General features: G+C 42.7%; 4 protein-coding genes across 6 annotated transcripts; 3 read left to right on the forward strand and 1 right to left on the reverse strand.

Annotated features, from left to right (window-relative positions):
- The first annotated feature begins 4,936 nt into the window (after positions 1 to 4,936).
- LOC115157110 (uncharacterized) lies at positions 4,937 to 7,673 on the forward strand. The gene is made up of 6 exons (XM_029705055.1): positions 4,937 to 5,280; positions 5,543 to 5,703; positions 5,835 to 5,888; positions 5,991 to 6,395; positions 6,503 to 7,363; positions 7,596 to 7,673. Exons 2-5 carry the CDS (start codon positions 5,559 to 5,561, stop codon positions 7,354 to 7,356), a joined length of 1,458 nt encoding a protein of 485 aa, XP_029560915.1. The 5' UTR covers positions 4,937 to 5,280; positions 5,543 to 5,558; the 3' UTR covers positions 7,357 to 7,363; positions 7,596 to 7,673.
- A 507-nt stretch (positions 7,674 to 8,180) lies between these two features.
- On the forward strand, positions 8,181 to 14,569 carry LOC115157750 (mucin-12-like). The gene is made up of 12 exons (XM_029706189.1): positions 8,181 to 8,234; positions 8,435 to 8,603; positions 9,222 to 9,275; positions 9,469 to 10,371; positions 10,497 to 10,955; positions 11,069 to 11,761; positions 11,893 to 12,387; positions 12,538 to 12,939; positions 13,087 to 13,371; positions 13,490 to 13,963; positions 14,098 to 14,269; positions 14,557 to 14,569. The coding sequence occupies exons 2-12, from the start codon at positions 8,435 to 8,437 to the stop codon at positions 14,567 to 14,569; spliced, it is 4,119 nt and encodes a 1,372-aa protein (XP_029562049.1). The 5' UTR covers positions 8,181 to 8,234.
- On the forward strand, positions 14,282 to 17,878 carry LOC115157111 (uncharacterized). Of its 2 annotated transcripts, XM_029705056.1 has the most exons (4): positions 14,283 to 14,556; positions 14,698 to 15,222; positions 15,308 to 15,487; positions 17,111 to 17,878. In XM_029705056.1, exons 2-4 carry the CDS (start codon positions 14,790 to 14,792, stop codon positions 17,836 to 17,838), a joined length of 1,341 nt encoding a protein of 446 aa, XP_029560916.1. In that variant the 5' UTR covers positions 14,283 to 14,556; positions 14,698 to 14,789; the 3' UTR covers positions 17,839 to 17,878. The 2 variants fall into 2 exon arrangements, with proteins under 2 accessions (XP_029560917.1, XP_029560916.1); XM_029705057.1 differs by having other exon boundaries at positions 14,282 to 14,556; positions 14,698 to 15,487.
- Positions 17,879 to 18,187: 309 nt separating this feature from the next.
- LOC115157112 (oxysterol-binding protein-related protein 1-like) lies at positions 18,188 to 40,504 on the reverse strand. 2 transcript variants are annotated; one of them, XM_029705060.1, is made up of 12 exons: positions 39,880 to 40,499; positions 31,896 to 31,971; positions 30,533 to 30,667; positions 30,292 to 30,389; positions 29,921 to 30,103; positions 29,536 to 29,643; positions 29,198 to 29,287; positions 28,594 to 28,720; positions 27,705 to 27,821; positions 27,288 to 27,411; positions 27,087 to 27,177; positions 18,188 to 19,723 (listed from the first exon to the last, which is right to left on the reverse strand). In XM_029705060.1, the coding sequence occupies exons 1-12, from the start codon at positions 39,939 to 39,941 to the stop codon at positions 19,621 to 19,623; spliced, it is 1,314 nt and encodes a 437-aa protein (XP_029560920.1). In that variant the 5' UTR covers positions 39,942 to 40,499; the 3' UTR covers positions 18,188 to 19,620. The 2 variants fall into 2 exon arrangements, with proteins under 2 accessions (XP_029560920.1, XP_029560919.1); XM_029705059.1 differs by lacking the exon at positions 18,188 to 19,723 and adding an exon at positions 26,718 to 26,922 and having other exon boundaries at positions 39,880 to 40,504.
- Between the last annotated feature and the right edge of the window lie 31,087 nt (positions 40,505 to 71,591).

Consider the following 71,591-nt stretch of genomic DNA (forward strand, 5'->3'; position numbering starts at 1 on the left):
TAATGGAACTGTGGGTTTGTACTACCGAAGCATTTATTTCAATTGACTGATTTCCTTATATGAACTGTAACTCGGTGAAGTCTTTGATATTGTTGCATGTTGCTTTTATATTTCTGTTCAGTGTAAATACTGTTTTAGGGCTGTAGGCTAAATATGTATCTGTCAAAGTGCAAGAAAAAAAGTTAACAGTTATGAATGGCAGATCCAGCCTGCACTCTGTGGTCCCTGGGCAGGCAAAGCTCCACTATTTATAATTAGGCCTAGGTCTACAGTTTTAGAGAAGAAAATGATTATAGCCTGTCTGTGCTACAACAACACAGTGCAATGAGGAATGTATTATTGTTATCAAGTGCGTACCCAATTATTGTCCATAGGCTGTAAACTGCAGTTATGTAGGCTAATATGAATAAACTCCCAAATGACCTAGCTAACATTTGTTTTATATTGGATAAAATCCACTGCTTTTATTTTTTTCGGGGAAATGTCTTATTTTGTTTTGCTTTCAATGTTCAGTAGATCTTACACAAAGAAACACTATGACAATTATATATCAAAAACAACGAAATATACATTTATTAAAAGCCGTGGATTTTTGTGCATCCTCTGGTGATTTAGAATATATCATTTTCATAATCATGGCACGCTTTGTCTTAGAGCAGTTGAAGATTGAAAGCAAAAATAATAATAAATACCAAAAATACAAACTGAATATCCACCGAATATCCAAAATAAAACACATTTTACCTTGGTGGTCAAACTCCTCTTTTGTTTCTTGCCAAAATAACTGCATAGGCCTACAGCCTCGGCCTGATAATGCAACTATTTGGATCCATTTTTGTCTATTCTCGACAGTTTAGAAGGTCCAGAAAGGTACATTATCAGGCCACTCATATGGTGTATTTTGTCAGGATGTACTGTATGTAGCCAGCTGTTAAGATATGCCTGCTCCTATAGGGAAATATGGACTTCTCCTTTCCAACCCCCGCCCGTTCTTTATGCTGTAGCCTATTTTACATACCGAGGTAAAGTTGGTTTTATAATCAGACATTCATTCGACATTCGCCAAAAGCCATTTCAAAATGTAAAAATCCATAACTAATTCACTATTTGTCACAGAATCATCAAACTAGATATGATTTATTCTATAAATGCTAGCATACTTTTACAACCTTTGTTTTGCCTAGAAATTCCAGTTTTGACTTGATAGAAATACATAAAATCAATAAAATGCGATTTGAAGTGGTATAAATAACTAATTCACTGGTTGTCACAGAAACATCAAACCAGGTATGATTTATTCTATAAATGTCTAGCATACTTTTACAACGTTTGTTTTGAGGAAAGATTCCAGTTTTGATTTTATAGAAATACATAAAATCTATAAAATGCCATTTAAAGCTATATAAATCAATAACGTTTTCATTGATTATGACATAATCATCAAACTAGTTGTGATTTTTCTATAAATGTCTAGTATACTTTTACAACCTTTGCTTTGAGTAGAAATACATAAAATATCCAATATTACATTTAAAGATGAAGAAATCAATAACTAATTCAGTGATTGTCGCAGAAAAAAAGTGAAAATATGCATTTATTTGCAACAACTTTAAAGACATTTTAATTTCAAGTGCAATTTGTTCTATATGAAGTTAGACAATGTTCACATAAAGTTGTACAATGTTTACAATCTTAAATTGTATGCCAAATCAATGTTTGCATTTTTAGTGCAACAGTTCCACATTTTAAAGTAGTTACAAGGCACACCAGTCCTTTATTTATACGTCTCTAATTTAGCAGCAAAAGGCCCCTTCTAATCATTTTCTATTTTGGCTTTGTTGAAGTCCTTCTTTGTCATCCCCAGACAAGCTGAATGGTATCATCTCCTGAGGTAATAGATTCAACTGTTCAACACTTACAGCCAAATGTTTAATACCCCGGGTATTCTCAGAACACATTCTGGAAGGTCTACAGATTCAGTGGTCACTTTATTAGGTACAACCCCTTTGCATCTGGAACAGCGTAAATTCAAAACTGTTGATGAAACTGGGAAAGGAGATAGACTGTTTAAGTCCAGTTGGAGTTTATTACAGTCAACACAAGTTTTGTAACTTTTCTGAGTTACTAAAGACCATCACAGACTGTGCTGTGGTTTTGCACATTCTAAAGTTCAAACAAACAGGAACAGAATACCTGAATACTTCTCTTCATGCTTTAGTGTCTAGCAAGCCAAGACCATGGGACTTGGTCTATGTAGGAGCAATTTATTTCCGTGACTAGGGGGGTGAACCTAATAAAGTGGCAACTGAGTGTAGATATCACAAACAACTCATTTTGAGCGGTGTCTGTCTGTTATACATTTGATCAATGGGTATAATGGTAAATCTGATCCCCAAGGTCCTCATAGGCTCACTTGGATATATAGAGTTGGAGGTAAAGAAAAAAAATATGAAACGAGGACATTAAAACACTGGCAGAATTCTTTCATCCACATCCATTCACATAAAACACATTTAAAGTATAAATACCTTTCTAAGACCACTGACTTTGGATGTTTTAAAAGGTTTGCAAATACTTCTTTCTGCAAGGAATGTGAATTGAAAGGGATATGATAATACCTATGTAGGTGATGTAGTTTATCCACTGGTATAATGTGTGGTAGTTGCCCACCTCCCTGCTGAATTATGTAGAGCTGATTTGGGCCAGTTTCTTATTTTTTTCCTGATCTTTTGTGAAAAACCAAATTTTCACTTAGGCTTTGTGCTAGCAGTTTAAGAGAGAAAGAGAGCAAACAGCACAGGGACAACCTGGTTGAAGTTCTAGTTTTAAATGGTTAGTGTCAGTAGATTGCAGAGGGGTTCACATACAGTTCAGAGGCAAATCATAATGTATACATTTAGCCCAAAAACAAAACATGTACCATCTACTTCTTATATTAGTGCTTTTTATTTTGTTATCCACCCTCTGGTATCTTTCAATACCCATGCTAATATATATATATATATATATATATATATATATTGTACGTACACTACCGTTCAAAAGTTTCCTTTTTTTTGTCCATTTAAAATAACATCAAATTGATCAGAAATACAGTGTAGACATTGTTACTGTTGTAAATGACAATTGTAGCTGGAAACGGCAGATTTTTTGGATGGAATTTTTACAAAGGCATTCAGAGACCCATTATCAGCAACCATCACTCCTGTGTTCCAATGGCCCGTTGTGTTAGCTAATCCAAGTTTATCATTTTAAAAGGCTATTTGATCATTAGAAAACCCTTTTTCAAGTATGTTAGCACAGCTGAAAACTGTGTTCTGATTGAAGAAGCAATAAAACTGGCCTTCTTTAGACTAGTTGACTATCTGGAGCATCAGCATTTGTGGGTTTGATTACAGGCTCAAAATGGCCTGAGACAAATAACTTTTTTCTGAAACTCGTCAGTCTATTCTTGTTCTGAGAAATGAAGGCTATTCCATGCGAGAAATTGCCAAGAAACTGAAGATCTGGTACAACGCTATGTACAACTCCCTTCACAGAACAGCGCAAACTGGCTTTAACCAGAATAGAAAGAGGAGTGGGAGGCCAACAAGTGCTCAGCATATGTGGGAACTCCTTCAAGACTGTTGGAAAAGCATTCCTTATGAAGCTAGAGAGAATGCCAAGAGTGTGCAAAGTTGACATTTGAAGAATTAAAAAAGTGCAATATATTTAGATTTGTTCATCACTTTTTTGGTTACTACATGATTCCAGATGTATTATTTCATCATTTTGATGTCTTCACTATTATTCGACAATGTAGAACATAGTAAAAATAAAGAAAAACCATTGAATGTGTGTTCAAACTTTTGACTGGTACTGTGTGAATATATACATCTCACAAAAGTAGTGCACTGGGCCATTAATAGTCCTATATTAGCGTTACATTGTAGCCATCTGCAGCACAGGCAAAACTTTTTTTTTAAACAAAATCCCAAACTACTTTTTTTACAGACAAAATCCCCAACTATCTCCTTGTGGAACGTTCATCCGGAACCTCGGACGTAGCTTCTTCCCAAGAGAGAAAGCCAGCAGATCAAGAGAGTTGTGTGGTCTGCAGGGGACGCTGTACTGGTTTCCTGTCCTTCTCTGTGCCAATTGACAGTTTCTGCGGAGCAGAGTGTGGCTGTCGACTGCAGATCACAACCGACGATGGAGACGTAGTCTATTCCCCTGTGTTCATACAGGCTATCAACCCATGCAGACCTTGTGCACATGAGGTCGCGGAGAGGACAGATACAAGCCCGACAACTTCACATGCCCACATGGAATGGTCTTTTAAAATCAGCATAAAAGGTAACAAAATGTAATGCTATGATGTCCTCGTGCAAAATAAGATCTACGTGAATACTATCTTGTTGAGTGCATTGATTACAGTATTGTAGTATGTTATTTGTCGTCATGGTAACTTTATTTCTACATTTTCTTCCAAAACAGGACAGAGTGTTGGGGATGATGAAGTTGACCAAGAAAAGTAATGGATCAAATTTCAGTTTTTCCATCCGCATTGAACTCTTGTAATAAATGCAATTCATCTGAACACTTAACTTTTCTGTTTGTTTTTCAATTAATTGGGTGTATTTATTTGTAAACAGTAACACGACAACTTAAATTTGCATAAATGAAACATTTCCAGATTTGTTTCTCCTCTATTCAGTTGTGAAAATAACGCTTTTCTCAAGAAGGCTTTTTTTATGCTTTACATTTGCAAGTTTGACTGTAAAATACTAAATAATTTTGTTATAAGCCTAAGTTACCAGTCTAGGTTTAGATCATTTGTCAAAAAACAAAGTATTAATAATTGACAACTTTGGGAAAAAGCGGTGGTGTTACAGTACTTGCGGAGAAATCATTACCAGGGACAGCGCCTATTTAGCTAGTGGAGTGACGTGCTAGGACGATTTTTTGGTAGCTGTCTAGTTCCCATTTCTGCCAGAGCTTTTTGTTTTTCTTCATCCGCCACTGAAACAAAATGTCTCAACGGTTCATAACTGATTTTATAAGGGTAATTGATTGCCTGGTTATTTGATTAATTATTTAATGTCATATGAATTCTAATGTAGCGAAAGGCCATTCCATTCCAACCATTATGACTTAGTTACTTCAGAACATTGGTAGGTCCGCGATAGCAACGGAAGTCGACAACTCAGACAACTCAAAATGAGCCGCTATGACCAGTAACCTGTAAACGGATCCTACTCTCCTAGATCGACAGACAAATTTACAATTTGCAAATTCAAGGTCAGTTTTCATATGTCTCGATTGTTATATTTTGCTACAGAGCCATGATCAGTTGAATGAATCTGCCTAATGGGCGATCAATTGTTAGTCTGGGTACTACAGTATAAGTCTGTTTAGCTAGCTATCATTCCACTCATATGCTAAACTGTCATGACACGGAGTACAAGGAGTGGAATGTTAGCTAAACCAGATTTGTACCCAGGCTAATCCGTTGCTACTTTAATGCGATGTTGCATTTACTTTGCGTTTCTTCTTGTTACAGTCCGCCACACACGGCCATGTCTAAACACGTCAAGCCTCTCATCCCAAACGGCCTGATAACCATTCTGTCAGGCTTCAGTCGAGCCTACCTAAGGAAGAGGCCAACTGACCTAGGGCTATTTGCCATGTACTACTGTATGGAACTGCGGAAATACAGAGATGGTATATTAGCTCATCATGGTCCCACAGAGACAAAAATATGACTGATTACGTAGTGTACACTGCATTTTATCATGTATTAAGCGTTCTGTAGAAATACATCTGATCAAGATTTCATTTGTTTTGTAATGCAGAAATAGCAACCTATTCACCAAACAAGCTGGTGAAAGATTTTCATAAACATAGAGGTAAGTCCAGAGATGATGCACCCTGTATTTCTATAGTCGTTAATGCAAACAAAACATATACTTTTGCAGTCACATTCCCAAACATTTCTCCCCCCCCCCCAGCCGAGAGACTCTGTGACAATGCCTATGAAGAGGAACTGTTGAAGTATGGATACAAAGTGACCTCTAAGGAGGATGTGACGTTTAATGCCCTGGAGATCACCTCTCAGGACCTGCAAATACTAGGCAGTAGTGAGAGACAGATCAACAGACGGTACTCAACCACCACTAGCCCATGTGGAGAACAAGTGAACAATATTACAGCTCCATCCGCCATGGACCTGCAGGTGAACCAAACCCTGGGGTCTGCAGCTATGGAGCTAGGGGCACTGGTTGGCAACATTGTACCCACAACATCATCAAGCCCTTTTCAACCAACCAACAATAACGCCAACACCCAACACGTGGCACATGCATCCTCCCAGGCAGTAGCAGGTCTGGCATCCACTGAGAACAAGACTGGTGAAGGTATGTGTGCTGTGAGATTTTGAGGCCCAACTATGTATGGCAAAACCAAATCTGCTTTGCACTAGGGATCTAATGTGTTCCTCTCCCTCCCACTGTTTTCCCCACAGTTGCTTCACCAGTCCAACCTGGCTCAGCAGAGATATTGGCCAGCAGCAGCTGCGAGGCCAGTATTTCTGGACAGGCCTGTGTTCCCCAGCATTACACACCCACCAGCCAGGAGGGGGGGTATGCCTGTGCCGTCATGCCCACAGAGATACCCTGCTACCCCAGATTTCCCCAGAATTACCCGACATACCCTCCACCACCACCCTACCTCCCAGGCTTTCATCCTTATTATTTGGACCTCATGTCTGGCCAATATGTCCAGCCGTCCTGCAGATGCCAGCGATATGGCAGAGTGGTATATCGTCCCCCTGGTCAGCCAGTGCTGCCCCAGTGCCACCATGCCGCTCCACTGCCAGTGCCGCAGTGCACTCACCAGCACCTCAGCCCTTCTGCAAGCTGCATTCAAGTGGCTCCAACCATGGGGCCCTATGGATTGCAGAGCACTTTCTCACGGTGCATCCCTGTGCCTGTCCTCGCCAACCACTTTGGCTCTCTTTACTACAGGCCCAAGCAGAGACCCAGGATGGCCACAGGTGTGCCTGGCTGCAGGAGCGAGTGCCTACCCACATCCAGACGGCTCAACTGCACTTCCTGCAACGTGAGTGACAGCTCTAGCTATGGGCCAGAGCCCGCCGCCCAGGCCTCCTATCATGGAGGACATCGAGGACAGTGTGGGGGTGATGCCATCCATGGACCAGTCCCTGCCGGTGTACTAAGGTCCCTGTATGCCCCTGTGCCGTGCCCCATTGGACTGCAGAGAAGGGATGCCCCGGCTCAGCGACCATGCAGCGCCCCGACTAGGAGGGTTGTTCCATTGACCACGCAGAACCAGAATAGCCCGTTCCCATCCTCATAAGGGACAGGTTTGGAACAAGTTATTCTGTGAATGGATAGCTGCAAATGATTTGATTGAATTTAATCTTATTAAGTCTTCAGTTTGATACAATTTTGCCTTGAAGCTTTTGTTAATTGGTAGTATAATTAAACTAGTGGAAAGTTTTCGTCATGGATATATGAATTTGTAGACACAGAATATTGTTAATCAGAATAAAGATTTCTCAGGTGGCTAAATTGCTGTTATTTTTCTCTTTACAGAATGCCCAGACAGACTGAACGCAAAGTCCTACAACTTTATCATCGATTTTTATGATCAATAAAGTATTTTGCAGATTCGTTTTTAATTATCATTATTGTAAGATTCAAAAGGCACTCGCACATCTGAGCAATCTTGTTGCAGGTGCATGGCAACAGTTGAAACAGGATGAAGGAAAAAAGGAAACCGCACACTGCTCTTGATAGTATCACTGATATTTAATATGCCGATACGTAAGCTTATTAAATATCAGTGATACTATCAAGAGCAGTGTGCGGTTTCCTTTTTTCCTTCATCCAATTATCATTATTGTAGAACTGAAAATAAGTGTTGTATGCTTAAAGAGTGCCAGTTAGAACGACTGTGCTTTATTATGCGTAATTACGTAAGCATTTTCTACTGCTGATATGTTGTGGCATGTTGAATATTTAATTTTGCTGAAATGGATTATAATATTGTTGAAATCTAGGCTGCACAAAATATGAAAATGTTGCATTCCTTTTCAATTTGGCCAATATATTTTTATGAGGTTAGTACCATTGTGACGTCACGCAGCCGCGGAATTTTATATAATGGATTTGAATCGGTCCAATATTGTAGTCCTCGATGTGGCTCAAGAGGAGTTACACCTATCTGCAAAGGTAGGTTTTCACTAACCTAAAAAATATGAATCAATTTCGAATAATCTGACTTGATATCTAGCTACCTAGATAAAAGTCTTAACCAATTAAATTGGTTGCATCCATTTGATTGTACAGTGTACGATAGGCTGAGTAGGATAGCCTGTCTGATTATCAGGTAAACAACTACTGCAGCTAAACCATCAACGACATTTTTCCAGATGGCTTCCAGGAGTACGCCACACTTCAAGCCCCCGTTGACCATCATCATCCCATACGGGCTGAAGAGTTGGCTAGAATGTCTTTGCAGAGCCATATTAATTGAGGGACCAAGGCAGATACCGGAATTTATTGCCGCCTATTGCGGTGAGCTGCTGGAATTTAGAGAACGTAAGTGGTGTGGACTGATGTAGATGCACTCATATACAGTGTTTGCAAAAAAACTAAAAGTAGTTGATGTTTACCGACACACGAATTATTTGAAGTAGCCGAACCGTTTTTTTAGTAGACCCTAATAACATTTAAAGCTAGAATCCTTAGTTGCTACATCCATTTTTGGATTTATAAATGAATGATATATAGGTCTACCCATTGATCTTTGAAGACCATACATGCCCCATGAGCTTAGTTAAACTGTCATACCCCATTAGAACCCCAAATATAAGAGTGTTTTACTCCAATGTTTGTACACAGTGTAAATATGAACAAACACTGGATAGCCTCAAAACATGCTTAAAACTATAATTGTAATATCATGGATGGTCAGACCTGGCATCCATAGCTCTGTCTATGAATTTTTGAGAGTGGTTATATTTTTCCAAGTCCATCCTTCAGCCTTTTACCGAAACAGAGGCATGGCAGCCACTTTGTTATTGTTTCAACTGTGGATTCTAGCTACATTTTGAATTCATGTAGGCTAGGCCTATAGTCTCCAAGCTCATTCTAACATGTTAAAGGCTATCTCTTTAAAGTGGAACAGGCAATTAACTATATTTTCTTTTGCTTCAGGTAATCCTGTGATGGATACCAAGGATGTTACACATCTGTACCAGGAGATAAGGGGTAAGGAATATTCAGCCAGTCATAGTGCGCAATGTTATCTTTAGCATTATCACTACACATTCATTGCATTTAACAATTTCATTAAAGCCCAATGTTTAAAATCAACCTGCCATATAAAATGCTTTCAAATAAATACAGTTGAATGTTTCACACACATGGCTCACAATTTCCGGAATTATTATTCTTTCCATAGAGGCAAATTATGTCAAAGACTGGATAGTATGCCCAGTGCCACAAGCTGCCATAGACTGCTGCCTGGCTGAGGAGACCCTGTCAGTCAGCCAGAGGACCAATCCAAGGTCGGCCCAGGAGTTCAAGGTCCCCTCCAGCGAGCCGGTGGGTTGGCCAGATAGGCAGGTTCAGTCTCTGAGCAGTCCCCCTGGAGAAACCCACCATAGAACCCACCCTGGAGATGGACCTCAGTCCAGCCCAGCCGACCTTGGAGGTCAACCCAGCCCAGCTGTGGAAGAGGAGGCCCAGGCCCGGCCAGGCTCTGCTGTGCAGTCAGTCATGTTCCAGAGAGCTCCATCATTGGACAGTCTACTGGAGGCCAACCACTCTCAAGTCTTGATCAGCGCTCCAACCGATGACGTCATCATCGTCCACTCTGCGAACCTTCAGGAGACCATTGTCTTCCGAAGCGACAGTCGGACATATTCAGGTCTATCTCCCCGAGGTAGTTTGACCAGGATTCCTTCGGTTGGTGAGGTTGTTAAGATTGGGGTGAATGACACAACAGAGGTGATGTCTGATGTGGTGGTGTTCCACCAAGTGCCCTCAGTGGAAAACCTGCATTGCACGCCGTCTGCCTTGAGTAATACCTCTTTAGCTGCTGAGGAAACAGTGGATCAGGTGATGAGAGGCAGAGACGTCTTACTGGAGAATGTGGTGTCTGGCTCGCCATCCATTAAAATGGTGGCTTCAGCTGCAGCTTTGCAGCAGGCAGACACAGAGAAATTATCCTCCTCAGAGATAGTGGGAGTCGGCGCAGCACGGAGAGTGTCCTCAGTCAGGATACCCAGTAGAGAGGAGAGTGTGGGGAGAACAGTTGAGACACTAAAGAGATACACATCTCCACAAATATCTCTTCTGTCAGGTATAATATTAATCTATACTCAAAAATGTATTGCCAGTTTGGTACAAACTGTTTAGGGACAATGTATTACAAGATGTATAGTAATGTTTAAATCCTTTGCAATTGCATCCTCTCTATCCTCACAGCTCATTCTGCTGAATATCTAAAGGCTACATACAAGCCATCCACCTCCAGCCTTGCCAGGGTTTCCTCTGCACCTTGTGGTGAGAGAGAGGCAGCGGCAACTATTTCACCTAAATCCAGTCTGGCCAGGGTTTCCTCTGTCTCTACTGGTGAGAGAGCAGCAGAACCAGCCTGTAAAGAAGTCTTCTCTAATGTGGAGGAGACTTACACATTACCATCGACAGAGGACCTACTGGTGTCTTCAACTAGTTCAGTTGGTAGAATTTCACCAGAGGTGTCTGCAATATATTCCGAAAGTGTTTTATCAGGAAGAGCTTTCTCTGAACCAGAAATAGTTGGTGCAGCACACAGAGTGTCCTCAGCCAGGATACCCAGTAGAGAGGAAAGTGTGGGGAGAACACCAGAGACACCAGAGAGATGCACATCTCCCAGAGAATCTACACAGGCATATTTTGTGTCAGGTAACGAAAATGTCTCTATATCACAGTTCTGGAAAAAGGAAAATTGTTTAAAAATGCATTATAGATGTTCTATATTCTCTGTTGATTTGAAAAGTAATGTCTGTGTTTTATAGACTCTCCAGTGATGTTTGAAGAAGATGACTGGTGTGTAATCACCACTCACTCTGCTTCAATGAAGAAAGCTGTCAAATTGGGCCACTCAGAAAATATCTCTCCTATTACTTCACCCAGCATAGACCTGGCCTGGGAGGAGCTTCTGCAGACATCAGCATCCGTCGTGGATAAAGTAGCCCTCAAGGCTTTCGAGATTGTGAACCAAATATTACAATGCTCAGGGATGGAGATATCTGAATTGGCCTCATCCAACCCTGTGGTTGTGTCTCAGTCTCTTAACACTCTCTCTTATAAGGATCTCTCTCACTCGCCTTCAGCTGTGGAGGAATTCTCTACTGCCACAGCAAGACGCTCAGAAGGTGACATCACTGAAAGAGCTCCCTCTGAAACAGCAGTAGAGGGAGAAGCAATCTCTGTTAGGGAGATTACACCAGCAGTGTCTGCAAGGTGTTCTGCCAGTAATGTATCAGAAATAGTTCCCATTGAAACAGTAGTTTTGGGAGCAGCAGTACCATCAATGGAGGAGCTATCAGAGTCACCAACTGCATTTGCCTTTGTGGGTGAGGCTTCACCAGCAGTGTCTGCCAATGATGTATTAGAAAGAGCTCCCTCTGAAACTGCCGTAGTGGGAGCAGAGCTACCAGAGAGACACACAACTCCGAAAGTATCTCCACAAACATCATTTGTGTCAGGTATGAGTCACTTCTTATCTAAAGGTTGACTTACTGTGTACAGTACAAGCCCATGCTACTTTATGATAATGATGTAAAAGGAACAGTCCCCTACTTTATTTAGGTTTGTTTTATTGTGTCTCTCTCCACAGCTTATTCTGATGAATTGCTGAATGCTACAAACCTGTCACTTCAATCCAGCCTGGCCAGGATTCCCTCTGGATATATCAGTGAAGATGTGTCACCAGCAGTGTCTGCAGTATGTCCTGCTAGTGACTTACCAGAACGAGCTTCCTCTGAAACCACAGTAATGGAGTCAGCACCCAGAGTGATCCACTCTGCACCATCAATGGAAGAGCTACTGGTTTTACCAACTTCTGTTGATGGGTTTTCACCAGCAGTGTCTGCAAGATCTTCAAGAGGTACTTTGTCAAAAAGAGCTCCCTCAGAAACAGCAGTTGAGGGGGTAAGATATTCTGAAAGCGGTTTATCAGGGAGCGCTTTCTCTGAAACAGAGCTAGTTGATGCAGCACTGAGAGTGTCCTCAGTCAGGATACCCAGTAGAGAGGAGAGTGTGGGGAGAACAGCAGAGACACCAGAGAGACACACATCTCCCAGAGTATCTCCACAGACATTTTCAGAGTCAGGTACAGAATTCATCCAACTCTGTGATATACTACTAATAAGGTCCATGTCACTAATTCAGGTAAAATGTTAAAGAAAATGTCAGGATAGCATCACAACATACAAAAAAAACCCCTGCATTTCCTCAACTCATGCTGACGTTACTCCAACAGCTACAGGCTTGTCATCTAAGCCAGGGCCCCCTCTGAGTGATTGTCCAACAGAGTCAGGCTCTTTGGAAGTCATCTTTAATATGGAGAAGACTTATACAACACCATCTATGGGGGAGATTGTTCCTCCAACTCCTGCTGGGGATGGCATTTCTGCCTCTACTGGTGAAAGAGCAGCAGAATCAGCTTCTAGAGAACTGTTGTATATGGACGAGACGTATAAACCACCATCAATGGCAGACCTACCAGGATCCCCAGGTGCTGTTGGAGGCATTTCACCAGCAGTGTCTGCTGGATGTTCACAAAGTGACATGGCAGAAAAAGCTCCCTCAGAAACAGCAGTAGGCAGACGCACATCTTCCAGAGTACCTCCTAAAGTTCCTCCACAAACATCCTGGAGCTCAGGTACAGTTTTCAAATATATTGAATGAAATATAAGGTTGGTTGTCATGTTAGTAGTCTGGGTGAAGTTAATTTTAAAATACCACAGCGTACTCATATAATGTAATCTGGTCTGTCTTTTCACAACCCATGTTGATGTTACTCCAACAGCTACAGGCTTGGCATCTAAGTCCAGTTTGGCCAGGGTTCCCTCTGTGTCTCTCAGTGATGGTGCAAAAGAACCAGCTCAGATAGACAAAACACTGTCAATGGAGGAGCTACTGGCATCTCCATTGTCTTCTCAGTGGGCAATGTCACCAGCCGGTTCTGAAAGAGTGTCCTCAGTCAGGATACCCAGTAGAGAGGAGAGTGTGGGGAGAACAGCAGAGACACCAGAGAGGTGCACATCTCCTGGAGCTTCTCCAAGAGTTTCTCCACAAACCTCTCTTGTCTCAGGTACAATTGTCATCCATACACTAAAGAATGCTCTAATAATAAGCTACTAATACAGCATTTTTTAGGTAAAAGATAAAATGTATACACTATATACCTGATTTTGTATCTGCATCCACAGCTCATGTTGTTAAATCTCTGTCTGGTACAGATATTTCTCAACAATCCAGTCTGCCTAGGATTCCCTCTGCACCATCAATAGACAGATACACATCTCCCAGAGTTTCTCAAAGAGTTTCTCCACAATCCAGTCTGGCCAGGATTCCCTCTGCACCATCAATGGAGGAGCTACTGGTGTCTCCATCTGCTTCTGTTGGTAGAATTTCTACAGCAGTTTCAAGACGATCTTTAAGAAGTAGTTTGTCAGAAAGAGCTCCTTCTGAAACAGTCATAAGATATTCTGAAAGCGTTTTATCAGGAAGAGCTCTCTCTAAAACAGAACTAGTCGATGCAGCCCAGAGAGGGTCCCCAGTCAGGATACCCAGTAGACAGGAGAGTGTGGGGAGAACAGCAGAGACACCAGAGAGACACACATCTCCCAGAGTATCACCAAGAGTTTCTCCAAGAGTTTCTCCACAAACCTCTCGTACATTGGGTACAATTGTCATCCATATTTCTGAGGAATGCTCTACTAATAAGCTACTAATAAGACATTTTGAGGAAAGAATTGTAAAACTTGTAAGGCACATTTTTTACAGTATGTGCCTGATTTTGTATCTGCATCCACAGCTCATGTTGGTGAATCTCTGTCTGGTACAGATATTTCTCAACAATCCAGTCTGCCTAGGATTCCCTCTGCACCATCAATGGACAGATACACATCTCCCAAAGTTTCTCAAAGAGTTTCTCCACAATCCAGTCTGGCCAGGCTTCCCTCTACACCATCAATGAAGGAGCTACTGTTGTCTCCATCTGCTTCTGTTGGTATAATTTCACCAGCAGTTTCAAGAAAACCTTCAGAAACAGCTCCTTCTGAAACAGTCATACGATATTTTGAAAGTGATTTATCAGGAAGAGCTTTCTCTGAAACAGAGCTAGTTGATGCTGCACTGAGAGTGTCCTCAGTCAGGATACCCAGTAGAGAGGAGAGTGTGGGGAGAACAGCAGAGACACCAGAGAGACACACATCTCCCAGAGTATCACCAAGAGCTTCTCCAAGAGTTTCTCCACAAACATCTCTTCTATCAGGTACAATTTGTAGAATTGTCTACAAATTGTTTGGCTGAAATGTTTACAGTATGTGACAAATGTATGCACGCATGACTGTAAGTCTCTTTGGATAAAAGCGTCTGCTAAATGACATTTTATTATTTGTATCTTCATCCACAGCTCAAGTTGGTGAATCTCTGTCTGGTACAGACATTGCACCACAATCCAGTCTGCCCGGGATTCCATATGCATCATCAATAGAGGAGCTACTGATGTCTCTAACTGCTTCTGTTGAAAGAATTTCACCTGCAGTTTCAAGATCTTCAAGAAGTAGTTTGTTAGAAAGTGCTTCCTCTGAAAAAGCAACAATTAAAGCAGTATACAGAGAAGAGAGTGTGGAGAGAACAGCAGAAACAACAGAGAGTCACACAACTCAACAAGTGTCTTTCAGAGCACCTTTGGCAACATCTAAGACAAGAGTATTTTCTGATGTGGCAATTTTGTACAGACCATCCATTGCTGAAGGCCTTTGTCTTGAGGTCTTGGACATGGAGTCTGACCAGGTGAAAACACCAATGAGTGACATCACTGCACAAGCTCTGTCTCACACTGCAGCAATGGAAACAGCTCAGGATACAGTCAGGATACCCAGTAGAAAGGAGAGTGCAAGGAGAGCAGCAGAAACACAAACATATTTTGCATCAGGCAAGTATCAAGAGTAATACATTACTGAAATATTAGCAACGAAAACCAACATATTTTCTAAAGATTTCGCTTCCCAATCTCATAGGATTATTGGACAACAGTACACAAGTTTCAGGAACTTCAGTCCGCCTTCATGAAGAGGTGACTGCCCACCCTACAGAAGTGCAGCAGGGGACCCTGCAACTTGGAATTCCTCTAGGAGTTTCTCTAGGCAATATGGTTGGGCCTCAAAACACACGGTCACAGAGTGTACAGACTGGACCAGGTACATTTTCCCTCAGAATTCAACTTTGATAATTGTTTTGAAGACATTTAGGGATTTCCCCTCCAATGCCAAAGTATTCACACCCCTCAACCTTTTCCACATTTTGTTGTGTTACAGCTTGAATATAAAATAGATACAATTCTGATTGTTTGTCACTGGCCTACACACAATACCCCATAATGTCAAAGTGGAATTATGTTTTTACACATTTTTACAAATTAATGAAAAATGAAAAGCTAAAATGTTTTAAGTCAATAAGTATTCATCCCCTTTGTTATGTCAAGCCTAAATAAGTTCAGGAGTAAAAATGTGCTGAATAAGTCATATAATAAGTTGCATGGACTGTGTGTGCAATAATAGTGTTTAACATGATTTTTGAATGACTACCTCATCCCTGTACAACACACATACAATTATCTGTAAGACCCTCAGTCGAGCAGTGATTTTCAAACACAGATTCAAGCACAAAGACCAGGGAGGTTTTCCAATGCCTCGCAAAGAAGGGCACCTATTGGTAGAGGGGTAAAAAAAACAAAGCAGACATTGAATATCGCTTTGAGCATGGTGAGGTTATTAATTACACTTTGGATGGTGTATCAATACATACAGGTGTTCTCCCTACTCCGTTGCCGGAGAGGAAGGAAACTGTTACTGAGTTTAATGGCTGTGATAGGAGAAAACTGAGGATTAATCAACAACATTGTAGTTACTCCACATTACTAACCTAAATGACACTGAAAAGAAGGAAACTTGTACAGAATACAAATATTTCAAAACATGCATCCTGTTTGCAATAAGGCACTAAAGCAAAACTGCAAAAAAATTGGCTAAGAAATTAACTTTATGTCCTCAATACAAAGCATTATGTTTGGGGCAAATTCAACACATCACTGAGTATCACTCTTCATATTGTCAAGCATGGTGGTGGCTGCATCATGTTATGGAAATTCTTGTCATCGGCAAGGACTAGGGAGTTTTTTTTAGGATAAAATAAATGGAATAGAGCTAACCTAGAGGAAAACCTGGTTCTTCTTTCCAACAGACACTGGGAGACAAATCCACTTTTCAGCAGGACAGTAACCTAAAAGATAAGGCCAACTATACACTGGAGTTACTTACCAAGATGACATTGAATGTTCCTGAGTGTCCTAGTTACAGTTTTGACTTAAATCATCTTGAAAATCTATGGCAAGACTTGAAAATGGCTGTCTAGCAATGATCAACAATCAACTTGACACAGAGCTTGAAGAATATTTTTTTCAATGTGCAAATATTGTACAATCCAGGTGTGCAAAGGTCTTAGAGACATACCCAGAAAGACTCACAAATGTAATTGCTGCCAAAAGTGATTGTAACATGTATTGACTCAGAGTTGTGAATACAGATATTTCTGTATTTGATTTTCAATACATTTGCAAAAATGTCTGAAAACATGTTTTCACTTTGTCATTATGGGGTATTGTGTGTAGATGGGTGAGAAAAAAATTATATTTAATCAATTTTGAATTCAGGCTGTAACACAAAAAAATATATAATAAATCACGGGGTATTAATACTTTCTGAATTCTTTGTATGTGTGGATTTTGACATTTTCAACTTTGTTGCATTCTATTGTCATTTTAGATTATCATGGCCCGCCCTCGCATAGCGTTCCTATTGAAGCAGGACGTGTCAGTCCTGATGCTCAGCCTGCCTTCGAGAATTTCACCAATCAGGTCTGGACACTATACCACTTGGCCAATGAGACGGAGGAGGGCACACTGTCCACTAACACTATCTCCCAGCCTCCGTTCAATGGAAGTGCTTTCATTCGCAACTTTGGGTCTGGACATGTGTTACTGGCAGAGAGGTGCCCTTCCCCTCAACAGTCTGACCCCCAGTCCTGGTGTGGCCGACCCAGACAACAGCCCCAGCCACCACCTTTCCCGATGTACCCAATAAGGGCCTTCACACCCAGGTCACAGAGCACAACCCTTCGCCCTCCACCCCAGCATCCAACTATCCTCAACCTGGAGATCAGCATCCCCAACTACTTCCTGTTCCTGGATGGCAACCAGGTGTCCCTGAGCCAGAGCGCTCGTAGTGTTCCGACTGCAATGTTTTCCAGGTCGAGATCTGCTGTGGTCAGGGCGGATGACCCCCAGGGGGACCTGTCCTTCTCCGTTCCAATGGAGATGGTAAACGGAGGTTCCAGTCGGGACGGTCAGGCCCAGTTCCTGCAGGTCATCAGTGATGAAGGAAATACTGTTTACTCCCCCGCTCTCATACGCATTGTCACCTCTGAACCCACAGAGAAAGAGGACCAGAAAGGATCCAGGAGGTGGCCAACTAGTGCCCCATTTAATTGGTAGGGGACTGTTGTCTAGTATCAATAAACATGTGTGCATATCATTTAAAACGTTCTCCCTCTTCATTAAATAAACACATGTTTTAAGTGAGACTTTAGGCTAGTCTGAAGCTGAAAAAGTAAAGAAATTCACAAGCTAAACAAGGCCTAACTTCAACCATCCCACTGGGCACAGACATCAATTCAACATCTATTCCATGTTGGTCAATGAAATGACGTGGAAACAACGTTGATTCAACCAGTGTGTGCCCCGAGGAATGTTAGTATTATGCGGGGAATTCAATTCACAATTTACGTAATGCTTCAGGGAAATGCAGATAGGGTGGTGGAAATAAGAGAAGCAGGACACAAACTAAGGTAACATGAAGCTTTTATTTAGCAACAATAGAAACAATCTTGATTCTGTAATGTGCTAAACACAAAGTGAGAGTAGCCTCTAGCTAAAACTGCATTCACAGGGTGTGCTAGCTCCAGTCTACTATACTGATAATCCAACCTAAACTACCGCTTTACCGAGGTTACAACAGCAGCTATTCACAACCAAGGAGAGGAATGTTTTGCAGTGGATGAATGAGTTGAACAGTGGCCGTGTGTGTCCCAAATTGTGCCCTTTCCCCCAATTGGGCTCAGGTCAAAAGTAGTGCGCTATGTGGGAAATAGGGTGCCATTTGGGACATAAGCTTACTGTGTGTCTGTGGGTGTAGTGCAGCTAATGCTTGCATAGTCAACGTTGTGCTTGTACTGTATTTGCATTCAGTGTGTTAGGGTTAGTTCAAACAGTTACATGTACCTCTCAGAATATCCAGAATTACATTTTTACTTTAGAGGAAACCTTTACACACGTAAAAATATCTTCATATAGAGCCAAGTAGTCAAACTTTAAGTTCTCAAGTGTTATGGAGGCAAGAGCCATAATTTTAAGTACAGTACAGCTATTCTCCTCTACACATAGTATCCTAAATTCCTCAAGTACTACATTGTATTACAGCTCAGAAGAATAGAAGAGCTCTATCCAATAATATGTACAGACATTTATGTCCTCAGCCATAGTTGCTGAGGTCCAAGCAACTGTGATACAGTGTGTTATAATGACAGTTTAGTTTGTTAGCATATAGCAGGGACAGCAGGAACTTGGAACAAGTCTATTTCACACACTATTTGAAAGCTCTATTTTCCTTAAATTGATACTGTAGCTGCACGCATTTGTAAGTAACAGAACTGAGCACAACACATTCAAATGGACATAATTCTCACAAGTGTTTTGGTGAGAGATACTAGAGACACATCAAGAGGTGTGTCACGTTCAATCCACTCCATTCAAAACACTCCCATTGTTAAAATGACTGGCAGGTTACACCCTATAGTTTTATAATAATTCTATACACACTGGTCAATGACCATCGCTTACAGACTCATGAGGGCTTCACAATTGTGCTTTGAGTGAGACATAGGAGATATGTTTAGGGACTACTGAATGGTTGTTGCCTTTACGGTCATTCAATTCCCAGCATCATCCTTACCCATGCAAAGGACTCTAGCAGGTCCAGAGCAGGCTTTGAAATGATTAAAGCCAGAACTCTCCCTTGACCTTGCCTATGTTGACACCATCTACATCATAACACATTTTTCCTGACCGCATGACCTGACTAGGATTCACTTTCTCCCCCTTCAATGAACCCTCTGAGAAAAATGTCAAAGCTCCAGTGTCAGAATATTAAAAATTGCTGAGAGAGTTAAGACGAGGTGTGTACAGATAGAGATGTGTGTGTGGTGTGTGTCCTGTAGGTCAGTATATATCAGGCAGCAGGGAGTAGTTCCGGTCCCAGTAGCTGTTGGAGTAGAGCCAGTCCTGAGCTTTGTTGTGGGGGTTGGTGCCCTGGTGGAACCACCTATATGGGAGCAACAAGAGGAACCAAGTCAGATAAACTACAATAGAGTGTCCAGGCACAGGCATGAGTGTCCAGGCACAGGCATGAGTGTCCAGGCACAGGCATGAGTGTCCAGGCACAGGCATGAGTGTCCAGGCACAGGCATGAGTGTCCAGGCACAGGCATGAGTATCCAGGCACAGGCATGAGTGTCCAGGCACAGGCATGAGTGTCCAGGCACAGGCATGAGTGTCCAGGCACACGCATGAGTGTCCAGGCACACGCATGAGTGTCCAGGCACAGGCATGAGTGTCCAGGCACAGGCATGAGTGTCCAGGCACAGGCATGAGTGTCCAGGCACAGGCATGAGTGTTTTACATGATGATTGTGATAAATACAAACCCACACCAACAAACTTCGTAATATACAGTAGTCAACTCCTGATGGTGAGATTTAAACCAAATCAAATCAAATCGTATTTGTGACATGCGCCGAATACAGCAAGTGTAGACCTTACCGTGAAACGCTTACTTACAAATCCTTAACCAACAATGCAGTTCAAGAAATAGAGTTAAGAAAATATTTCCTAAATAAATTACAGTAAAAAAAATATATAACAAGAAAATTACATAACAATAATGAGGCTATATAGAGGGGGTACCGGTACCGTGTCAATGTGCGGGAATACAGGTTAGCTGAGGTAATTTGTAAAGTGACTATGCATAGATAATAAACAGCGAGTAGCAGCAGTGTAAAAACAAGGGGTGTTGGGGGTCAAAGTAAATTTTCCGGGTGGCCATTTGATTAATTGTTCAGCCGTCCTATGGCTTGGGGGTAAAAGCTGTGAAGGAGCCTTTTGTTCCTAGACTTGGCACTCCGGTAACACTTGCAATGTGGTAGCAGAGAGAGAACAGCCTATGACTTGGGTGACTGTAGTCTTTGACAATTTTTTGGGCCTTCCTCTGATACCGCCTAGTATATAGGTCCTGGATGTCAGGAAGCTTTGCCCCAGTGATGTACTGGGCTGTACACACTACCCTCTGTTGCACCTTACGGTAAGATGCCGAGCAGTTGTTATAACAGGTGGTGATGCAACCGGTCAGGATGCTCTCGATGGTGCAGCTGAGGATCTGGGTACCATTGCCTCATCTTTTCATCAGCCTCCTGAGGGGGAAAAGGTGTTGTCGTGCCCTCTTCACAACTGTCTTGGTGTGTTTGGACCATGATAGTTCGTTGGTGATATGGACACCAAGGAACTTGAAACTCTCAACCCGCTCCACTTCAGCCCCGTCGATGTTAATGGGGGCCTTTTCGGCCTTCCTTTTCCTATAGTCCACGATCAGCTCCGTTGTCTTCCTCAATATTGAATGAGAGGTTGTTGTCCTGGCACCACACTGCCAGGTGTCTGACCTCCTCCCTATAGGCTGTCTCATCATTGTCTGTGATCAGGCCTACCACTGTTGTGTTGTCAGAAAACGTAATGATGGTGTTGGAGTCGTGCTTGGCCACGCAGTCGTGGATGAACAGGGAGTACAGGAGGGGACTAAGCATGCACACCTGAGGGGTCCTACTGTTGAGGATCAGTGTGGTAGATGTGTTGTTGCCTACCCTTACCACTTGGGGGTGGCCCGTCAGGAAGTCCAGGATCCAACTGCAGAGGGAGGTGTTTAGTCCCAGGGTCCTTAGCTTAGTGATGAGCTGAGCTTTGTGGGTATTATGGTGTTGAACGCTGAGCTGTAGTCAATGAACAGCATTCTCACATAGGTGTTCCTTTTGACCAGGTTGGAAAGGGCAGTGCGATTGAGTAATCTGTGGATCTGTTGGGGCGGTATGCGAATTGGAGTGGGTCTAGGGTTTCCGGCATGATGGTGTTGATGTGAACCATGACCAGCCTTTCAAAGCACTTAATGGCTACTGACATGAGTGCTACGGGGTGGTAATTATTTAGGCAGGTTAACTTTGCTTTTTTGGGCACCGGGACTATGGTCGTTTGTTTGAAACATGTAGGTATTACAGACTCGGGCAGGGAGAAGTTGAAAAGGTCAGTGAAGACATGCTTGAAGTACACGTCCTGGTAATCCGTCTGGCCCCGCGGCTTTGTGAATGTTAACCTGTTTAAAGGTCTTGCTCACATCGGCTACGGAGAGCGTGATCACACGGTCGTATGAAACAGCTGGTGCTCTCATGCATGCTTCAGTGTTGCTTGCCTCGACGCGAGCATAAAAGGTATTTAGCTGGTCTGGTAGGCTCGCGTCACTGGGCAGCTCGCGGCTGGGTTTACCTTTGTAGTCCGTAATAGTTTTCAAGCCCTGCCACATCCGACGAGCATCAGAGCCGGTGTAGTAGGATTCAATCTTATTGACGCTTTGCCTGTTTGATGGTTCATCGGAGGGCATAGGGGGATTTCTTGTAAGCGTCCCACTCCTTGAAAGCGGTAGCTCTAGCCTTTAGCTCGGTGCGGATGTTGACTGTAATCCATGGCTTCTGGTTGGGATATGTATGTACGGTCATTGTGGGGATGATGCCGTCGATGCACTTATTGATGAAGCCGGTGACAGGTGGTATACTCTTCAATGCCATTGGATGAATGCCGGAACATATTCCAGTCTGTGCTAGCAAAACAGTCTTGTAGCATAGCATCTGCATCATCTGACCACTTCCGTATTGAGCGAGTCACTGGTACTTCCTGCTTTAGTTTTTGCTTGTAAGCAGGAATCAGGAGGATAGAAGTATGGTTAGATTTGCCAAATGGAGGGCGATGGAGAGCTTTGTATGCGTCGCTGTGTGTGGAATAAAGGTGGTCTAGAGTTTTTTTCCTCTGGTTGCACATGTGACATTCTGGTAGAAGTGAGGTAAAACGGATTTAAGTTTGCCTGCATTAAAGTCCCCGGTCACTAGGAGCACTGCTTATTTGCTCATGGCCTTATACAGCCGCTGAGTGCGGCGGTCTTTGTGCCAGCATCGGTTTGTGGTGCTATAATATAGATGAGAACTCTCTTGGTAGATAGTGTGGTCTACAGCTTATCATGAGGAATTCTACCTCAGGCGAACAATACCTCGAGACTTCTTTAATATTAGCCATCGCGCACCAGCAGTTATTGACAAATAGACACCCACACCCACTTACCAGACATAGCTGGTCTGTCCTGCCGATGCACAGAAAAGCCAGCCAGCTCTATATAATCCGTGTCGTCATTTAGCCACGTCTTGGTGAAACATAAGATATTATAGTTTTTAATGTCCTGTTGGTAGGATAGTCTTAATCGTAGATCATCCAGTTTGTTTTCCAATGATTGCACGTTGGCCAATAATACGGAGGATAGTGATGGTTTACCTACTCATCGGAAAATTCTTACAAAAATTCCTCCCCCTTTTTCTCTGTCTTTTCTTCACACGGATGACAGGGATTTGGGCCTTGTCTCGACAAAGCAATATATCCTTTGCGTCTGACTAATTAAAGAAAAACTTTGTCGTCCAGTTCGGGGTGAGTAATCGCTGTTCTGATGTCCAGAAGCTCTTTTCGGTATTAACATTTTAGTAGATGCTCTTATCCAGAGCGACTTACAGTAGTGAATGCATACATTTCATAAATTTTTTCTCCGTACTGGTCCCCCGTGGGAATCGAACCCACAACCCTGGCGTTGCAAACACCATGCTCTACCAACTGAGCCACACGGGACCTTAAGAGATGGTAGCGGCAACATTATGCACCGAATAAGTTACAAACTATATCAAATCAAATTTATTTGCAAATTTATATATACGAAAAAAGAAACAAAATAGCACAGTTGGTTAGGAGTCTGTAAAACGACAGCCATTCCTTCCAGCGCTTCAATTGAAATGTGTTTCTCCATATAACTTGGCCTTAAGTGTATTCATGCAAACTGGAGCATGCAGATATCCTGGACAGGTGAATTGCACTGCAAATACAACATATTATTTTAGCTTATTCAATGTGTACTGTGCCTTCAGAAAGTATTCAGACCGCTTGACTTATATTGTTAGAGCCTGAATTCATAATGGATTAAATAAAGAAAAAATATCACCCATCAACACACAATACCCTATAATAACATAGTGAAAAAACATGTTTTTAGAAATGTTTGCAAATGTATTGAAAATGAAATGCAGAAATATCTAATTTACTTAAGTATTCATACCCCTGAGTCGGTGTTGTGTTCAAGGCCACCTAAAGCAAGACCGACTCAATATCAAAACTGGAGCAAATCGAGTCCAAGTCAAAAACCAAGACCTGAGGGGAGGGGGGGTGAGACCGAGTGAAGACCGAGACCGGGAGGGGGAGAAGGGGTCAGAGACAGAGTCAAGACCTCAAGACCGAGACCAAAAAAATGCAAGCGCAATTCCAGACCATGATTGTAATTTTGTCAAATCACCACGATAAGATTTCAAAATGTCCAGTATTTCTGTGTTCATATTTCAGAACAACACATTGATTGTTAAGATATTAAGAATAGTAAATAAAATGCATGCTGCGGGAAAATAGAGCCACTCTACAAATTATTACTAACCAAACACAGTGGGGAACAATGGGCCTTCTACGCCTTCAGAGAAGGGCTAAGGATTTATAAAATAATCATTATAATAATAATGATATTATTTTCAATTATGTTCTGATTTAATCTCTTTGGTTTTTGTTGGAAATGGTTAAAACTGAAGAGAAAAAAGATCCAATCATGATTTTTCTTTACTTGTATGTCGGGAGATAAATATAGGTAGCTAAATCTGCCATTGGCTAGGCCACTAAAAGCGAGATAAAGGCATCTGCCATTCAATTGTATAAGGGCAGAATTTTGGAGTGATAGTGGAATCCCATTTTGACTTAATGGGTGGGATTGTTTTTACAGAAACGTATGGAAACATCTGCAATCTTGAAGGCCAACAGGTCACCGTGCAATAGCGAGCAGTAGTTTTCCTACGGTCTAGCTACTGTAGCTAGCTATTGTTGTTGGCTAGTTTGCAGCGGCTGTAGCAGGTGTTATCAAAAGAGGATGTTGCTAATTTGTTAGCTTCTCCCTTTTCAAGAATAACTTTCAACAAGAAGTTAAGTTTCAAATGATCATCATCTGATGAGTGGAACAGTTTTTTTTATAGCAGCACACTTGCTGTTGTTAGCCATCTCTTCCAAAATAGCTTGTGTGTGAAATGTTGCATTTAAAGTGGAATTGACAGCCTTTTAGCAACATGAAATCTACTTAAAATCTGTTCGCATACACCCCCAGGAAGAATTATACTTTTTATGACAAGCGACCACTTAGATATGGTCACGTTTTCATAAATTCTTAAAATGTTTGGATATTACGTATACTAAGGCACCACCCTTCGTGTTCTACAAAAAGTGCACTCCCCTACAGGAGTGCACTGGTATTACGGCCTATAGGTTCGCCACTGCGCAAACATGTCTGTAATAGATACATTATAAAGGCTGTTAAGATAATTTTTCAAGAAAGGAGTGTTTATATTTGGCCTGGTGAAGCGGTTTTATGTGCTGACTGAATGGAAGCTGATATAATTATGAGTTTTTTACTCCGCTGTGCTAGACTGAGTCAAGACCGAGTACAAATGTATCCAATACCGAGACATTCAATAAGTGCTACAACACTGCCCTGAGTCAATAAATCACCTTTAGCAGCGATTACAGCTGGGAGTCTTTTGGGGTAAGTCTCTAAGAGCTTTGCACACCTGGATTGGACAATATTTGCACATTATTCTTTAAAAGAAAATTCAAGTTCTGTCAAGTTGGTTGTTGAACATTGCTAGACAGCCATGTTTCAGTCTTGCAACAGATTTAAGCCAATTCAATTCAAAACTGTAACTAGGCCACTCAGGAACATTAAATGTTACCTTGGGAAGCGACTCCAGTGTACACTGAGTATACAAAACATTTTAATAACATAGACTGACCAGGTGAATCCAGGTGAAAGATACAACTCAATAGGAAGGTTTTCCTAATGTTTGATACACTCAGTATATATTTGGTCTTGTTTTTTAGGTTCTAGTCCTGCTGAAAGGTGAATTTATCTCCCAGTGTCTGTTGGATAGCAGACTGAAGCAGGTTTTCATCTAGGTTTTTGCCTGTGCTTAGCTCTATTCCATTTATTTTTTATCCTAAAAAACTCTCCATAGTCCTTTCCAATTACAAGCATACCCATAACGTGACGGTAATCAGTGGTGTGTTGGATTTTCCCCAAACATAACGCTTTGTATTCAGGACATAAATTTAATTACTTTGTCACATTTTTTGCAGTTTTACTTTAGTGACTTTATGCAAACAGGATGCATGTTTTGGAATATTTTTATTCTGTACAGGTTTTCTTCTTTTAACTCTGTCATTTAGCTTAGTATTGTGGAGTAACTACAATGTTGTTGATCTATCCTCTGTTTTCGCCTATCACAGACATTAAACTCTTAACTATTTTATTGGTGTCATGGTGAAATCCCCTAGTGGTTTCCTTCATTTCCGGCAACTGAGTTAGGAAGGACACCTGTATCTTTGTAGTGACTGGGTATATTGATACACCATCCAAAGTGTAATTAATAACTTCTCAACATTCTCAAAGGGATAGTCAATGTCTTATTTATTTTTTTACCCTTTGCAAGGCATTGGAAAACCTCCCTGGTCTTTCTGGTTGAATCTGTGCTTGAAATTCACTGCTCGACTGAGGGATCTTAAAACTAATTGTGTGTGGGGATGAAGTAGTCATTCAAAAATCATGTTAAACACTATTATTGCACACAAAGTGAGTCCATGCAACTTATGTGACTTGTTAAGCAATTCTTTACTCCTTAACTTATTTAGGCTTGCCATAACAAAGGGGTTGAATATTTAATGACTCAAGACATTTCAGCTTTTCGTTTTTAATTAATTTGTAAAGAATTCTAAAAACGTAATTCCACTGACATTATGGGGTATTGTGTGTAGGCCAGTGACACCAAATATTTATTTAATGCATTTTAAATTCAGGCTGTAACAATAAAATGTGGAAAAAGTCAAGGGGTGTGTGAAGGCACCGTACTTTTCAGGAGTCAACTACATTCAGGTTGTGCAGATGCATGATCAGTGTTTCAATCAATGCATTTGCTGCCATTCTAAAGCTGTCCTGAGGGAGGCAGTATAGTGCAGCATTCAAACAGTGAACCACAACAACAATCAAAAGACACAGCAGACAAGCAGAGCCAAACCTGGGGCCAAGAGCTGGGTTCCTTCACAATGACAACACAGGGGAGAGCAAAACACACAGCACATTATGACACAAATGTAGGATAATTAGCAAAGCAGGCCTAGCATAGTGTTAGCATACATCCAATGAGAGTTTTGCACAGCAGAAGCAAAGGTTCCAGGAGGTGGAGAGGACCCAATCACTCACCTTGTTTTCCATTCCTCGCTTGATTTGGAGCGATTTTTCCGGGACAGTCTTTGTTTCTCCTCTACCCTCTTCTTCTCTGCACTTGCCGAGTCTGAGAAATATTTTAACATATCAAAATATAAATTACTGAACACCAGATGTGGACACAATGCTTTTATCATACACAACAACACAATGCCCTATATAACTTTATCACCATACCCATGTCTCCTTTCTCCATGTGTCTGATGTCAGGCCTGAGTCGACAGTCTGTGGGGGGTAGGACCCCCTTCATGCCTTCCTCCAGCTCATTCAGCTGCATGGCAAATGTGGAGAAAGCATAGAACTACGAGAGAGAAAGAGAGAGAGAGAGAGAGAGAGAGAGAGAGAGAGAGAGAGAGAGAGAGAGAGAGAGAGAGGATTCAACAAATCAATAACTGAGTCAAACTGACAACCAGTTGAATCACTCAAGAAGGCTAAAATATCATTAGTACATCCCAGATGTCTGCTTCTTAGTAATCCTCCTAATACAGTACTCTATCATGCCTGTGATCCCTTCAGTTGTCTGGTCGGGGGGCTATTCCCCAGAACTGCTCTTGTCCCATTCTCTCTCACCCCCTACCGCTCCTCCCCTCTCACCTCTGCAGAGTTGTCTGGCCGGGGGACTATCCTCCAGATCAGCTCACTTCCTGGGATGACCTGGACCGTGTCTCCGTCAGGCAGGGGCATCTCCTCTGGCTCCTCGTCTACACTGGTCTGGAGGGACAGACAGGGGGACACAACCTTAAAACAGGTATGGCTTACAATAGCTACTTATTGGGTCATATCAAGGGTTTTCACTCCAAAACTAGTTTAAAGGTTGCTTAAATACCACTCATTCATGAGCATGGAGCAAAAGGATCCATTTCAGGCAACATTTTCATGGTGCCAAAGCAATGTGTTAGGTGACAAATTACCATAAACCTCATTGTAATCTAGCAGCACGATTTAATTTGAAATGTTTCTTCAACAATGTGCGCTATTAAGAATTTACTATTTATGTATTGCTCAGTTTACTAAACTCTAATCAAACATTCACCTCCCTATAACACACACTGTTCAATAAAAGTTTGAAATGAAATCACACTGCCAGATTACAAGGAGGTTTATGGAAAGGTATTTTAAGTATCAGCTAAATCACATCTTATTGCAATCTGGGGCCCGATGGCACAGTCGATGACGTGGCATGCAACCATTGGTTGATGCATGCAATGTCTGAGCAGGGGAACGCTACCATGGTGTTTGGACCACAAAAATGTCACCCTTAGTGGCTTATTGAGTAATATTTATTTCCATTTATCATCTGAATCTATGAATAGTACTGAACAGCACTGGACTGACATAAGGTATAGTATATAGCTTATTTCACGTAGCAGATAAGGAAAATAATTCAAAGATTATAATAGTTACATAATCACCCCAATGGGGCTCGAGGCACTTCCTTGTTTTTGATATGGTGTGTTTCTGATTAGTGCACATCATACTGTACCTGCATGTTGCTTTTCTTCTCCTCTGAGTTCTTCTTGTCAGATTTCTTATGAGCATCAAAAGTGTCAGCGTCCACAGTGTATAAGCACTCGGTCCATTTACCGTAGATGGCACAGAGCTTCTTTTTGCTGCACACACAAGTGTCACACGGGGCCTCAAAATGTGTAGTAGCCTTTTCTTTGGTAATTAGATGTCCCATCAGTGAGGAACACAATCCGGAAAGAATCAGGTTGTAACATTTATTTTAAAAAAGGTGCAATAAGCAGAAATCGCATTTCCTGGTTGCTAAAATTCATCTGAAGCTGGTGTACAAAACCGAAAGTAAAAGATGCAAAAATGAACCTTAAGAATGGGGAGTATAGAAATACAGCACATAGAAGAGATATACCGCTTCTTAGATTTGCTTTCAATGAGAATGACAGATCTACAACTCACATTAATATGTGTATTTGGTTGGGTTGCCCAAAAAGCTACATATTGCAGCTTTAACCTTTATTTATCCAGGGAGTCCCATTTGAGGTCAGGATACCTTTTCACCAGGGAGACCTGGCCAGCAATGCAATACAAAAAACCTTCAATTCGTAACAAAATAAAAGCCACAATACCTTTTATCTAAAATGTAGCCCTCCACTTTGTGCAGCTCTTTGCCAAAGAGGCCACATGGTTTGAATATCAGGCTGCATCTCTCTCCGGTCCTGTCACAGAAAGACAAGGCTTTGTTTTCATATTCTCGTTCACTATTCCCCACTGTGAGACAATACTTTCAAACAACTAACATGTAGCTGCTCAGTCTATCTCCTTTGTAATGGCAAGTATCTGTCCCAGTTCTGTTACACTGCTCAATCAACTGGAAACAAATGTGGATCCACACTACTGCACACACACACACACACACACACACACACACACACACACACACACACGGCAAGGTAGTCTCCCTTACTTGTGGTTGATCACCTCCACATTGCCGTACTGCTCGATCCACAACTGGCCCACGATGATGTTGTGGACACAACAGGTGGGGTTTGTCCAGGTGTACGCTTCGTTGTATCTGCAGAGATGGAGAACATGTCATAGCAGCAGATAATCTCTCACCATCCATGTCCACTTAGAGATGCCAACTCATACCAAACTACTTCAGGGAGATTACAAATGTCCTTTAAGCTTCAATTTATTCATTTCATCCAGGCTTCAGAAAAAACTCCCAGAATAGTTGTATTGCTAGCTTAACTGGGAGATAAAGGCCAATTCGAGAACACTCCAAGCCAAACCCTCAGTGAGGGAAAGCTACATGTACACTGTGGAGGGAATCTCAGCTCCAGACTCACTTGGGTAGCTCCAGGCTGATGATGCCTTTAGGCTCCGCCTCCACACTCTTGCCCCAGAACTTGAGTTTGGGGTAGATGGAGCCGTGGAACAGGAAGTCCTCCTGCAGGCCCTCAGCATGGAAGGCGCTGACGGGGGGGTGGTGGCTCACCTGCTCCGACATCCACCTGAACCCTAGGTCCTCTCTGAAGGGACAGGAGGGAGGGGGTTAATGCTACATACCTTAGCCATCACCTTCTGTCTTCAAATGTCTTCAGACATCTGACATGTTGAGATGTATTTTGATGAGAGGTATTTTGAAGACGTCTTGAGTCGCAAACTAGTACGACTAGTGATACCAGACCAACTCACAACAAATACAGAAAAGTCAAACCTGATGAGCTCATAGGTTTCTCCCAGTAGTGGGTTGAAGGGTTTTCCCGTCCTCTCCCACTGTGAAGCTACAGCAGACACAGCAAACGCTGCAACACACTGAAACCATCACAGATGAACAGAAGTTTGTAACGTTAGCGGCTGTAGATGAGCACAGCAAAAAGAGTAGGTACTATGGCTGTAATTATGAGTGAAAACTCGTGTGTCTATCTAAGAGGATGATGATAATGGGTGCTCGCTACCTTCATCCTCTCCATGGAATCTGTGGTGGTGTTCGCCTGGTGGATGAGGTACGTGTGCTCCATGTACTCTGTAAGCCGCTGCAGGAAACTAAGGGGCTCGTTTAAGATCACTGGCATTGCTATCTTAGACAGCTCCTGGTTGGGGACAGAAGAGAGGAGACGAAGAGTCAGAGACAGGGGTAAGGAAACACACAAGCAATGAAGTTCATTCACAGCCCACACAGACAAATATACACTGAGTGTACAAAACTTTAGGAACACCTGTTCTTTCCATGACATAGACTGACCAGGTAAATCCAGGTGAAAGCTATGATCCCTTGGAGTCAACATGGCCCAGCATCCGAGTGGAATGCTTTTGACACCTACCTTGTACAGTAGAGTCCATGCCCCAACAAATTGAGGCTATTCTAAAGGCAAAAGGGGTGAGTGCGACACCCTCGGAAAGTGCCATTATTGATGGTGACTCTGGAGCAATTAGGGTTAAGTGCCTTGCTCAAGGGCAGATTGATACATTTTACCTAGTCGGCTCAGGGATTCAAACTTCAGTTACTGGCCCAACGCTCTAACCACTAAGCTACACTGGCAATAGAGTGAAATTCCCTGTAAAGCACACATAATGGTGTTTCGATGAGAGGTGTGAAATAACATCAGCAAAAAGCTATAGTCTAGACCCCAGCCTGGAACACTGCTTGACTCCACTACTGACTGGTCTCTGGAGTGTCATTAAAGGCCCACATTTCAGCAGGAACCCTGGGCTAAAATAATAGATTGCCATGGATATAACTCATTAAGCCCCATATATAGGACAAACATAGTCAAGGTAGTTTCTCCATTGCCAATGGTGGCATCTTCCTCTACACCAGATCTCTGTCCCAAATAGCACCCTATTTCCTATTAAGTGCATTACTTTTTACCAGGACCCATAGGTCAAAGTATTGCACTACATAGGGAATAGTGTTGCCATTTGGGACACAGCCCAGGATTAGGTGGGAATCAACCCTTTTAATTGGGGGATTTACAGGAAGTGTAGGCTGTAGATCAAATCAAATTTCAGCCAGGAAGTGGAGAGAGGGTATTAGGATCCCTACAGACCACTACTGACGGCCAGAGTATTTTACAGCAGGGTTTCTCAAACTCAGTCCTGGAAATCCTGTTTGTTTGTGTTTGAATTCTTGGCAGAGAGAAAGGCATGTTCGCTAACTGTTTGATTTAAACTTTTTTGGGGGAACAGGAAACAGTGAACAAACATCCCTTTCTTTCTTTGCCCAGCCTGATACATTTGTATCCAGCTCTGGTGCTTTTTGGGATGTGCCAACACAGTACTGTACTTTTCTTTAAATAAATAATGAGTGTGAATTCTCACCATGCCAATGCATTTCTTCAGGATGCTCCAGATGCTGACATCATTCCTCGAGAACATGGGCGCTGGTAAAGACGTTCTGTGGGATAGAACAGAAACGGACAAACAACAAAGTCAAATCTAAATGTAGTACTCCCACTGAAATAGACACAGTCCTTGTTTGTATTCTCCTGATCCTGTCTCTTAGCCTGGTCCCAGATCTGTGCTGTCTTACCAACTACTATAGTCAACTCCTATGGTCATTGTCACACCAAACGATACAAACAGATTTGGGACCAGGCTAGGAGACAGTGTCAGGAGAATACAAACAAGGACTATGGTGACAGAGTAATTGATGAGGGGTTTAAGCCAGAGTCTCTTACAGTGGCATACTTCCACCGAGGCCTAGATATAGCTACTGTATAGATAAGGCACAGCACTCTTCCTCCTACATTTTAGCAACACTCCAGGCTATCACATTTATCAGATAGTGGTACAGTATCTTGTTGTTGTTGTTGGTGAGGTGTGTCTCCACTTTCTAAGTATGTGCATTTGTATTTAAGCTTGTGTCCCTGGTTTTATGTGATGTTCTCGACTTTGTTCATGGAGAAGCATGTTTAGAATATACAACTACGGTCTTTATCATTGTGTCTTCAGGACTGTTAACATTTTGGCATGTTTCTAAAATAAAAAATAGTCACCATTTAGTTATGCAAACAGCTGTATTACATTAACCTTATCTGGAATATCAGCGAGGGCTTGACGTACTATTTGGAAACTGAGTTACCTCGTCTGGCCTTGCCATTAGGAAACAGAGTTACCTCGTCTGGCCTTGCCATTAGGAAACAGAGTTACCTCGTCTGGCCTTGCCATTAGGAAACTGAGTTGCCTCGTCTGGCCTTGCCATTAGGAAACAGAGTTACCTCGTCTGGCCTTGCCATTAGGAAACTGAGTTGCCTCGTCTGGCCTTGCCATTAGGAAACTGAGTTACCTCGTCTGGCCTTGCCATTAGGAAACAGAGTTACCTCTTCTGGCCTTGCCATTGGGAAACAGAGATACCTCGTCTGGCCTTGCCATTAGGAAACAGTGTTACCTCGTCTGGCCTTGCCATTAGGAAACAGAGTTACCTCGTCTGGCCTTGCCATTAGGAAACAGAGTTACCTCGCCTTGCCATTAGGAAACAGAGTTGCCTCGTCTGGCCTTGCCATTAGGAAACTGAGTTGCCTCGTCTGGCCTTGCCATTAGGAAACAGAGTTACCTCGTCTGGCCTTGCCATTAGGAAACAGAGTTACCTCGCCTTGCCATTAGGAAACAGAGTTACCTCGTCTGGCCTTGCCATTCGGAAACAGAGTTGCCTCGTCTTGCCTTGCCATTAGGAAACAGAGTTGCCTCGTCTGGCCTTGCCATTAGGAAACTGAGTTACCTCGTCTGGCCTTGCCATTATGAAACAGAGTTACCTCGCCTTGCCATTAGGAAACAGAGTTACCTCTTCTGGCCTTGCCATTAGGAAACAGAGTTGCCTCGTCTGGCCTTGCCATTAGGAAACTGAGTTACCTCGTCTGGCCTTGCCATTATGAAACAGAGTTACCTCGCCTTGCCATTAGGAAACAGAGTTACCTCTTCTGGCCTTGCCATTAGGAAACAGAGTTACCTCGTCTGGCCTTGCCATTAGGAAACTGAGTTACCTCGTCTGGCCTTGCCATTAGGAAACAGAGTTACCTCTTCTGGCCTTGCCATTAGGAAACAGAGTTACCTCGTCTGGCCTTGCCATTAGGAAACAGAGTTACCTCGCCTTGCCATTAGGAAACAGAGTTACCTGACAGCTAATGAGCTAACTGTAACTGCTGCGGTCAAACCTCGTGCAATAACCATGAATAAATGGGAGAGTGTGCGTGTGTTCCTGTGTGTGTGTGTGTGTGTGTATGTATGAATTAGTGGTGCACGGGTCAGCTGTTGGTTCACCCGCACACAGTTGCTAATAACCCATCTGCAATGGCCCGACTATATGTGATAAAGTGAAAATCTGAAGCCCACACCCGACCCTAACCCGCAAATATAGAAAATGTGATATAGACTACAGAGACGGCCTAACGATTTTTTTGCCTTGGGGTGCAGGATAATTTTTTTGCCTCAGTTAAATACGTTTCTGCTTATAATTTCCGACATATTGGTAGTCTATTTGTTAGTCAACTTGTCTATAATTAGATACATGCAGCTTCTCTTATGTCATTATATGTTGCCATAGAACACTAAATAAACCCTTGCTTATGAGAATAATGTCATAAATTATAGAATGAATGCTTCAATCTAGTTGACATCAGTAAAGTTTTCTGTCATGTCTGCTTCTTTCGCAGAGCAAACACGTTTAGGGACAGGGGAGAAGATGCAATTACTCTCCCACCAAAAATGGTATATTTTCTGTGCAAAATAGAACGCTGTGAAAACAACCCAACATTTTTCTGATAAGATTTCAGTTCAACTTGGATACATATTTTAGGAGGCTGAAATACTATCTGCTTTTATGATGCTAAAAAAATTGCCTACACACCAAACGCTTTTGGGAACGGCCCTAAATGCGCATTCGCATTCTCTCAAGATGCTGAAAGAAATCCCATTTTTCCACTCCTGTTTCCGAGTCAAAATGTACCTTTGATGTATAATTTTACTGCAAGAAATGCTTAATTCTACAGGAATAATATTAAGACTATGTGAGAGATTTTTGACCTACAGTGAGTGTCCAGATTTCAGTTTCCATTTAACCCATCTGAACAGTATGCTAGAGTTTCCTTGACGTGCCATAGGCCTATTTGAAGACCACGTCTTGTGGCTGTCAAATTGTTATAGCACCTCATAATCATCACACATAACATAGCCAGCACTGCTATTATCCTCTTGTACCACTTCACCAAATCTTTCCCAAACATTACTTTTCTGGCCCTCCCTTCTCTTTATTTTCAACTCTCCATTTCACAGCTTTTTATTTTATTGAATTAAATTCCGACATTGTCCTTTTTGCCTCAGTCGATCAATGTTAACTTTCACTGCCCGTTCCCAAAAGCGTTTGGTGTGTAGGCTATTTGGGGATTGGCGTGTAGGCTATTTGTATGCCAGATAGCCTCAAAATAATGAAAGAAAAACCTCAATGTTGCCTATAGATGTACAAGAATGATACATTTATGGATTTTTTTATTTATTGTTTTCTCTTTATTCAACACGACCGCCACACACCGGCCCTTCATCTACACTATATTTCATGACCTAAACCCACCTGCCGTGCGGATATCACCACCGGGGCTGCGGGTTATGAGTCAACCCGCGCATCACTAGTGTGTGTATGTATGAGTCAGACGGTGTGTTTGCTCAGAGATGAGCAGAGAAGCAGCTACGCACAATGAATACTGACGCTCCAACTAAACAGACGCAACAGGCAATTGAGAGAAGGAGGGAGAGGAGGAGAGAGAGAGGGAGATTGAGGAGAGATGGAAAGAGGAGGGCCGTGGGGATAAATCCTAACCCTCTCTCTTATCAACAGCGGAATGAGCAGGCCAGTGGAGCATGGCGGAGCAGTACTTCTGTCGGCTACACAACACAGCATAACATATTAGGCTGAATGAACTGACTCCTCTCCTGTAACTACGTACACTCAGTCTAAAGCCTCATTCACTTTCCATAGCTATGTTTTACATTTCCTGTCGAATTAAATCAAGCCTAAATACGCCTTTTCGCATAATCAAGGATTTATTGTACGCTTGTGGGCCACAGAAGATCACAAGGGATTACAAATTGAGGTATCAAATTAAAAACTAGTTCTCCTTAACATACTACATTATGGTAGAACATTTTTCTTTGTCAATCTACTCAAAATACATAATAATGATAACGCAAAAACAGGTTATATCTTATTTTTACGGTAATTTTTTAAAAATCTGAGCAAAAAAATAAAACAATAAATATCCCATTTAAATAATTATTCAGACCCTTTACTCAGTACTTTGTTGAAGCACCTTTTGCAGAGCTTACAGCCTCGAGTCTTCTTGGGTATGACGCACAAGCTTGGCACACCTGTATTTGGGGATTTTCCCCCCATTCTTCTCTGAAGATCCTCTCAAGCTCTGTCAGAATGGATTGGGAGCGTCGCTGCACAGCTATTTTCAGGTCTCTCCAGAGATGTTCAATCGGGTTCAAGTCCGGGCTCTGGCTGGGATTCAAAAAGGTGTTCTTCAGGGTTCGATTTTGGGTCCATTATTGTTTACTTCGTATATTAATGACATGGGGAACACTGTTAATACTTGTAACATTAATCTCTATGCAGTTTTGTATTCCTGTGCCATTCGTGAACTTCAGCATGACTTTGATTTAATTCAGAAATCACTTACAGATCTTAAATTAGTGTTAAATACAAGTAAAACCAAGCTCATGCTGTTCTCTAGGTCCCAAAATGTTGACCCTGAGGACCTGCATATTTGCGCTATAAATGGAGCCCAAATTGAGCTTCTTTCTCAGTATAAGTACCTGGGTGTCTGGATTGATGACTAGTTGTCCTTCGTAACACATATGAAAAATCTGACTAAGAAGCTAAGATCCAAGATAGTTTTTGTTATATCGAAATAAAATCATGCCTTAGTATTAAAAATAGGAGAAAGATTGTTTGAACAAAGCTTCTCCCTGTATTGGATTTTGGTGATATTATTTACAAGAATGCGGCAACCTGTTTTAAATCCCTTGCACGCAGTCTACCATTCAGCAATACATTTTATCACCGGGGACAATTTTAGGACTCATCATTGTAGTCTGTATAAAATGTGGGATGGACCTCTCTGTCTGTAAGAAGAATGCTTTATAAATAAATAAAAGACAATGCAGCTATCTGACAGAAACCCCCTCTATATGTAACATCATTCATTAAGATAAAAATCACAAGTTACCAAACCCGTTCACAGGAATGGATAACACTAGAGATCCCTCTAGTCTCCACAGATTTGGGAAAATCTGCGTTTTGTTTTTATGCCCCTAATTTGTGGAACAATCTGCAAAGTTCACTGCAGTTAGATGTGCTGGTGCTTCTCAGGCAGTTTAAATGATTGGTTGGGGTTGAATGTGATTGCTTTTATTAAATGTCTATTATTTTGTATCTTTGTTGGTGTATTGTTTTATACACGTGTACGTTGTTTTAATATTCTGTTTTTTCATTGTAATGTGTACAGGGCTCTTGTAAAAGAGATTTTAATCTCAATGTGACTCCCTGTTTAAATAAAAGTTAAATAAAAAATAAGACTAGGCAGTGAATACCAACCAAAGCACATCCCAATTTGCATTAACCCGTCATAATGCAACAAAATACTACATGCCAAAATGTCTATGAACCAACCTTATATCCCGGACGAGGCCCCACTTGTTACGAACCGGCTCTTAGCCCGTAACAAAGACGGTGACAACGCAGAGATAAAGAAATAACAATAATATATAAGTAACCAATATACAAGTAACAATAGTGTCTGTCGTCAGTAGCGTAAGTGAGTGGATGCGTGCATAGATGGTGATAATGAGGGGTGTTGAGTGGTGCCAAAAACAAACAAACAAATAAAGAAGCCCCAAAATGCCACAACAACAAAAAACAACAGTGTGTCTGCGTGGAGAGTCTCCTTGATGTATGGGGGAAAGGTGTATTTATCCCCGGGACACACCCGATTGCTGATGACCCTAACAGCTCCGCCCACCGACGTCTTCTTAAAGAAAACAAGAAAATAATTCGTCACAGTGGGAGGGTCGTCACAGGTATGACGCTACAAGCTTGGCACACCTGTATTTGTGGAGTTTTTCGCATTCTTCTCTGAAGATCCTCTCAAGCTCTGTCAGGTTGGATGGGGAGTGTTGCTGCACAGCTATTTTCAGGTCACTCCAGAGATGTTCGATCGGCTTCAAGTCTGTGCTCTGGCTGGGCCACTCAAGGACATTCAGAGATTTGTCCCAAAGCCACTCCTGCGTTGTCTTGGCTGTGTGCATAGGGACGTTGTCCTGTTGGAAGGTGAACCTTCGCCCCTGTCTGAGGTCCTGAGTGCTCTGGAGCAGGGTTTCATCAAGGATCTTTTTGTACTTTGCTTCGTTCATCTTTCCCTCAATCCTGACTAGTCTCCCAGTCCCTGCCGCTTAAAAACATCCCCACAGCATGATGGTGCCACCACCATGCTTAACCATAGGCATGGTGCCAGGTTTATTCCAGACATGATGCTTGGCATTCAGACCAAAGAGTTCAATCTTGGTTTCATCAGACCAGAGAATCTTGTTTCTCATGGTTTGAGAGTCTTTCAGGTGCCTTTTGGCAAACTCCAAGCAGGCTGTGATGTCCCTTTTACCGAGGAGTGCTTCTGTCTGGCCACTCTACCATAAAGGCCTGATTGGTGGAGTGCTGCAGAGATGGTTGTCCTTCTGGAAGGTTCTCCCATCTCCACAGACGAACTCTGGAGCTCTGTCAGCGTGACCATTAGGTTCTTGGTCACCTCCCTGACCAAGGCCCTTCTCCCCCAATTGCTCAATTTGGCCAGGCGGCCAGCTCTAGGAAGAGCCTTGGTGGTTCCAAGCTTCTTCCGTTTAAGAGTGATGGAGGCCACTGTGTTCTTGGGACCATCAATGCTGCAGACATGTTTTGGTACCCTTCCCCAGATCTGTGCCTCGACACAATCCTGTTGTCTCGGAGCTCTGCGGACAATTTCTTCCACCTCATGGCTTGGTTTTTGCTCTGACATGCACTGTCAACTGTTGGACCTTATATAGACAGGTGTGTGCCTTTCCTAATCATGTCCAATCAACTGAATTTACCACAGGTGGACTCCAACCAAGTTGTAGAAACATCACATGGATGATCAATGGAAACAGGATGCACCTGAGATCAATTTCGAGTCTCTTAGCAAAGGGTCTGAATACCTATGTAAATAAGGTATGTTTTTTTATATTTAATACATTTGCAATAAATGCAAAAAATCTGTTTTCACTCTGTCATTATGGAGTATTGTGATGAGGGAAAAAAAATATTTTATACATTTTTGAATAAGGCTGTAACGCAACAAAATGTGGAAAAAGTCAAGGGGTCCGAATACTTTCTGAATGTACTGTATCTACACACAGCCAGAGACATAAACAAGGGTCTCTGAATGACAGGATTTCTAATGTATAAACAAGCTTCTCATCAATCTCTTTCAATACACACAAAGGCGCATGCATGTACACAGGCACGCACACAGGCACGCACACACACACACACACACACACACACACACACACACACACACACACACACACACACACACACACACACAGACAGACAGACAGACACACACATCCCTTTCCTCACGGTCTTTGTTTCTCTAAGCTGGCAAGTACTAAATTATTCACTGTTCAATTGTTGGATTAAGAAAAAGGGCATGCCACCATCCTCATCCACGTAAAGAAAATAGATTGGCCAATCTTCAAAAAGCTTTCTGCTCTGACCCAGTGTACGAAGCTCCACTAAGCCACTAGCCTGCTGAATCTGAATGACATAACTGTGGATGGAAAAACAAGAGAAACCTGTCTATGGGGCTTGGGTGCTCAAACAAAAAACACTGGAACAGAAAGACAGACAGACTGGGGTATCACATTACATATAGTATACTGTAGAGCCGCTGGCTGCTGACAGTCTATTCTGAACACCACAATAGTCATCAAAGACTTATGCTAAGTGATCAAATATTATACATTCTAATGACATTACTGACATCAGCAGTAACAACATTGTGACTGGTGAGTCTTTCCTACCAAGTAATTTCCTACAAAATGTCACACGTGATAAAAACACACTTTTGAAATGAAAAATAACGATCAAATAAAAATAATGGAATATACTAGAGTAATTGAGCCAAACACTGATACAATCCTTGCTATTACACACACTGGAGAAGAAAGGAGACAAGAAAACCAAGCTGGAAACCACGTGGGAAACAAGTCGTTACATCACAGTAGAGCGTGATCCTACCTGTGCTTCTTTACTCCATTGCACTGGGCCTTCTGGTTACCATGGTTACCCTCCCCGGACATTCCGCTGGCGGTGGCCGTTCCCTGAGGGTGGTACGGCAATGGAGGCTGCTGCTGAACAGAGGGGGCTCTCTCTCCTCTTCCTCTTCAAACGAGTGTCCGACCACAAACAGGAAGCCGTTCAGAGAGAGAGAACGCTTGTTCTCGGAATCTGCAGGAGAGGGATGCCAGTGGCCAGAGAGAGAGAGGGGGTCATGTCACCTTTGAGCTCAGTCCAAAACATGGTAAGCTTAGCTTAAACCTAGCCCAAAAACTCTATTCTTAGACCTGCAACCTGCCTGCACACTCCTCCACCCGGTAGTGACTGACTGAACTCCCTCTTCCTCCTCCTCTCCCTCCCTGGAGCCTGCGAAACCCCACCTGTGGGATAGTGTTCCAATGAGAAGCCACATAGATGCTCTGCTTCCTCCGGGTGCTGTGTCTGCTGTGGTTAGTACAGTACTCTGGCTCCGCCTCTAACCTAGACCTCACTCTTCTGCTACCAGGGACAACACAGGTATTAACACCCAGGAAGAGGGTGAGGGGAAAACAGATCTCTACACAATGAGGAGGAGCTGAGATACTGGGATTAAGGAGCTGGCATGACTAATCAAATATTCAAGAACCTAATGATAGTGGCAATACAAATGCATTTTTTTGGCATGCTAATAAAGCATTTAAATTCAAAAATTGAGCTGGCATGATCAGTTATGAGAACAACAAAGCTTCAAATCTCTCATTATAGAGTAATGCTATTTATAAAAGTGGGTCGTGTAGCTTAATCCAAAAGTAAAGTTCAATCAAAGAAATGGACATAATATGTTGATGTATCTTTATTATGTAAAGAAACAAGATACAGGTCTCATAATGCTCCATAACATAACAAACTGTATACCACCGTAGCACGCTCCTATTGTAGCCTGTATACAATATTTTCTTGAGTGACTGTTCAGGGGTCTGGAACATAATTACAAATAATTTGTACACTGCAAATTGACCGAAAGTAGCCAAACAGATCATATTTGAATAAAATAATTTGAAACCTTGCTTACATTTGTATACAATCACACATTTCGCTATTATGCGGGAATACTTTGGAACAGATTCCGAAAATTAAAATCACTTGGAGACGATTTTCTGGTGTTTTTTACAGTATTTTATGTCCAACAAAAAAATGTAAATAATCACCTGCGGGCCGCCAGCTGGGGAACCCTGCTCTAAGGTACAGTGCATTCGGAAAGTATTCAAACCCTTGACTTTTTCCACATTTTGTTACGTTAAAGCCTTATTCAGAAATGGATTACATTGTTTTGTTTCCCCTCAATCTACACACAATACCCAATAATGACAAAGCAAAAACAGCTTTAGAAATGTTGTCACATTTATAAAAAAACTAAAAACCTAAATATCACATTTACATAAGTATTCAGACCCTTTACTCAGTACTTTTGTGACTCACATTTGGCAGCAATTACAGCCTTGAGTCTTCTTGGGTATGTTACGAACCGGCTCTTAGCCCGTAACAAAGAGGTAGACAACGTGGAGATAACAAAAATATATCTATTAAATAAAGTAACCTATATACAAGTAACAATGGTGTGTGTAGTCAGTAGTGTACTGTAAGTGAGTGGATGCGTGCATAGATGGTGATAATGAGGGGTAGTTAAGAGGTGCCAAAACAAACAAACACAAAGCCGCAAAATTCCATAACAAAAAACAGTGTCTGTGTGGACAGAGTCTCCTTGATGTATGGGGGAAAGGGGTATTCTGTAATGCTTAGGCGTAGTGGAGGAGGAATCAGACGCAGGAAGCAGCGATACGGGTGATGGCTTTTAATGAGCGACACAGCAAAAACACCTGCCACCCCAAATAGCGAACTCAGCGCACACAAAAATCAAAGTGCCCCAAACACAGAGGACAAAACACAGTGAGCGTAAACCCACGCACTAGCGCTAAATACAATACAGCGCGTAACAAAGCAACCAACAGAGAAACAATCCCGCACAAAGAGCAGGCGGGCCAACTAGCTAATATAGCCCCGCTAGTCAACCCAACTAAGGACAGGTGCAAACAATAACAGAAAGGGGAAAACAAAAAGGAATCAGTGGCAGCTAGTAGGCCGGTGACGACAACCGCCGAGCACCACCTGAGCAGGAGGGGGCGCCACCTTCGGTGGGAGTCGTAACATATTTATCCCCGGGACACACCCGAGCCCAGGTGTGTCCCATTTTGCTGACGACCATGAGAGCCACACCCACCGACATCTTATTAAGGAAAACAAGAGCAGAGAGAAAGAATTCGGCAGACCGTATGACTCTACAAGCTTGGCACACCTGTATTTTGGGAGTTTCTCCCATTCTGTCAGGTTGGATGGGGAGCGTTGCTGCACAGCTATTTTCAGGTCTCTCCAGAGATGTTCGATCGGGTTCAAGTCCGGGCTCTGGCTGGGCCACTCAAGGACATTCAGAGACTTGTCCCGAAGCCACTCCTGCTTTGTCTTGGTTGTGTGCTTGGTGTCATTGTCCTGTTGGACCCCGGAACACCACACCAACCAAAACCCCCCAAAATGTATATATTCACCAGGGCAGTATGTTTGTATTTAAGCTGCCCCACTGCCCCAACCAACCTCGTTCTCCCCAGACCTCAGAAACATTTGCACACAGGAAGCAACCTTGAAGAGGAAATAAATAAAATGAGGACAGCAGGGAACAGATGACAGGACAACACAATACACAAAATAAACAGTGGCAGGTCACGTGAACGACATGCATACGTCACAGCACTCAGGAACAACGCACCTGAGAAAACATGTCCACCAGTATCTGCATAAACCTCTTCGTCATCCAGATAAACAGCACATCCCGACCAGACCTGAGACAAACCTATTCATAAGGCACTGAAAAGTGGCAGGTGCTGTTAAGCAGGCTGAAACTCATAACCGGTACAGACTGGAGGGTGTAATAAAGGGAGAGATTTTGCATGCCCCACGCGTCAGTGACACCTGCCAATAGCCCTTTAACAGCTCAAACTTGCTCACAAACTTCGCTGCTCTGACCTGATCAACACAGTCCTCCATCCAAGGAAGAGGAAATGAATCTGGCTTAGTGACACGGTTAACCTTACGGTAGTCCGTACAAAATCTGTTTGTCCCATCCGGTTTACTGACCAAGATACACGGAGAAGCCCAGCTGGAGAAAGAAGGCTCTGCAATATCACTCTCCAGCATGTACTTGATCTCAGCATCCAGACAACTCAGTTTCTCTGAAGGAACTCTATAGAACAGCTGATGGATGGGGTCAGCTTCCCCTTCGTCAATATCGTGTTTTATTAAAAGGAGAACCAACAATTGGCAGCAGAGCAAGAACCTGGTCACCTGGACTAAAGTGACGAGGCTCAGCTCGCCGATCAAATATTTCTTTCATCCTCCCCTGTGAAGCTGACAGCTTTTCTTCAGCATCTCACCAGTGGCGTACAGGCGTCGCTGGAAATCACACACATAAGATAATAGGGACTGAGGTGGCTTGGGAGACTTCCAGTCATCCTGGAACACTGCTAGAAGCCCATGCACACTATGTCCGAACACTAGGTAATTTGGACTGAACCTGTGTGTGCTCTTCTGTGAAACCTACCTGGCGGCTAACAGTAACCATGGCAACCCATCCTCCCAATCCTTATCTCTGTACAATAAGCTCTCAACAAAGACTTAAGTGATTGATGGAAACGTTCCAGCGCTCCTTGACTCTGTGCATTACAAGTGCTAGCAAAATGGTGTTTAAAATGGAGTCGTTGGAGAACCAAACAGGTTAGAGGTGAAATTAGAACCTTAGTCACTCTGAATAACCTTAGGGATTCCAAACAGTGAGAGAAACTGAGTGAAAGCTTTTAACACAGACTTAGTCGTGATAGACCGGAGAGGATAGGCAGCAGGAAACCTAGTGGTCTGACACATCACAGTGAACAGGTAACTACTACCATTCTTAGAGTGATTCTTAGAGCGAGGCTGACTACGGGAATAGGAAAGAGCGGTACCAGCTTAATAGCTTGATTAGGTTTAGCCATTAATTGACAAGTGTGAGAGGTTTTGATGAACGTAGAAACACCAGTGTCTCCGTGGGCGAGGCCCAAATCTCTTCAAACGCCCTCACCAACTTTGAATACAGGGCTCTGCCAAGCCACTTTTGTGTCAAAACATACTCGTCCGTCAAAAACCACAGCTTCAGAGAGTCTTCAGTCTTCAATCATTAATGTACGTGGCTATCCAATCAGGGATTGGGTCCTTAAAACCTGTTGAGGCCACGGGTTAGCAATGAACCCTGAGACGGGATTGCTAGCAAGGCTGGAAATTCAAAACATCAAAAATCTAATAATTTCAATTTCTCAAACAATCAACTATTTTACACCATTTAAAAGATAAACATCTCCTTAATCTAACCACATTGTCCGATTTTCAAAGAGGCTTTACGGCAAAAGCATAAAGTTAGATTATGTTAGGACAGTACATAGCCACAAAAGTACAAACATCCATTTTCAATTCAAGGTCAGGCGTCACCAAAAGCAGAAACCAGCTAAAATTATGCACCAACCTTTGACAATCTCCATCAGATGACACTCCTAGGACATTATGTTATACAATACATGCATTTTTTGTTCCATCAAGTTCATATTTATATCCAAAAACCGCATTTTACAGTAGCTGTGAAATTCTGATTTTTTTCTTCTCTGAAATGCTTCCGGTGAACAACGTTACAATTTTCAAAATTACTATTCGAAAACATTGGTAAATTATAATATTGTCATTCAAATAATTATAGTTTAACATTTCGTAAATGATACTGTCTTGCCAGATTTCAAAATAACTTTACTGGGAAATCACAAGTTGCAATAAACCAGGTGCTGTGCTAAGAACAATAAGCTAGCCTAATTAGCTTAGCATCATCTTGTAACCATGTAATATCAATAATACTATTGTCAATAATCCATTACCTTTGATTATCTTCATCCATTGGCAGTTCCAGGAATTCCAGGTCCACAACAAATGTGGTTTCTTTTGACAAAGTTCATAATTGATGTCCAAAGAACTCCAAGTTGTTCCATGTTGTTAGCGCTTCGGTGGCTACTAAAAAGTAGCGCGGGGGGGGTGTGTGAAGTCACGGCAAAAAGTTAAAAAAGTTACAAAAATAATCTATTTATGTTTGTTCAAACATGTCAAACGTTGTTTAGCATCAATCTTTAGAGCCATTTTTAACGTGAAACATCAGTAATGTTTCAACCCGACCTCACCTGTGTCTAGAAAAACGTTTTTGAAAAATGTCCTGTGTCTCATGATTGCGCAGGTGCAGGCCATAATGGAAGTGACGACATCCCACGGACGTCAACTTCAATGCATTCTTATTTGCTCCCTGTTAATCATGGAAGCTTCAAACAACTTTATAAAGATCGCTGACATCTAGTGGAATCCGTAGGAGTTGCGAACTGAATCCTTTCTCACTATGGTATCTAATAAACAATGACACTAAATAGTACAGCCACAAAATTCTCATTTTTTTTAATCTATTTTTCTCAGGTTTTTGCCTGCAATATGAGTTTTGTTATACTTACAGACACCATTCAAACTGTTTTAGAAAATTCAGAGTGTTTTCTATCCGAATGTGTTAATAATATGCATATCCTAGCTTCTGAGTTGGTGTAGGAGGCAGTTAAAAATGGGCACGTATTTTTTTCAAAATTCTCAATACTGCCACCGTGGCCCGTAGAGGTTAAATTGCGCTAGCATAATCAGATCACACAGCCCCTGGAAAGTCTTAACCGCAGAGGCGGGACACGAGCGATTAAACTGTGAAGATAACTCTCGCACAAACTCAACATGTGTCTGTTTATCAGCCCTTTTTAAATGTTTTCATTTTTGTCGGTAAGCCTCAGGATCCAATTCGTAAATCTGAAACACAGCCATTTTAACCTTAGCATTGCTGACACTGTTGGAGCTGAATATGCTTCCTGCGCTTTACCAGTCAACACACACTGCAACATTAAAGTGCGACCAGAATCAGGCCAACTCCTAGCGTCAGCAACGTGCTCAAACAATGAAAAGAACGTCTCAGGGTCTTTCTCATAAAATTTTGTCAATAGCCGTAAGTTTCCAACAATATCAAATGTGTCTGGTTTACTGACCAGGGTCAGGGTCACCTAGGTAAATCAGGGTCACCTTCCCTAAACAAACTCTCCCCTGAGAGCTTTCCATCCCTAACCAAGTCTAACCGCTCTTGTTACAGCTTGATTTTAGCGTGCTCCAATTCCTGTTTAAATTCCAATTTCTTTTCATGCTTAACACAATCATGCTTTAGCTTAAAACGATATGCAATAATGCTCTAACAGAAGCAGTTCTTTCTGCTGTTCAAAAGAAAGACGACTAGGGCTAATAGACGGAGCGGCCATTGTCGTAAAACGGGGAGATGGCTGGGGAGGTGGCGAGTCCTCGGCAGAGGCTGCGTGGTAACTACGAGTATACCACTCTCCATCAGATTGGCCTTCAATATTTTTTTGACATTTATCACAAATTTCAACCTGATAGTGTTCAGCGATCTTAAACAGCTGTTCTTTAGTAGATCATTCTAACAGTTCCTCTGATGGAACGCAAATGAACTCATCTACATTAGATGCCATAGTCACAAGTAACTGCAAAATAAAATCTTACTCTTCCCCTCTGCTGAGCACACTAGACCGGACCACAACAAGAGAAGTGCCAATCACACTGGGCACCACAGGAGAGAGAGAGATGAGATAGAAGGTGCTTCCCCGAATCCTACAATAACTCAACCCTAGTCTTTGTGTGGATTCGCGGTGGGTAATTACACACTGCAGCCCGCTGGCACAGATGTGCCCCCCGAGACAACTGCTCCGTCCACGGACACCACACAAAAATAACAAACAAAATAACCTTGCCCAATATATTCCAAAGTGGAACACATCGCTTAGCCTAAAAGGGGAAAAGAAAGGCTATAGCGCCGAGTAGCAAATGGCACTACCCTACACAGCAGATTGTACTCACCTTCTCGCACCGTTGTCCTAACAGCGAGTAGTTTCCAGCCTGGGCAGGGGCCTGGAAACTAACCAATGTTCCTCTCTCCAACGCAGAACACAACCACCTCATGGGTGATCAACGCTGCAGGAATTGTATATACTTTTCCCTGTTCCGGGATGGGGTCGAATGCCCTGACTTCAGTGCAACAATTGCCTGCTCACGGAGGGCTACAGAGAGGAAGTCGCTACTGATTTGCACAGGCTACTGGGAAAGCCAAGACTTGCAATTTTCTCTTTTTTCTCCACTCAGAGGGCCGTGCATTGCGTTGGGCTGATGGGAGTCTCGCCTTCGGGCAGGTTATCTTGGGTGGACTGGCCGCTGCTTGGAAATGATCGCTCACCGACGGAGAATGGAGTCGGCGGGACCTTTGTTGCTGAATCGCGGGAGGATTCTCTCCTGGACCTGGATGGCCAGACAGGGAGACACGTCGCCGCTCATAGTGGAAGTTGAGGTCGACATCCTCCACTTTGAGCCCTCTGCAGTGAAGGGATTCATGAATAGCTGCCGACATTGAATAGCTTAGCTGCTCTGGAGCCTGATGTCCCAGCTCTATCTTCTCATGGAGCGTCGGAGGTTCCTTTGGTTCCTTCTGTATTGGACAACATTGTGATGGCATCGCCGGGGACGAAGGTGGGTTCTGCTTCACCGGGGTCTGCGGTGGGCTCTGCTATTCCTATCATTTGTGGGGTGTTGAGTTGGGGCTAGGGTTGGGCTGAGGGTTCCGGCTCCACATGGACAACTGCCATCAACTATTAGTATGGGAAGCTCCATGGTTAGATCGGTGGAAGTCCAAAAATACCTGTACACTTTGTTTTCCTGGAGCTAAGGTATTGGAGTTATTAGAAATCATGCCCACCATCAAGAAACATATTCCTGCTCTGAAAACAGTTGTGTTGCATATTGGGTCTAATTATATTATGCGTCTCAAATATGTAAAACTAAGAGGCAATTTCTTACAACTCTTGGAGAATGCTAAGAAATTAGCAGGACATATAATTGTCTCGGGCTCAATTCCATCTCCTCGCCGTTGTGGGACTGAGTGTTTTAGTCGTCTTTGGTCTCTTCACCCGTGGCTAATGCATCTAACCAAGGACTCGGGCATGTCCTTCGATGACAATTTTTACTCCTTCTGGAATAGGCCTGGCTACGTTGTGGAAGAATGAATTCACCGCGGTGAAAATAGCTCCCGGCTGTAGTCATCAAATATTGGAAAGGTTCTTGGTCAACTAAATTGATGTGAGGACAATATTAGCATTACATGTACAGTTGAAGTCGGAAGTTAAACATACACTTAGGTTGGAGTCATAAAAACTCATTTTTCAACCACTCCACAAATTTCTTGTTAACAAACTATAGTTTTGGCAAGTCGGTTAGGACATCTACTTTGTGCACGACACAAGTCATTTTTCCAACAATTGTTTACAGACAGATTATTTCACTGTATCACAATTCCAGTGGGTCAGAAGTTTACTGTTGCTTTAAACAGCTTGGAAAATTCCAGGAAATTAGGTCATGGCTTTAGAAGCTTCTGATAGGCTAATTGACATAATTTTAGTAAATTGGAGGTGTACCTGTGGATGTATTTCAAGACCTACCTTCAAATTAAGTGCCTCTTTGCTTGACATTATTGGAAAATCAAAAGAAATCAGCCAAGACCTCAGTGAAAAATTGTAGACCTCCACAAGTCTGGTTCATCTTTGGGAGAAATTTCCAAAAGGTACCACGTTCATCTGTACAAACAATAGTACGCAAGTATAAACACCATGGGACCACGCAGCCGTCATACGGCTGAGGAAGGAGACGCATTCTGTCTCCTAGAGATGAACATACTTTGGTGCGAAAAGTGCAAATCAATCCCAGAACAACAGCAAAGGACCTTGTGAAGATGCTGGAGGAAACGGGTACAAAAGTATCTATATCCACAGTAAAACAAGTCCTATATCGACATAACCTGAAAGGCCACTCAGCAAGGAAGAAGCCACTGCTCCAAAACTGCCATAAATAAGCCAGACTACGGTTTGCAACTGCACATGGGGACAAAGATCGTACTTTTTGGAGAAATGTCCTCTGGTCAGATGAAACAAGTATAGAACTGTTTGGCCATAATGACCATCGTTATGTTTGGAGGAAAAAGGGGGAGGCTTGCAAGCCAAAGAACACCATCCCAACAGTGAGGCACGGGGGTGGCAGCATCATGTTGTGGGGGTGCTTTGCTGCAGGAGGGAATGGTGCACTTCACAAAATAGATGGCATCATGAGGTAGGAAAACTATATGGATATATTGAAGCAACATCTCAAGACCTCAGTCAGGAAGTTAAAGCTTGGTCGCATACTTCCAAAGTTGTGGAAAAATGTCTTAAGGACAACAAAGTCAAGGTATTGGAGTGGCCATCACAAAGACCTGACCTCAATCCATAGAAAATTTGTGGGCAGAACTGAAAAAGCATGTGCAAGCAAGGAGGCCTACAAACCTGACTCAGTTACACCAGCTCTGACAGGAGAAATGGTCCAAAATTCACATAACTTATTGTGAGAAGCTTTTGACCCAAGTTAAACAATTTAAAGGCAATGCTACCAAATACTAATTGAGGGCTTGCAAACTATTACACACTACAAAGGGAAGCACAGCCGCGAGCTGCCCAGTGACACGAGCCTACCAGATGAGCTAAAACACTTCTATGCTCGCTACGAGGCAAGCAACACTAAGGCATGCATGAGAGCATCAGCTGTTCCGGACGACTGTGTGATCACACTCTGCGTAGCCGACGTGAGTAAGACCTTTAAACAGGTCAACATACACAAGGCTGCGGGGCCAGACGGATTACCAGGACGTGTGCTCCGGGCATGTGCTGACCAACTGGCGGGTGTCTTCACTGACATTTTCAACATGTCCCTAAATGAGTCTGTAATACCAACATGTTTCAAGCAAACCACCATAGTCCCTACCCAAGAACACAAAGGCAACCTGCCTAAATGACTACAGACCCGTAGCACTCACGTCCGTTGCCATGAAGTGCGTTGAAAGGTTGGTAATGGCTCACATCAACATCATTACCGCAGAAACCCTAGACCCACTCCAATTTGCATACCGCCCAAACAGATTCACAGATGATGCAACCTCTACTGCACTCCACACTGCCCTTTCCCACCTGGACAAAAGGAACACTTATACACAATGCTATTCATTGACTACAGCTCAGCGTTCAACACCATAGTGCCCTCAAAGCTCATCACTAAGCTAAGGATCCTGGTACTAAACACCTCCCTCTGCAACTGGATCCTGGACTTCCTGGTGGGCCACCCCCAGGTGGTGAGGTTAGGTAGCAACACATCTGCCACGCTGATCCTCAACACTGGAGCTCCCCAGGGGTGCGTGCTCAGTCCCCTCCTGTACTCCCTGTTCACCCACGACTGCATGGCCAGGCACAACTCCAACACCATCATTAAGTTTGCAGATGACACAACAGTGGTAGGCCTGATCAAAGATGAGACAGCCTATAGGGAGGAGGTCAGAGACCTGGCCGGGTGGTGCCAGAATAACAACCTGTCCCTCAATGTAACCAAGACAAAGGAGATGATTGTGGACTACAGGAAAAGGAGGACCGAGCACGCCCCCATTCTCATCGATGGGGCTGTAGTGGAGCAGGTTGAGAGCTTCAAGTTCCTTGGTGTCCACATCAACAACAAACTAGAATGGTCCAAACACACCAAGACAGTTGTGAAGAGGGCATGACAAAGCCTATTCCCCCTCAGGAAACTAAAAAGATTTGGCATGGGTCCTGAGATCCTCAAAAGGTTCTACAGCTGCAACATCGAGAGCATCTTGACCGGTTGCATCACTGCCTGGTACGGCAACTGCTTGGTCTCCGACCGCAAGGCACTACAGATGGTAGTGCGTACGGCCCAGTACATCACTGGGGCTAAGCTGCCTGCCATCCAGGACCTCTACACCAGGCAGTGTCAGAGGAAGGCCCTAAAAATTGTCAAGGACCCCAGCCACCCCAGTCATAGACTGTTCTCTCTACTACCGCATGGCAAGCGGTACCGGAGTGCCAAGTCTAGGACAAAAAGGTTTCTCAACAGTTTTTACCCCCAAGCCATAAGACTCCTGAACAGGTAATCAAATGGCTACCCGGACTATTTGCATCGTGTGCCCCCCCCCCCAACCCCTCATTTTACGCTGCTGCTACTCTCCGTTTATCATATATGCATAGTCACTTTAACTATACATTCATGTACATACTATCTCAATTGGGCCGACCAACCAGTGCTCCCACACATTGGCTAACCGGGCTATCTGCATTGTGTCCCGCCACCCGCCACCCACCACCCGCCAACCCCTCTTTTACGCTACTGCTACTTTCTGTTCATCATATATGCATAGTCACTCTAATCATATCTACATGTACATACTACCTCAAATCAGCCTGACTAACCGGTGTCTGTATGTAGCCTTGCTACTTTTATAGCCTCGCTACTGTATATAACCTGTCTTTTTACTGTTGTTTTATTTCTTTACTTACCTATTGTTCACCTAATACCTTTTTTGCACTATTGGTTAGAGCCTGTAAATAAGCATTTCACTGTTGTATTCGGTGCACGTGACAAATAAACTTTGATTTGATTTTAATTTGTATGTAAACTTCTGACCCACTGGGAATGTGATGAAAGAAATAAAAGCTGAAGTAAATCACTCTCTCCTAGGGAATTTTTACTAGGATTAAATGTAAGGAATTGTGAAAAACTGAGTTTAAATGTATTTGGCTAAGGTGTATGTAAACGTCCGACTTCAACTGTAAGTCAGTTTTTACCATCCCCTCTTTGGTCTCTGAGAGTTCAACGTGTTGTATCTGAAAGTGGTTACATGCCAAATGGTGCTAACCAGAGAAATGTAATTGCTATTCCTAATTTGTTTTATTTTCCTAATAGGTATAATCTGATCTTTGAGTCTCCTGTTGTTCTGAAATCGCAAAGTAATCTGACTTGTATTGAAACTCCATATGATTTTAAACGCAGAAAAGGTTTGACATTTTTACATCTTAATATTGGTTGTTTCCCTGGGTTTCCCTGTGTTTCCCTGTGGCTCAGTTGGTAGAGCATGGTGTTTGCAATGCCAGGGTTGTGGGTTCGATTTCCACGGGGGGCCAGTAGGAAACAAGAAAAAAATGTATGAAATGAAATGTATGCATTCACTACTGTAAGTCGCTCTGGATAAGAGCGTCTGCTAAAATTTAAAATGTAAAAAATGTTTATTATCTAAAATGAATCATGTCAAGATCTGGGCCTCTCAGGCAGACCCTGATTATTTTATTGTATCTGAGACCTGGTTAACTGATAAAACCCTGGACTCTGAGGTTTCTATGGATGGTTACAATGTGTTTAGGGCTGAAAGGAAAGGCAAAAGGTGGTGGTGTTGCTATTTACACAAGGAATATTATTTCTGTCTCCCTTAAAGGCTACGTCCAGTCCTAAACAAATTGAATTGTGTGCTTAAGGCTTCAGTTGGGTTCAAACTCAAAAATAACAGTTATAGGAATCTATCGTCCACCATCCGCCAATAAGTGTATACTAAACAAACTCACTGATTTAATTGTCATTTTTATTAACCCAGAGGTGTTGATCGCCGGAGATTTTAATCTTGCATGGGGAACGCAGGATGCTGACTGTTTAAATGATTTGTACTCATTTAATTTGACCCTGCTGATTACAAAGCCCACTCGTCCAAACTTAAAGAACTCTACGAAATCGACTTTGATTGACCTCATATTTAAAAATACTCCAGGGAAATATGCTTGGAGTGGGCTATTTGCTTTAGATATTAGTGCCCACTGTCCCATTGTATGTGTCAGGGATATACGGATGCCTCGATCCAAACCTTGTCTTATCAAGAAGAGGAATTTAAAACATTTCAATGAACAGGCCTTTTTTTGTGACCTTTATTTTGGTGAATTTGATTGTATTGCATCTATACCTGACCCAGAGTTGGCTCTGAATCACTTCACAAATGTTTTTAATTGTATTGTAGATAAACATGCTCCCTTTAAAAAACTGATCATTAAAAAAAGGTCTTGCCGTTGGTTCAGTCCAGAGCTATCTGAAGTCATACAAAACAGAGATGCTGCCTGGGCCAAAGCTAGATTCACAGACGATTTGAGAATTGTGTGTGTAAAACTAGTTCAAAAAGCAAAATCAGATTATTATGTTAATACTCTATCTGAATGTACAGGGAACCCAGCTAAATTCTGGAAAGCTGTTAAATCACTGAAGGGTTGTGTCTCCTCTTCTCTCCCTCAATAAATGAATTTAGATTCTGGCCCAATCACTGACAAAATTGATATCATTAATACATTTAATCACCATTGTTATCTCTGCAGGCTTTATATTTGAATGCATTTCAAAGCCTGCTCTTGAAAAGAGTAGTTTGGATGTAGATGGTGAAAATGCTGGTCGGGAGTTTTCTTTTCAGAAAATTCACTGATAAAGAACTCCTGTATGCTTTGTTAACAGACAAAAAAACATGTACAGGGGCTGATCATTTGGAGCCTGGTCTGCTTAAGTGTGTACCAACCAAAGCACATCCCAATTTGCATTAACCCGTCATAATGCAACAAAATACTACATGCCAAAGTGTCTATGAACCAACCTTATATCCCGGACGAGGCCCCACTTGTTACGAACCGGCTCTTAGCCCGTAACAAAGACGGTGACAACGCAGAGATAAAGAAATAACAATAATATATAAGTAACCAATTTACAAGTAACAATAGTGTCTGTCGTCAGTAGCGTAAGTGAGTGGATGCGTGCATAGATGGTGATAATGAGGGGTGTTGAGTGGTGCCAAAAACAAACAAACAAATAAAGAAGTCCCAAAATGCCACAACAACAAAAAACAACAGTGTGTCTGCGTGGAGAGTCTCCTTGATGTATGGGGGAAAGGTGTATTTATCCCCGGGACACACCCGATTGCTGATGACCCTAACAGCTCCGCCCACCGACGTCTTATTAAGAAAAACAAGAAAATAATTCGTCACAGTGGGAGGGTCGCCACAGGTATGACGCTACAAGCTTGGCACACCTGTATTTGTGGAGTTTTTCGCATTCTTCTCTGAAGATCCTCTCAAGCTCTGTCAGGTTGGATGGGGAGTGTTGCTGCACAGCTATTTTCAGGTCACTCCAGAGATGTTCGTTCGGGTTCAAGTCTGTGTTCTGGCTGGGCCACTCAAGGACATTCAGAGATTTGTCCCGAAGCCACTCCTGCGTTGTCTTGGCTGTGTGCTTAGGGTTGTTGTCCTGTTGGAAGGTGAACCTTCGCCCCAGTCTGAGGTCCTGAGTGCTCTGGAGGAGGATTTCATCAAGGATCTCTCTGTACATTGCTTCGTTCATCTTTCCCTCAAACCTGACTAGTCTCCCAGTCCCTGCCGCTTAAAAACATCCCCACAGCATGATGGTGCCACCACCATGCTTCACCGTAGGCATGGTGCCAGGTTTCCTCCAGACGTGATGCTTGGCATTCAGACCAAAGAGTTTAATCTTGGTTTCATCAGATCAGAGAATCTTGTTTCTCATGGTCTGAAAGTCCTTTAGAGGTGCCTTTTTCCAAACTCCAAGCAGGCTGTCACGTGCCTTTTACTGAGGAGTGCTTCTGTCTGGCCACTCTACCATAAAGTCCTGATTGGTGGAATGCTGCAGAGATAGTTGTCCTTCTGGAAGACTCTCCCATCTCCACAGAGGAATTCTGGAGCTCTGTCAGCGTGATCATTAGGTTCTTGGTCACCTCCCTGACCAAGACCCTTCTCCCCCAATTGCTCAGTTTGGCCAGGCGGCCAGCTCTAGGAAGAGCCTTGGTGGTTCCAAACTTCTTCCATTTAAAAGTGATGGCGGCAACTGTGTTCTTGGGCACCTTCAATGTTTCAGACATTTTTTGGTACCTTTCCCCAGATCTGTGCCTCGACACAATCCTGTCTCGGAGCTCTATGGACAATTAATTCCACCTCATGGATTGGTTTTTGCTCTGACATGCACTGTCAACTGTTGGACCTTATATAGGCAGGTGTGTGCCTTTCCAAATCTAGTTGTAGAAACATCTCAAGGATGATCAAGGGAAACAGGATGCAACAGAGCTCAATTTCTAGTCTCAAGGCAAATGGTCTGTATACTTATGTAAAAAAGGTATTTCTGGGGGTTTTTTGCACAAAAAAAAAGATGTTTTCCCTTCGTCATTATGGGGTACATATTGTGTGTAGATTGATGAGGGGAAAAAATACTTAAATACATTTTAGAATAAGGCTGCAACATAACACAATGTGGAAAAAGGGGATGGGGTCATAATACTTTCCGAATGCACTGTACACTGTGCTGGAGCTGACCACTACAGAGTGCTATATCTAATTCAGTACTCAAGCATTGGTAGTTCACATTAAGGCCAAGCATAGAGTAATTACTGTAGATAACAATTCCATTTCCTCTGGTTATATCAAAATCAAATCAAATGTATTTGACACATGCTTCGTAAACAACAGGTCTAGTCTAACAGTGAAATGCTTACTTACGGACCCTTCCCAACAATGCAGAGAAAGAAAAGATAAATAATAGAAAAATAACACAAGGAATAAATACACAATGGAGGAACAATATCTTGGCTTTATACACGGCCTACCAGTACTGAGTCAATTTGCAGGGGTACGAGGTAGATACAGTATGTACATATAGCTAGGTATAAAGTGAATAGGCAACAAGATAGATAATAAACAGTAGCAGCAGCGTATGTGATGAATCAAACAGGTTAGTGCAAAAAAAGGTCAATGCAGATAATTAATTAGTTAACCAATACCTACCCAGACTAACTATTTGGCAGTCTTATGGCTTAGGGGTAGAAGCTGTTCAGAGCCCTGTAGGTTCCAGACATCGGTACCGATTGCCGTACGGTGTAGAACACTCTATGACTTCGGTGGCTGGATGATTTGACCATTTTTAGGGCCTTCCTCTGACACCGCCTGGTATATTGGTCCTGGATGGCAGGGAGCTTGGCCCCTGTGATGTACTGGGCCATATGCATTACCCTCTGTAGCGCCTTGCGGTTGGATGCCAAGCAGTTGACATACCAAGCAGTAATGCAGCCAGTCAAGATGCTCTCAATGGTGCAGCTGTAGAACTTTGAGAATCTGAGGGCCCATGCCAAATCCTTTCAGCCTCCTGAAGTGGAAGAGGAGTTATTGTGCCTTCGTCAGGACTGTGTTGGTGTGGTGGACCATGATAATTCCTTAGTGATGTGGACACTGAGGAACTTGAAGCTCCACTACAGCCCCGTCGATGTGGATGGGGGCGTGCCCTGTAGTCCACGATCAGCTCCTCTGTCTTGCTCACATTGAGGGAGAGGTTGTTGTCCTGGAACCACACTGCCAGGCCACTGACCTCCTCTCTATAGGCTGTCTCATTGTCGTCATGATCAGGCCAACCACCGTCGTCTTGTCAGAAAACTTAATGATGGTGTTGGAGTCTGTCGAGGAATATTGCCTCAAAAATATAACACTCTTACAAGCACTTGTGAATTCAATATAGGCTTTAATACAAAGAAGCAAAGCCGAGCTGGTCCGCAGAACAACCAACCTCCCTGAGTACCGGCTCTGCTTTTATACACATACAGCATATGGCTACATCCCATATGTAAATGCAGTTACTCCCCTTAGTCCTTCTGCCACCATTATCTTTTAGTCTGAGTCCTTTGCTTGTTTACGCCCAGTAACGCCCATCTCTGCTTCTGGTTAGATTATAATGGTGGCAGGACCCCTTATGTCATACAAAAAATAATACATTTATTGTATACTTATATTTCACCTGTTGGTCATTTTACCACCATCCTCCTTCCTGTGTCCTTCTGACATTAGTATGTCTGACTGTCATAAATGTACTTATGGCCCTGACTTAATGCATCCATTAGTTGTGTCCAGCTGCCATAAATGTACTTATAGCCTCAGCTAATGTATGTCCAGATGCAACCAATGTAACCATTGTTCTTGTGTTTCCTTAACATAGCAGTTGTACCTAGTTACATTACATTAACATAGCAGTTGTACCTAGTTACATTACATTAACATAGCAGTTGCACCTAGCTACATTACATTAACTCCCACAAGTTGTGCGTGGCCACGCAGTTGTGGGTGAACAGGGAGTACATGAGGTAAGTAAGCACGCAACCCTGAGAGGCCCCCGTGATGACGGTCAGTGTGGCGCATGTGTTGTTGCCTATCCTCACCACCTGGGGGCGGCCTGTCAGGAAGTGCAGGATCCAGTTGCAGAGGGAGGTGTTCGGTCCCGAGCTTAGTGATGAGCTTGGAGGGCACTATGGTGTTGAACGTTGAGCTATAGTCAATGAACAGCATTCTCACATAGGTGTTCCTCTTGTCCAGGAGGGAGAGGGCAGTGTGGAGTGTATTAGAGATTGCGTCATCTGTGGATCTGTTGGGGTGGTATTTGAATTGGAGTGGGCCCAGGGTATGTGGGATGATGGTGTTGATGTGAGCCATGGCCAGCCTTTCAAAGCATTTAATGGCTAAAGATGTGAGTACTACGGGCGATAGTTATTTAGACAGGTTACCTTGTTGGGCACTACTTGCTTCTTTCTTCAATAAGTAACATTGCATGCGTCAATGACGTCAGACAGTGGAATGAAAGTGCTTTGAAATGTGCATGACTCATGTATGCTTAGACCTTAGATGGCTTAAATGTTCTGCACGGTCACTCTGACAACTGCAGTGGCCGTATAACATTTACAGTGATACGGCCTCTGCAGAACTCAGGGCATTCATACTTCTTGCACTTCGTGGAGTAGAGCTGTTGTGAAGGACGTTGTCAAGGAAGTGAGTTCGTGTTTATACAGGACCTTCCGCCCCCACCTACTGTCAACCAATCGTGTCAATCCAGAGCTACAGTATATGGAGCCCTCAGCATTGTTAGAACACTTGGGAGGTGCACGGTGATGCGGTAAGGAGCTCAATTTGACCTCCGCCAACCTCTGGAGGCTCCGCAATTGCGTCACACCCTCCGTATGGAGCCTCCGTATCGCATTTTCGGAACAAGCATAAATAGGCTTTTAGCTTAAATGTCTCCTGCAACAGCTTGCTATTACTATGATCTAAGTTGTTAGAAATATGTATGTCCCATGTAGAGACCTTAGGACGATTAGGTTACGTCTCTTGTATTTTTTTTTATACAATACGTGCAACATTTCAGTCATGTGTAAATGTCATCCACCCATTTCAGTCATATTACAGGACTCTTCTATGAATCTTGTATGTGTATTTGTTGCCATATGTATTACTTACAAGTTCTAGGTAGAACATAAGAATCTTGTTAAATTCTTCTATATCTTTTCAATAAGGGATAATATTTCAGCCTTAAGAAGAAACAACAGCTAGCTGACTCAGCCTTGGGATTCATTAGCAGAGGCCATTTTGAGGTTGTTACTTCTCTGTGACACTAGTTCTAAAGGGCAATTATTTGAGCCCGACATGGAGACAATTAGCCAGTGTAGCAAGTTGGGTCACCAGCCGTGTAATGCATCACTGGGATTGGTCATTAGACAGAAAGATGTGGAGGGAGGCTGGGGTGGCTGAGGTGCCCTGGGGACCTTCTGGGGCAATGGACCATACTGTGGGAGCTTTAGCATGTGTGGTGAATTATGTTCCGAGACACATACTCTAAAGTTGCTCTTAACTTCAACTTGCTCTTTGTGTGATGTTCCCATCTGATAGAGCTGCCTATGGTCATGAGCAATCCATATACAATTCAGGTTTAATGATATTGCATAGTCAAAGATGGTGAAAATGTGTGTTTACGAGGACCATCTGAAGGATAGGCTACCCATTGCTATGGCAGTCAGCAGAAAATCATACAACACAATTATTAACTCTCTGCCAAAGAATACTGCCAACCAGTTACAGTGTAAAGGACAAAACAAAGAGTGAAATCTTCCTCAGCCCCAGAGCCTACTGTCTGCTGGAGAAATATGTGTTGCTGGAGCCTAAAGGTGTCTGTGCTGCTGATAAAAATAACCAAATGTGTCTATATAGGATCCAGCCTATTCTTCAACACAGAAACAACTCCACAGGGGAAGTGGTTTTCACTTCTGACAAGAGTGGGGACGAGCTATGGTTAGGGAGCCAGGTAGTTTCAATGAACAATTCAGACAGAAGGACTCAACTCAGCTTTATAGTTAATTGCTGCAGAGCCACGATAGTCAGCCCATTATTTATTTAAACCCACTCACCACTTACGCTGCTGCTATATTGATTAACATTACCATTAATATGTATCCTTTTTATCCATTTACATATACAGTACCCCCTGCACATTGTAATTATGGTACTGGCACTTTTTTACTTTTTCTTTTCGTACTTTGTGCGTTTTCTTACTTTATATTATTTCCTCTCACCTTGATACTGAATATTGAGAACTGCATTGTTGGGAAAGAGCTTTAAATAAGCATTTCACTGTACTGTTTTACACCTGCTGTATCCTTTGCAAAGAAACGTTGAAACTATAAACTGGCTCATGTACTCCAGAAGTGTTAATAGATCGTTTTGTATAGAGGTGTTTATAGAGGTCTTTCAGAAATGATCAGTCATTGAAAAACAGAATAGCCTGCAATTAAAAATCTGAATACTCTGAATGAAAATATCAGATGTTGAGAACTTATATTGCCCCTATATAGTGTACTGCCCCCTGTAGCTCAGTTGGTAGAGCATGGTGTTTGCAACGCCAGGGTTGTGGGTTTGATTCCCACGGGGGGACCAGCACAGAGAAAAAAAAATAAAATTATGAAATGTATGCATTCACTACTGTAAGTCGCTCTGGATAAGAGTGTCTGCTAAATGACTGAAATGTAATGTAAATGTAGTGCTCTACCCATTTGGCTTTGGTCAAAAGTAGTGTACAATATAGGGAATAGGATGCCATTTGGGATGCAATCCAAGTGTTTCATGAAGACCAGTTGGATTTGACTGACCTGGCAGGGCATCATAGAAGTCATCCTCTGTGAGTGTGTATAGTGTGGCTTTACAGAGGGACTGCTGGTCTACTTCCTGGTGCTCTGTAGCTAACGTCTGGAGAGCCTCTGACAGTAGCTAGTTCTTATCTACTTCCTGATTCCAACTTCGCACACACACAGGTTGGCACTTCAGACGAGACATGGCCCAGCATGCCATTACAAACACTATCCCACAGAACATTAATTTGACATTTCTTTTAATACATCTATAATAGATCTGATAAACAGTCATAGATGTGTTTGTGTGGTATTGATCACTCCCTCTGTAGAGTTTTGTAGTTAATACATCTATAATAGATCTGATAAACAGTGATAGATGTGTTTGTGTGGTATTGATCACTCACTCTGTAGAGTTTTGTAGTTAATACATCTATAATAGATCTGATAAACAGTGATAGATGTGTTTGTGTGGTATTGATCACTCCCTCTGTAGAGTTTTGTAGTTAATACATCTATAATAGATCTGATAAACAGTGATAGATGTGTTTGTGTGGTATTGATCACTCCCTCTGTAGAGTTTTGTAGTTGAAGCTGCTCCTGACGGGTAGGCAGGTCATTGTTCTAAACCCCGTCCTACAGATACAGTTTCCTCCACTCGGAACCAAACACCCCCATCTCAGAGAGCAATGTGGCCCAGGATCAAGTGTCTTTCCTGGGCAACTTGAGCTCGGTTGCTGGCCATTCCCCCCTGTCTGATGCTGCTGTTATGGATCCTCCACTAACCAGGAGGACAGTAGTAAAAGGCACTATGACAAAACAACACTCTTACCAAGCAACAGCCTAAGTCAGAACCCGGGCTTTGACCACTCAAGAGACCGCTGGAAAGAAAGTCAACCTACTTCGAGTTACATTAATACAGTTTCTCCTTTGATGCGTTTCCAGAGAAAATAAGTACTATGGTAAATAAATAAATACTTTGTCTAAAATACTTTCCCTACTGATCTACGGAGTGGAGAAGTTGATTGAATTCCATGAGTAAAGAAAGCACAGTAACTGAAGACAAAAACAAAGTGAGCCAAGTCTCCACAGAGTGAAAAGATGCCAAAGTCACCTTGGGAAAGGATGACAGGCAAACAGCCTCAGCTGATAGTCTCCATCAGAAACTGGAGCCTGTAAATCAGCCTGTAAATCTGAGATAGGGAGAGCGGCCACCATCTTCAATTAAAGTTATGAGAAAAAAAAGAGAAAAACTTCAATTATCCTGCCTGAAGGACTGTTTCACATTACACTGCGCACGTAGCCTACACACAATCATGTACACACACACACACACACACACACACACACACACACACACACACACACACACACACACACCCTCCCCGAGGGGCAGTTTCTAATAATAGGTGATGTTTCCTTTATTACAACCTATTGTGGCTGTCTGACATTCACCTTGGTGTGTTACTGTATGACTTATTGTGGTACAATGCACACATTGTTGAGCTTGTTGTCGTCACAGTCAAAAGGGCATGTGGACAAGCAATACCACAACCTCAGCAAAACACTAGTGTAAAACTCATACTGTAATCAGTGGTGTTTAATAACCACTAGGTCATAGCTACCTGAGAGGTAGGGGGACAGACAGTGAGAGGGTACTTGTTATCTATTCTATATGATGACGTAAAGGATTAGTGAATATTATATATCATGGCTCTTCAACATAGCAAGGAGGAAAAAGAACGACTTTAAACCCAGAGGCCAGATAGCAATTCCAAAAGAAAGAATACTTCAATACAGAGCACGATAAACAAAAACCCTTCAATACCAGAAGAGACACTGGAGAGTGCAGTGGCTATGATAGAATGTTGAAGTCCTCAGATTGTTTCTTAAAATGTCAGGACACTTACATAGGTAGATGGTACACTGAAAACTCAAAGCAGTTGCCTTGTAAGTTCACAATAGTAGGTGCTGATTCATACAAAAGCATTCTCCATCCCATCTAACCCAGAAGATAGGTCAGACAATTCTCATAATATACACGCCATCTGTTCTCTATGGCCCTAACTGGAGTCTAGCCCAATGTTAATTACCCCAGCCTGCTCCAGTTCTGCGGCTGAGGTCAGAGAGATGAGGAAGACTCCTGTGAATCAATATGCTAATACAGGTTGTGCTGGGCTGCTTCAAAAAGAGCTCCATTTGTGATCAATACACGATCAGATTGGCAGGTGGGATGCTAAAAGGTGAATTTATCACAACAGATAGGATGGATGGAAAGTAATGATCCTTTGATGGAACAACACATCAAACAAGGTAAAAGGCCAGGTAAACATGTTTTATATACTATACCTGAAACCACATCAAAATTGAATCCTGAATCTAATACAACAGGATTCATTTTGGTCAAACCCATTCCTTGTGTCAGACTTACAAAAAGTCTAGTTTGAATGTAGAATGGCTGAGTCCTGATTTTTCACCCTTCTCCCAAATGGGAGTGGGCAAGTCCACACTTTGGGGGTGGAGAATTGGGACTCACTTTCTGAATGGTGGAACATCAATTCATTTTAAGAAATGCGGGTGAATTATATCCATACTATAAATAGATGCCTTTGACATTCTTCTGAATAGATGCCTTTGATTCTGCTGTCTGGCACCGTAGTGTCAGAAACAGTCCATTTAGTCTTCTCTCTTTCCCCCCCATACAAGTTACAGTGCAGTAGGCCTGTCAACACATTCACATCAGCTAAAAAGACATCCTCTAGAGATCTCAATGGAGGTTAGGGAGAGTTGGTTCTGTAGCGAGGAGGAGAACATAACCAGATGCTGTCTTAAATAGGTCAGGGTTAGTTCCAGTCTGTATGCTCTGGAAGGGGATTTGCTTAGATATAGCATAAATATTGGAAAATATCAGATACAAGGACATTTCAATTAGGAATGAGCCTCTCTATTGACCAAGGCCAGTTGTTTAATGCTGAAATATGCTTTCCCCCCCCCACATCTACCCCTCTCCATTTTCAACTTAGATCAAGGAATATCAACAGTAGAACATTCTAGATTTAAATCTAGGACATAAATGAGAAACTGCCATTTTGATTAGCATAACATATGCTGCCTTTTATATCCACCAGATGGAACGTCCTTACAAATAGTATATTCATTCTCACTCTGCCTGTGAAATAAAACAAGCACTTGTAAACACTAAACTCAACACTCTACTCAGAACAAGGTAGTCTTGCTCATCTATGTAGCCACAGAAACTAATTGAGCTCACGTTGCAGCAGGAGCCCGAGCCAAGGCTCACAAGACCATCTGAAGCGGTAGCTTGGCTCTGGAGAACCATCCGGGAATACTTTGTTGTGTAACGTGCCCCAGTGCTTGCCTCCTCTCCTCCCCTCCCCCTATCCCATCCCTCCAGCCTCTCGCCTCAGCACACAGAGCACTATTTTAAGCTCTGCTGAGGCTCTGTGGCTGTGCTGTACTCTGTTTCGAAAGCCTCGGAGAATCACAGCTCCCAGCCTCGCTGCCCGGGACCCTGAAGCTGCAAGCTTTAACTTTGTTTTCACGCTAGAGGAGAGATTCTGGGGCAAACGGGTCCTATTGAATACTAGATACACTACTGTACAGTGTTGACATCAATGATACATCTAAATGGGGTTAGGGATTCTTTTGCACTAAGCAGTTTCATCTCTTCACTACCCTCCCAATTGTGCATTTAACTAAACATATTTACATAATGGAGTAGAATTAACTAAACATGTAAACAACAAAAGGTCCTGGGGCCTGTTTAGTAGAGTGCAATGTTACTGAACATTCTAATCAAGTCATCTCTATTCATTATACAGTTGAAGTCAGAAGTTTACATACACCTTAGCCAAATACATTTCAACTCAGTTTTCCCACAATTCCTGACATTTAATCCTAGTGAAAATTCCCTGTTTTAGGTCAGTTAGGATCACCACTTTATTTTAGGCATGTGAAATGTCAGAATAATAGTAGAGAGAATAATTTATATAAGCTTTTATTTCTTTCATCACATTCCCAGTGGGTCAGAAGTTTACATACATTCAATTAGTATTTGGTAGCATTGCCTTAAATTGTTGTTGGGTGAATTTTGGCCCATTCCTCCTGACAGAGCTGATGTAACTGAGTCAGGTTTGTAGGCCTCCATGCTCGCACACACACACCTTTTCAGTTCTGCCCACAATTTTTCTATGGGATTGAGGTCAGGGCTTTGTGATGGCCACTCCACTACCTTCACTTTGTTGTTCTTAAGCCATTTTGCCACAACTTTGGAAGTATGCTTGGGTCATTTGAAAGACCCATTTGCGACCATGATTTAACTTCCTGACTGATGTCTTGAGATGTTGCTTCAATATATCCACATCATTTTCCTTCCTCATAATGCCATCTTTTTTGTGAAGTGCACCAGTCCCTCCTGCAGCAAAGCACCCCCACAACATGACACTGCCATCCCCGTGCTTCACGGTTAGGATGGTGTTCTTCGGCTTGCAAGCATCCCCCTTTTTCCTCCAAACATAACAATGATCATTATGGCCAAATAGTTCTATTGTTGTTTCATCAGACCAGAGGACATTTCTCCAAAAAGTACAATCTTTGTCCCCATGTGCAGTTGCAAACCGTAGTCTGGTTTATTTATGGCGGTTTTGGAGCAGTGGCTTCTTCCTTGCTGAGCGGCCTTTCAGGTTATGTGATATAGGACTCATTTTACTGTGGATAAAGATACTTTTGTATGTTTCCTCCAGCATCTTCACAAGGTCCTTTGCTGTTGTTCTGGGATTGATTTGCACTTTTCGCACCAGAGTACATTCATCTCTAGGAGACAGAACGCGTCTCCTTCCTGAGCAGTATGACGGCTGCGTGGTCCCATGGTGTTTATACTTGCGTACTATTGTTTGTACAGATGAACGTGGTACCTTCAGGCATTTGGAAATTGCTCCCAAGATTGAACCAGAGTTGTGGAGGTCTACAATTATTTTTTCTGAGGTATTGGCTGATTTCTTTTGATTTTCCCATGATGTCAAGCAAAGAGGCACTGAATTTGAAGGTAGGCCTTGAAATACATCCACAGGTACACCTCCAACTGACTCAAATGATGTCAATTAGCCTATCAGAAGCTTCTAAAGCCATGACACCATTTTCTGGAATTTTCCAAGCTGTTTAAAGGCACAGTCAACTTCGTGAATGTAAACTTCTGACCCACTGGAATTGTGATACAGTGAATTATAAGTGAAATAATCTGTCTGTAAACAATTGTTGGTAAAATTACTTGTGTCATGCACAAAGTAGATGTCCTAACCAACTTGCCAAATCTACTCTTTGTTAACAATAAATTTGTGGAGTGGTTGAAAAATGACTTAATGACTCCAACCTAAGTGTATGTAAACTTCCGACTTCAACTGTACTTTCAACATATCTGAACATTTGACCTCCGAATACAGCCTGGTTCTACATGCTGTGATCACAGCGACAGGGATGAAATTCAGACTGTAAAAGAAACAGGACATGAAGTGTTTAGGTTCATCTTCAGGTCCCGTGCAGTGAGCTGGCCCGCTGAGAGAGGTCAGTGCGGAGAGCAGGGCGCAGACCTGGGCTCAGGTCACCATCTCCCCTGGTGAGAGATGAAAGACAGGGTGACTCATTGAGGAGACGAGGGGTTATGGCTGCCTGGCATCTGTCTGTGATGATGTTCCCTGAGGGGTTGGAGGCGGGTGTCATTCTGTATGTGAATGACTTTAGAAGTCTCACACAAAACCGTTGATACTGGTGACAAAAACCAAGTGACAGCAGTTGTTCTTGTTTCTACAGATAAAAAAAAAGATATATATAACATGGAGCCAGTGTTTTTGTTGTGACTTGGGTGTGAGGCAGATATCGGTAAGTGTCAAAGATGTTGCTGAGACAGTTGCACAGACGTTTGTGTATGTGTGCGCGCGCATCAGACTCCACTTTAAGGAGTTTCTGCACCGCTTACATACAATACAGTCACTACGGTGATGTCAAGTCTATATTGGAAAACAAAGCAGGAAATACAAAGACAAATGAGACATCCACAATTCAAAGGCCAATCACACACTCTCTCCCCCTGCCTGAGAGAAATAATTTTGACTCCAAATCTGGATATAATGAATGATCTGGGTCAGGGAATATTTACCCACTGGAGGGGGGACTGTAACTGCAGTTAAACCCCCAAATGACTCACATCTTCATCTCACACATCTGTGAGAACTAAAAGCTGTCCATAACACAACAGTCACAAAAAACCCAACAACATGCGGCTCAATGTTAACTTCGGATCTTGATCATAATGTTTCCTTTGTCAGGAAAATCTTCTGGTCATACCAGTTCAACATGACATGGGGTCAGGAGTTTTTCCTGATCAGTTACGCAGTCTGGAAAATCTCCCGGTTCCACCAGTATTAAATGACTGAGGCCCTGAGTTTCTTGGTCAGATACAGTCAGGAAACACTTAGGGCACTATTAATCACCCTCTGAGGGTCTCAGGTGGAATTGGGATATGCAAAGAACACATTTCCAGTTCGCACATGCATATAATACACACTTGTAGATGTGTGAAATACGACAAATATAAGCACCAATCAAATTATTATATCATCAACAGGCAAAGATTGGTTATTTCTACTGCTGCAGCTGTTCCCTAAACAGTAGTAGTGAGAGCTGTGCCGTGGTAAGAACAGAGGGATGGAGATGGATGGATTAGTGTTAATACGGTCCATCTCTCCCTCCTGGACACTCTGCTAGGTGTCTTAATCCCATTAGTCTGATCTCATGGAGTCGACACACATTGTGCTTGTTCAGACATCTCTGTGATCCGTTGTCCAAGCAACCAATCCCGTTTCGACTGTCTGGCCAGTGAGCCTTGTTTATGATACTCACTTTGCATCGTTTACTATGGATAGAATCTTCTAGAATGCTGCTAGATATTCTGAGCGCTATCAGACAGCACAGGCCCAGGACCAGCAAGCAGAAGGCAATGTATCCGACCACTGTGGGGTCATTTGAATGCAAGCTCAAAACGGTCATTTTTAAATCCGAAAAGGTGAGAAGGAAATACAAACTTTTTCCAGACATACACTACATGGCCAAATGCTTGTCGAACAGCTCATTCCAAAATCATGGGCATTAATATGGAGTTGGTCCCCCCTTTTCTGCTATACCACCGCCTCCACTCTTCTGGGAAGGCTTTCCACTAGATGTTGGAACATTGCTGCGGGTACTTGCTTCCATTCAGCCACAAGAGCATTAGTGAGGTCGGGCATTGATGTTGGCCAATTAGACCTGTACGCAGCCAGATTTCCAATTCATCCCAAAGGTGTTCGAGGGGGTTGAGGTCAGGGCTCTGTGCAGGTCAGTCAAAGTCTTCCACACTGATCTTGACAAACCATTTCTGTATGGACCTCACTTTGTGCATGGGGGCATTGACATGCTGAAACAGGAAAGGGCCTTCCCCAAACCTGGAAGCACAGAATCATCTAGAATGTTATTGTATGCTGTAGTGCTAAGATGTCCCTTCTCTGAAACTAAGGGACTTAGCCCAAACCATAAAAAAACAGCCAGAGACCATTATTCCTCATCCACCAAACTTTACAGTTGGCAATATGCATTGGGGCAGGTAGCGTTCTCCTGGCATCCGCCAAACCCAGATTCGTCTGTCGGACTGCCAGATGCTGATGCGTGATTCATCACGCTAGAGAGCATGTTTCCACTGCTCCAGAGTCCAATGGCCGCAAGCTTTACACCACTCCAGCCGACACTTGGCATTGCGCATGGTGATCTTAGGCTTGGGTGTGGCTGCTCTGCTATGGAAACCCATTTCATGAAGCTCTCCACGAATAGGTCTTGTGCTGATGTTGCTTCCAGAGGCAGTTTGGAACTCGGTAGGGAGTGTTGCAACTGAGGACAGACGCACTATGCGCTTCAGCACTTGGCGGTCCAATTCTATGAGCTTGTATGGCCTACCACTTCGCGGCTGAGCCATTTTTACTCCTAGACATTTCCACTTCACAATACCAGCACTTACAGTTGACCGGGGATGCTCTAGCAGGGCACAAATGTGAAAAATGGACTTGTTGGAAAGGTGGCATGTAGTGTATGTTTCTTACCATGAAGCTGCTGAAATACTGGCTGATTATTGCAGTCATATCATCAGTGACGTACTACATTCAAACCAGGACTTCAGCCTTGCTCTTTCTGTATTGCAGAGGGACTCTATTGTCATACAACCTTCCCTCCGGAAATGTCATAGCACCAGCTGTTGAAGTCCAAGTTCACTAAACACAGCAGCACAGTGAGCACAGCTTGTCCTTACTGTATGTAAAATGTATTGCTAAATCCTCTACTCTTTCAATTTTTCAGCTCTTCGTCAGGTACCTCTTATAATGCTCTAACATGACAGAGTACACAGCAATAAAACCCAATGTCATAAAATGCATATTACCAGATAAAAGTTGTAAATGCACTGAACCCTATGCAAAACCCTCTTCATGCACACTCAATGGCACACTTCACCATCAGAGCAATCAAGATGACTTGTTCTGAATGTAAAATGCCTGTTTTTAATCATCTACGTACATTGCAAAAGAGACCCTACCCTGGTCTCAATGGTGACTCCCTGTTTAAATAAAAGGTAAAATAAATACATTTAAGAAACACTCACCTGAACAACCTTCAAGTACTTAGCCTCAGAATGAAACAAGCACAGTTTATAAAGAGCAGCCTAATGCAAATAGACCCATTGTTTTTCATTGTCTTCTGAACTACTAAGGCAGGATGTTTGTCTGTACCTGAGTGGATAGAGGGTGCTGCTGTCACTTTTCCTTCTCCTGTCCTCGGAATGCTCTGCTGGGTGGTAGAAATGTGCCTGCCTCTGTGAACGTGTGTGTGTGTGTAAGCATGTGTCTCTGCCTGAGTGTTAACATGCACGTGCAACAGTTCCGTCTCCAAATGCCTAGCGTTTCCCTTAAGCAAGAGCATGTGTGAGTGTGTGTGCTTGCACTGATCTGCAAGCAGAGTGCAGAGCTCAGCATAAAAGCGGATCTTGCTCGGCTGTGTCCTTGCTACAGGCTCGCTAGTGATTACCACTCTGTTCTACTGATGTCCCAAGGGCACGGCCTCTAGGACAGGTGCACACACACAAACAAACCCTCCCTTCTATACATACACAGCCATCAGCCCCCCCAATTCACTACCCCTCCCTTGTCACACACAGCTACTGGCTAGTCACATCAGGGGGAGGGGCTTGAGGCTTCTATAACCCATTCACCATGAATGCATGAGCCAATTAGAACACAGCCCACTTGTAAACAATTGTGTAAGCATCAATACGACTGAATGGGCCTGGGTTAGCTTAGCTTGTGTTCACACAAGCAGGGCTAACTGAAACCAACTGTCACTTTTCTGGAAAAGTGAATATTAAAAATAAGATAACAATGGAACTCTGATTGGCTAGCCCTGAAAAAGTTGGAATCTGTGTTGGTTTGAGTTCCGGTCTGGGTGTGTGAGTGTAGACTAGTGGTTTCAACCTGTGGTCCGCTGTGCAGGTGGTCTGCAAAATGTTTTAGTGTTTATTTATTTTAGATCAAGAGCTTTCGATAGTGATTTGGTGGTCTCCAAAACAGAAATATTTGGGAACCGCTGGTGTGGACTTCATCTGACCTGGAGGGAGTCTGTGGTCGCCAAGATCTATCTTCATCCCCCTCCTCATCGGTCTGCTCCTGGGTAGAGTGACAGCTGCTGTTGGCCACATGCTCCTCCGGGGCATCCAACCATCTCTGTACACACAAGCACAAATAAAAACACTCCACAGAACTAGGCCTATGTGCTGTAAACTAAGAAGTACGTTGTCCCAAACCACATAATCTACACTAGGAGAACGTCACTTTTCTTATAGCCTCTGGATCCATCTTGGATGACACCTTAAAGTGATGGAGACCAAAGATCAAAGCACTGGAGGCTGAAGAAGCACTAGTCCCATGCTTTAACCTGGAGAGGAACATGAATGACATACAATCTAAATGAGTGACAGACAAAAACAATAGACATTAAAGATATGACAGTAGGTTTTTCTAATGTCAACATAATGTGACAGATATGCATTGCACAAATGGAGTAGGGTAGGCCTGTACATAACCGTGAAAGGTTAACTAACTGTCTGTTGTGCTGTCCACATCTTCATGTGTGGTAGAGCATGGAGCACACAGTGCCCTGGTGCCTACCTACTCTGCAGTGACCTTTCATCAGAGCCTTAGAGCCTTGCTTCCGGACACCAGCCACTGCATCAGCTCTGGAAACAAACACACAGAAAGATATCCCTGCACTGCCTCAGGCTCTTCAGGGGAAAAGAGGAGCAGGTTGCTGTGTATCCAATAGGGAGGGAGGGAGAGGGGAGTAAGGGTGGAAGTAGCTTAAAGACTCACTGTCTTGGGTACCAGAATAGAACTCCATTTTGAATGACCACCCAATAGGAATGCCATCCCAGAAAACTGGAACTCTGAGGGTCAAACGCAGCATGACTACATTACAATGTCAGTTTTCAGAAGTTTCAGAAACACTAAAACATCAGTTCCCAAATATAGTAATTCTATAGTAGGTATACAATAATTCCATTCTGTTCAAGATTGTACAGTATATTTAAAAATATATTAATATTTGCTTAGAATAAATGCAAAAGACAAATACTTTCCATAGTAGGCCTTCAAAGTTCGGCACAACACAAGTCGTATCCTCTAGGGGAAGAAAAACAACTGTTTGTTCCAGTAGATTCACAGAATCAGCAGCTTTTTGCTTCAATGTTCCTCTCGCATCTCACCTTGTCATGACTGCCCACCAGAATCTGCTTAATCTCCTCACTGCAGGCCAGGTCAAAAACTGTTTGGTCTGCAACAGAACATAGCCATTTATCAGTCATTTAATCAATGACATCCTGCTAGCTGACAGGGAGGGAGGCAGTCAATACCACACATATGCATCCCAAATGGAACCTTATTCTAGTGCACTACTTTTGACCAGGGAGAATAAGGCTCTGGTAAAAGGCAGTGCACTATGTAGGGAATAGGGTGTCCTTTGGGACTCATCCATAGACACCAGCTAAGTAGATTTTGCTTTGTAAATGTTAGGTAAAATCTATATGCCTGTTTCATACATTACGAAATGCAAGTGATTTGAAACTGCATCCAGGCACTTCGTAAAGTAATATCCATGCAAACATGTAAGTCAAAAGCCAATTTAATATTTATTAAAAAGGTGTACCATAGCTATAAAAATAATGTGTTTAATTTCTTCAGTGGACATATCAGTTGCTGTTCCTTCTTGATGCTGGGGCTTGCTCCAGACTTGAGCATCTTCTGACACTGCTTCTGCCCCCTGTAGGCACGTCTCTACAGTGGATGTCTGGAGGCCACATCTTGCAGAGCTGAGAAAGGTAAGACATCAAAAGTGAATGAATGAATTAAGCACATGGTGTCTAGACATTCACTTAACATGCATGACACATGTAAGTTAACTCTGCATGTAAGCAATTGATAAATGTGCAAACTAAATTTGTATAAAAACAAACAAGTTTTTGTGGCAGAATCTT

This window comes from Salmo trutta, chromosome 21 (genome assembly GCF_901001165.1).
Source record: "Salmo trutta chromosome 21, fSalTru1.1, whole genome shotgun sequence".
NCBI lineage: Eukaryota > Metazoa > Chordata > Actinopteri > Salmoniformes > Salmonidae > Salmo > Salmo trutta.

Coding starts and splice junctions, on each gene's coding strand:
- LOC115157110 (XM_029705055.1), top strand. CDS start 5,559: ATGTCTAAACACGTCAAGCCTCTCATCCCAAACGGCCTGATAACCATT. Junction 5,889..5,990: donor AGATTTTCATAAACATAGAG/GTAAGTCCAGAG, acceptor CCCCCCCCCCAG/CCGAGAGACTCTGTGACAAT. Junction 6,396..6,502: donor TGAGAACAAGACTGGTGAAG/GTATGTGTGCTG, acceptor TTTTCCCCACAG/TTGCTTCACCAGTCCAACCT.
- LOC115157750 (XM_029706189.1), top strand. CDS start 8,435: ATGGCTTCCAGGAGTACGCCACACTTCAAGCCCCCGTTGACCATCATC. Junction 8,604..9,221: donor GCTGCTGGAATTTAGAGAAC/GTAAGTGGTGTG, acceptor CTTTTGCTTCAG/GTAATCCTGTGATGGATACC. Junction 12,940..13,086: donor ACAAACATCCTGGAGCTCAG/GTACAGTTTTCA, acceptor TTACTCCAACAG/CTACAGGCTTGGCATCTAAG.
- LOC115157111 (XM_029705056.1), top strand. CDS start 14,790: ATGTCTCTAACTGCTTCTGTTGAAAGAATTTCACCTGCAGTTTCAAGA. Junction 15,223..15,307: donor ACAAACATATTTTGCATCAG/GCAAGTATCAAG, acceptor CCAATCTCATAG/GATTATTGGACAACAGTACA. Junction 15,488..17,110: donor GAGTGTACAGACTGGACCAG/GTACATTTTCCC, acceptor TTGTCATTTTAG/ATTATCATGGCCCGCCCTCG.
- LOC115157112 (XM_029705059.1), bottom strand. CDS start 39,941: ATGTCCGGGGAGGGTAACCATGGTAACCAGAAGGCCCAGTGCAATGGA. Junction 30,668..31,895: donor TGAAGAAATGCATTGGCATG/GTGAGAATTCAC, acceptor GTCCCCAACCAG/GAGCTGTCTAAGATAGCAAT. Junction 26,923..27,086: donor AGCGAGGAATGGAAAACAAG/GTGAGTGATTGG, acceptor GTCATTGTGAAG/GAACCCAGCTCTTGGCCCCA.